The 72,089-nt window shown below is 40.5% G+C and overlaps 1 long non-coding RNA gene across 3 annotated transcripts; it reads left to right on the top strand.

The window, feature by feature from the left end:
* Nucleotides 1–2,045: 2,045 nt before the first annotated feature.
* On the top strand, nucleotides 2,046–41,097 carry LOC148005259 (uncharacterized). 3 transcript variants are annotated; one of them, XR_015623059.1, is made up of 3 exons: nucleotides 2,046–2,430; nucleotides 14,409–14,508; nucleotides 14,597–16,210. It is a non-coding gene; the product is annotated as an uncharacterized LOC148005259 (long non-coding RNA). The 3 variants fall into 3 exon arrangements; XR_015623058.1 differs by lacking the exons at nucleotides 14,409–14,508; nucleotides 14,597–16,210 and adding exons at nucleotides 35,692–35,790; nucleotides 36,257–41,097 and having other exon boundaries at nucleotides 2,067–2,430; XR_015623060.1 differs by lacking the exon at nucleotides 14,597–16,210 and adding an exon at nucleotides 23,130–23,734 and having other exon boundaries at nucleotides 2,257–2,430.
* The last annotated feature ends 30,992 nt before the right edge of the window (nucleotides 41,098–72,089 follow it).

The following is a 72,089-nucleotide window of genomic DNA, read 5'->3' on the forward strand; positions in this document are numbered from 1 at the left end:
GAGATCTCAGGGGTCCAGGTTAATTGAGATAGCTGGTCCTCCTACAGGGTCACCCTCCTCTTCAACTTCTTCCAGCTTTCCCCTAATTCAACAGAGGGGTCAGCAGCTTCTGTTCATTGGTCGGGTGCACATATCTGCATCTGACTCCTTCAGCTGCTTGTTGGGTCTTTTGGAGAGCAGTCATGATAGGTCCCTTTTTGTGAACACTCCATAGCCTCAGTAATGGTGTCAGGCCTTGGGGCCTCCCTTTGAGCTGGATCCCACTTTGGGCCTGTCGCAGACCTTCTTTTCCTCAGGCTCTTCTCCATTTCCATCCTGTAGTTCTTTCAGACAGGAAGAATTATGGGTCAGAGCTTTGGCTGTGGGATGGCAACCCCATTCCTCACTCGATGTCCTGTCTTTCTGCTGGAGGTGGGCTCTACAAGTCCCCTCTCCCCACTGTATGACATTTTGTCTAGGGTCCCTCTCTTTGAGTCCTGAGTGAGTTTCTCACTCCCTAGGTCTCTGGTACATTCTATACGGTTTTTCCAACCTCCTTCCTCCTAAGGTTGCCTGTTTCCATTCATTCTGCTGGCCCCCAGGGCTTCAGTCCTTCCCCCCACACCAATACCAGATCATGTAACCCCCCTTTCTCTCCCAGATACCTTCCTCCCTCCCCACTTGTGGTTGCTTTCTTCTCCTTCCCAAGTGGGACTGAGGAGTCCTAACTTGGACCCTTCAGTTTGTTGACCTTTTGGAGTCCTGTAGACTGTATCTTGGGTATTCTGTACTTTTGAGGCTTTAAGTCTTATTTGACTTGGAATTTTTTTGCAGGTAAGCTTTGATAATACATCTTAAAATTTTGGGGAACTCAAAGCTTTCACTGAGTTGTAAGCCAAACCAGTTTTAGTGCCATCCACATGTGAGTCCCCACCCTCCTGGTGACCTTTCTAGGCACTCTAGTTTTCCTTTGTTCAGACTTTGTTTACGGACATGGGATCTTCTAGTTCACTCCTTGTCTGATCACAGAGAACTGACTCCCAAAATAGAAGTTTGGGAACGCCTACGGAGGTCAGTCCTTTTGTTTTCCAGATGCAGACATTTGAGGCTGAGAAGCTTTGTTCCGGGTCTGAACTGGCTCTCCTACCCCCGTGATATTCTATCTATGGCTACAAAGGGCTGTCTTCAGGAGTATAATGTGGTCCATATGAGCATCCCCTGAGCTCCAGTATCCCCCACTTCCTTACTCCTTTGGTTTTGGGCACAGTTGAGGGAGTTCTGCTTGTGGGAGCCAGTGCAATTTACCTTGCCCTCTGCTGCCCTCTACTGGCACTGGCTAGTCTTCTCTGTTCGCCCTTCCTGCTCTGGCACCACTGGTCATCAAAAAATGTTTGGGGCACAACTCTCCCAATAACGCCATTTGTTTCCTCGCAGAGTACATCTATAGACTAGTAACAGTCCACATTGATTAGCCCTATCTGTTAGGAATGCAATCTCTTGTGCCCTCCCACTGTTTATTGAATAAGAATCTGTATTTTTTACTTAGGGGACCTAGGTCCTCAGTGATTCATTTTACCCAGTCAGTCATTACTGTGGCCATTCTAGTACACATTCTAGTCATGCTAGCTGGTCACTGTGAAGTGGACCAGGTGTTTTCCACAAGAGAGGCAGCCATCTCAAATCGCAGAGAACGGAAACTAGAATGCATTTGAGATCTTAAAACAACAACAACAACAATAAATAAATAAATGAATCCACATTAAAAGTGTGGAATGGGACTGGAGAGATGGCTCAGCCATTAAGAGCACTTGCTGCTCTCTTAGAGGACCTTTCTGATTCCCCACACCCACAGGGTACCTCCAAACAATCTGTAATTTAAGTTCCTGGGAATTTACCCTTTCTGGTCTCCATGGGCATGAGGCATTCATGTGGTGTACAGACACATATACAGAAAAAAAAAACCCAATGCACATAAAATTAATTAATTAGCCAGGGAATCCATAAAGCTTCGCTAAGTTGTACATTTGTATTTGTGCCTGCATAAGGAAACTGGTTAGCTCAGTGTGGGTTCTGGCGTGAATTGACCCAATGGCAGGTCGTAAAGACCTGAGCGCGCAGTCTCTTTTAGAATTGAGAATCCACCAGTAGCTCAGAGGGAGTCTGAAGTGATTTATCTTTCAGCTTATGACTGAGTCATCTTCTAGAAAAACAAAACAAAACAAAAATAAACAGGTGGTATGTTTTAGGGAGCCATTTTTTTTTTATTTCAAATGCCTTGCTAGCCGGCCCACGGGGCTTTCCTGAACTCCACCCTTTCCAGCAACAAATACAGGCTCAAGGGCAGAGTCACATTCTGAGGAACAAAGAACATTTAACAGAAGAACTTAGGTTTGGGCACCGTGGCCTTCAGCAGGATGTTTCAGACGGAACCGGGCGGTCTCCCTGAGACAGGTATCTGAGCGCTCATACACTTTCACTTCTTGGAAAAGATAATAAATGCAGTTGAATGCATGACTTTCTGTAAATACCCCTGTGAGATTTCTCTTTGTGTGTGTGTGTGAATGTGTGTGTGAATGTGTGTGTGAATGTGTGTGTGGTGTGTGTGTCTGTATATAAGAAAGAAATGTGTTTCTGTTATGACAAGTGGTGAAGGCAAGTCATGCTGTCTTTGGGTTTTATGTGAACCGTAACTTCCTTACAGAAAGGTACTTATCTGTCGGAGAAGAGGGTTTACAAAATGAATAAAGTTGGGTGAAGCTGAAAAGAAGACTGGGGACAAAGAACTGGGGACAATAAACACATTGAATATGTTTAAAATGCCCTATTTCTGAAACAGTCCACCTTACAGACAAACCGCTGAGAGCCATATTCACAACCTCATTAAAACCCAGAGCTGAAAAGGTCCTTCAAGGATTTGTGGTCTGTTTCTTAATTCCTCCTTGCCTTGATTAAGTTTAGGAAATCAGAGTATACCATTAAGGAGGAAGCAAAGTGTGGGGGGAGAACTTAAGAGTTCAAATAGGAAGAAACTGGATAAATGTAGTACATTGAAACATATAGCACAATAACTAAAATAACATGCTCCAGAAAAAGAAAGAAATGAATTTTTTGTATACATCATCCTTATTATATAACCTATGAAATTTGTACATACACATTCACTGAACAGAACTAAAACGGCCTACATATCACAGCTTCCTAAAAGAATATTTACATGAGGAACTTGAAAAATCCTGGTAAGTTTTCCAAAACAGGATCACCTCTAAAGGTGCTTAATATTTATCTCCAGAAACGTCAAGGTTAGATGGTTTACATTAGCTGCTCCCTTGGGGAAAAAAAAGTAAAGTTCTTCATCTGGCAATGGCAAAATTGGTATGCCGAAACCTAGTACTTATTTTGGGTAACTTGGTGGGACACACCAAGAAATGTGATGTAATCTTTCCATTCTACATGTGTGCGTGTATGCGTGTGTGTGTGTGTGTGTGTGTGTGTGTGTGTGTGTGTGTGTATGTGATGGACATGTTCTATATGTGTATATGCCACTTATTTTGAGTTAAGAAGACAAAGCAACCAGTTTTACATGGTATTCTTTACTAATGTTTCTAGATGTCCCAATAAAAAGCCTGTCAACATGACCCATGGAAACTTTGACATGAATAACATTGTGGTAATTGTGTAGAGTTTAAATCATGGTAGGGTAGGACAGTGTAGGAAGTTTTTCTTGGCTTTATCCTTTGGGACTATAGATGAGACAGTGTTATATGCCAATCCACATGAGGAAAGAGGAGTTCTATCGGAAGAACCACTCTTTATTGCTTTGACTTTCAGAAAGCAACCAGTGAAAATAGTTCTAGGCTTGGTTGACAACTTTCATGCCTTTTGGAAAATTCGTGTGTTTAGTTTCCTAAAGGAAATAGAGCAACATGCAGGAAATAATCATTGCCATAGAAACACCATTTACTTTTTATTTATTTAGAACCACTATTTCATTTTGTTAAATAAAAAAGCGTTTTCCCCAACCCATCCTTCCCTCTGTCAGCTGTGCTTTCTAATTTATTCGCTATGTTGTGTCTGTTGTGTCTGTAGAGGTTCCTCATTCTTAGGAGGTAAGAACTGGTTACTGAGGCGCTGCCAGTCAAGCATGAGAGAATGTTTGGAAGAGAATAAGGAAGTTGGGAGATGGACGAAGCAGAGAAGTTTAATAATTATCAGTTAACATGCTCAATCTAGAAATAATCCTGCCTACAATTGTTCGTAAGCACTGTGCTTCCTTGCTTCCTACCTGATGCAATCATTTCCTTCATGACTTCCGGAATTGTCCTACCCTCTGGAAGGAGGTGCAGCACTTTTAACCTAGGTTCTGAGCAGTGAAACCTGAAGTTTCGTTTTATTTCTCAAAGAGTATTTTTTTTCCTTTATTAACTTGAGTATTTCTTATATACATTTCGAGTGTTATTCCCTTTCCCGGTTTCCGGGCAAACATCCCCCTCCCCCCTCCCCTTTCTTATCGGTGTTCCCCTCCCCACCCTCCCCCCATTGTCCCCCTCCCCCCAACAGTCTAGTTCACTGGGGGTTCAGTCTTAGCAGGACCCAGGGCTTCCCCTTCCACTGGTGCTCTTACTAGGATATTCATTGCTACCTATGAGGTCAGAGTCCAGGGTCAGTCCATGTATAGTCTTTAGGTAGTGGCTTAGACCCTGGAAGCTCTGGTTGCTTGGCATTGTTGTACATATGGGGTCTCGAGCCCCTTCAAGCTCTTCCAGTTCTTTCTCTGATTCCTTCAACGGGGGTCCTATTCTCAGTTCAGTGGTTTGCTGCTGGCATTCGCCTCTGTATTTGCTGTATTCTGGCTGTGTCTCTCAGGAGCGATCTACATCCGGCTCCTGTCGGTCTGCACTTCTTTGCTTCATCCATCTTGTCTAATTGGATGGCTGTATATGCATGGGCCACATGTGGGGCAGACTCTGAATGGGTGTTCCTTCAGTCTCTGTTTTAATCTTTGCCTCTCTCTTCCCTGCCAAGGGTATTCTTGTTCCCCTTTTAAAGAAGGAGTGAACCATTCACATTTTGATCATCTGTCTTGAGTTTCATTTGTTCTAGGCATTTAGGGTAATTCAAGCATTTGGGCTAATAGCTACTTATCAGTGAGTGCATACCATGTATGTCTTTCTGTGTTTGGGTTAGCTCACTCAGGATGATATTTTCCAGTTTCAGCCATTTGCCTACGAATTTCATAAAGTCGTTGTTTTTGATAGCTGAGTAATATTCCATTGTGTAGATGTACCACATTTTCTGTATCCATTCCTCTGTTGAAGGGCATCTGGGTTCTTTCCAGCTTCTGGCTATTATAAATAAGGCTGCAATGAACATAGTGGAGCACGTGTCTTTTTTATATGTTGGGGCATCTTTTGGGTATATGCCCAAGAGAGGTATAGCTGGATCCTCAGGCAGTTCAATGTCCAATTTTCTGAGGATCCTCCAGACTGATTTCCAGAATGGTTGTACCAGTTTGCAATCCCACCAACAATGGAGGAGTGTTCCTCTTTCTCCACATCCTCGCCAGCATCTGTTGTCCCCTGAGTTTTTGATCTTAGCCATTCTCACTGGTGTGAGGTGAAATCTCAGGGTTGTTTTGATTTGCATTTCCCTTATGACTAAAGATGTTGAACATTTCTTTAGGTGTTTCTCCGCCATTCGGCATTCCTCAGCTGTGAATTCTTTGTTTAGCTCTGAGCCCCATTTTTTAATAGGGTTATTTGTTTCCCTGTGGTCTAACTTCTTGAGTTCTTTGTATATTTTGGATATAAGGCCTCTATCTGTTGTAGGATTGGTAAAGATCTTTTCCCAATCTGTTGGTTGCCGTTTTGTCCTAACCACAGTGTCCTTTGCCTTACAGAAGCTTTACAGTTTTATGAGATCCCATTTGTCAATTCTTGATCTTAGAGCGTAAGCATCTTTCCCTGATTTCTAGCTTTCTGACAACTCGAACCTGTGTGGTATTTTCCCCACAGTTTCTTTTCTCAATTCCTTCTTGGCTTCCCATTGATCAGCATCTCCATGCTTCTCAGACAGTGGTTTCCCACATGCACTTTGTCCTTCACAGTGTGCTTGCCTTGAACTTCTTGTCATTATCTTGGTCTTGAATCTTTCTGGTAGCCAGTGGTTTTGTATAGCTTCCAAGTCCCACTTCCACCCAGCAAATCATTCCTGTTCTCGTTTTATCCTAGAAGGTAATCATCCTTTGGTAACTTTTTCCCCCTCACATATATTCAAAGCAACTCTTCTTCACTTCTGAAGGATGTCTTGACAGTTTTTATAATTTCGGATTTTCAGTTTAAAAGATCAATTAAAATATTTTACTCTATATTCTTATTTGCATGGTTTCTGAGGAGTTGGATATAATTTTTAGTTATTCTACAGGCAAGGTATTTTTCTTCATATTTATTCCCCATAAAATTAAACGTATTTGTATGTATGTATGTATGTATGTATGTATGTATGTATGTATGTATGTGGCAATGTACACAGAGGTTAGAGGACAACCTTTGTAAATATGTGACTCGCAAAGCTTCATCTCTGTAAAATGATTCCTCTTGGGGACAGACCTCATTAAGGGAAGGATATTCTGGCACTTTTTCTGATACACCTTCTGTAATATCTTAGCATGTTGTTCATTGTTGTTCATATGTATTGCATCTGGGTAGGACTATTGATGCTTTTCTTCCTTAGCAGCTTGCATAGCTCCTTTTGTTACTATGGAAGATAGCTCTCAGAGAAGAGGTTTTTCAGGCCAATTCCAGCTTGAATCCCTCAAGTCTTCTATCCAAAATGTGAAGTGTCTTCAACAATAGGTGCTTCCCTTTAATTTCTGGGAAGCAATGAGAAGCAATATCAATAGTTTATAAATAGTTGTGAGGTCTAGTTGTTTTCTCTTGCTGAAAGCATATAGGAACTTTTATCTAATATTCAGTGTGAGAACCTGACAAAGTTCACAGGATGTGCTGTAGGCTTATATTTTCCAAAACCTACTTTAGTTATGGTTCTTTAATTGTTCAACCTCCCTTCTTGCCCACCACCAACCAGAGGTGGGAGAAAAGAAAGGTGAATGAGAAACAGGAATTATGGACCTGTTTAGAAATAGTTCTTTGGGGCGGTCCCAATCTTCACTGTTAGCAGTCCAGTCCACTAATAAAACACCAAACATGAATTATTAGCAATAGCTAGATCCAGAAAAAAAAATGCGAGGCTCTGCTGGTCGGCACGAGAGTGCAGAATTGGCAAGAAGGAACTGTAATACCACCAGAAGTTCTTTGTGCATTTCTCTCTATGAAGTAACCACAGTGAAGATCAGCAAATAAAGCAAGGTGAACCAATGAAAGAACGCCGTCCACTGTCTGTGGGGTTAGACTTATACCTTTTCTAAACATCACGTGCCTCTCAAGTACTCACTCCAGCAAAACATCACAAGCTCTTTTACTAGAGAACTTCCAGAAAAACACCAGGTGTCTGCTCACAGTAAAACATCCTCTCATAACACAGTTTCCAGGAAAAGAAAATCACATGACACAACTGAATCTGCAACAAAATCAGAATTCCCACTTCAATTTACTTTGTGTATCCCTGGAGGTTCTGTCTCTTAGAACCGTTCATGCTGGCCTTCCAGCTGAGTTAGTCAGGGCTTTCCTGTCTCAGCACTGGTTCTTGCTGTAAGTTGTGTTTTTCTGTTTCCCATTTATTCCCCAAGCTGGGGCCTCTAGTTTTTCCTGCAACGTTCTTCTCTTTCTGGAGAACATTGTATGTTCAGCTTTTGTTAGAACACCATGAAGATGTCTGGTCTTACATGTGAGGCTGGCAGAATAATGAAAGTCCATTCTGAATGACCTCCTTCCTCTGAAGGTGAGAACATGCAGGTATTTCCGTCTGTATTTTTATAAAAGTAACATGATCTCACAGACTGGCATACTGCAGAGTCAGCGAAAGTTTACAGTGAGATGACAATTTTTCTCTTCTACTATTGTGATTAGGATGAGATGATCTAATTTGCTTACGGGGATTTCCCACCCACAGAATACTGGTGCAGGAGTTCCTCCACCTGGATGCGGTCAGTACGGCATCACTCGCTGAGTGCCCTATGGGCACACAGAAATGCGCTCCTGTTCTCCATCGACTCACTCTGGAAGGTTACTTGGCAGCATGAACTTACGGGGAAAGGTTCTGACAAATGATATGACCTAACAAGAAACACAAAATCCACGGAGCAGAAACATAAACACGGGTCCTTGATTTACAAAGCTTTTATTACTTACAGAAATTTACCTCTTTTGTATATTTTCACTATCCAAAGCCTTCCCTGTTTGGTATCACCACCATCAGTCATGTGTGGCTTTTAAACACCAGACATGTGCTCAGTACAAACTAAGATGTGGTTTCAAGGATTTAGAGTATCAGATGGAAAATATATTTAATACTCTTATAAATTATTAAGATCACCATAGGAATATTTGATTAAATTGTATTAGGTTTATGTTTTTTATTTTACTTTGTGTATGTCTACTGGAAGTTTTAAAATTACATTTATTTGTGCCTGACAGCATTGATCAAAACAGGAAGGTGAAAGAATTGATAATTTTACACACACACACACACACACACACACACACACACACACACACACACATCTGTGTTCCCAAATTAACAAGTGACTTTATTAACCCCATGTCCTGGGCAGGTATTCTCTGCACTTGCCTATGAAGTTTACTCTGGTGGGAGAGTCTGAGGGACTCACTAGTGGTATCATAGGATTGTCCCTACTCAAGGCCAGTCTGACAGCTTGCATACCAGTATCCCACTTTCCTGGCTGGCTCTGTGACAGCTTGTCTGCTTGCCACCATGCTGTCTCTCAAAGACAATGTTACCTTGTTTCCTTGCAAGTCCTCTGGAGACAGTCTGCAGGGCGCCTGGTGCCCTGTAATTTTTAAGACATGGTGCCAGGAGCTCTGTGGTGAGTAGCATCATCTGGTGAAATAAAAGTATCTTCCCCATGTAGGCATCATCCCTACTCAACCCTCGCATCCCAGCGTCTTCTTGTTATACCTGGTCTGAATGCATTCTTTAGGCATCAAAACAAATCCCATCGATAGTGAATGAAGCAGAAAAAGTAAAACAACAAACAATCAAACAAACAAAGAAAAAACCAACCAAACAAACGAAAAGATGGAGAGGCAATTCTGCATATCTCATTAGTTTTCGATATCAAATCTGTAAGTCTTTGTAATTAAACAAAGTAAAATTCTAATCGTATGTACTTGACTCATTTGTTCAGACATTTCTCCATTCATCAAAATAGTATCAGCTATTCAGTAGTCTCTACCATTGACCCCAGTAATATGCACTCCTTTCCTTCAAAGCACTGTTAGGAGTCACATAGGCAAATAGGCACACTGTGAGGCTAAACGTGAGTATGCCTTTGGAAGTGGTTTCCCTACTCCCATCCCCAGTGGGCTTTGGAGACAAAAGAACATTTGCTTCAAGTTGACCAGGGGATGTTAAAAGGTAGATATAAATCTGAATTTTGAGGGATCAAAGGAAAACTTTTTTTTCCAAAAAGGATATTTGGGTCTCAATTAAGGTCAAATAATCAAGCAAGAATGTGATCTAAGGGAGGATCTGGGGCTAGAATCAGGAAAAGTAGTCAGATTGCATATGACTTTTTAATACTAGGCTGATGAATGCCTCTAATTTTCTCTCCCTGCTAGTTTTCACAAATCATTCTAAGGGGATCAAAACTGAACTGATTTAAACAAATGCATTCAGTGAAGAGAAGGCAATATAAATACTATCTTCCACAGAAGATGAAATGCAGATAAAATAGGCAAGAATGGGTGGCAGAGATGAGTAAAAGTCCCCTTTCTGTTTCCCCAAGTAGCATCATGAAGGAGACCACTGTTAACAGATGGCTTCACTCTGAGCTGTCCTCCTCATCTGCCAGACTCACATATTTAATGCTCAGTATCTGGTTTGTGGCACTAGTTGGAAAGCTGTCCTGTAGGAGGTGGGGCCTTGCCGGCTGGTACCGGCATACGAGGATCGTGCCCATTTCTGGTTCTGGCCAGTTCTCTCTGCTTCCTAGTGTAGGCCGTTTGAGGAGTGCCCACACATTTTCACACCAGCAATGGAGCAGTTCACACTGGTCTACCTTCTGTGCCATGATGATGGATTATGGATGATGATGTCGCCCTGAAACTGTGAGTTAGAAGAAACAGTTCCTTCTCTGAGCTATTCTTTGTCATATGCTCCAGGCTGGGTAGAATATTACCACTAATCGTATCCCTGTCTAGCTTCAAATAAATGAGTTTCAAGCTACGATATTTACTGCATAATTACTGGGGGATGACCCCTAATTTAAATCTCTAATGCTAGTCTATTACCCCAACTGTGCTCCCCAAAGACTTGCTGTTTGAGATTCTCTGGTTTATTTCTTTTCCAGTCTTCTCTGTCCTGGGGGCTCCTCTTCCTCCTCCTCCTCCTCCCCCTCCTCCTCTTCCTCCTCCTCCTCCTCCTCTTCCTCCTCCTCCTCTTCCTCCTCTTCCTCCTCTTCCTCCTCCTCCTCCTCCTCCTCCTCCTCCTCCTCCTCCTCCTCCTCCTCCTTCTTCTTCTTCTTCTTCTTCTTCTTCTTCTTCTTCTTCTTCTTCTTCTTCTTCTTCTTCTTCTTCTTCTTCTTCCTCTCTCTCTCTCTCTCTCTCTCTCTCTCTCTTTCTCTCTCTCTCTCTCTCTCTCTCATCTCTCCTCTTTGTGGTCTCTACCTGTGACTTCTAGCTCAGTAACTCAAACTCCACCTCTCTCTATCCCCCCCCCCCCCCCCAGTAATGAGCTGTTGCCAGTTTTATTTAACCAATAGTCTTTAATCTGGGAGCAAAATTTCCACAACAAAGGCTGATATACTCGAGGATCCCCTCTTCTCATCCTGGAGCAACCAGATCTCAGAGTACAGAATTTAGCATTTGAATACAAACATCACAGGAACAACTGCCTACAGGACTGTGTTAGAAAACTAACTGTCAAGATATTTACAATAAAACTAGGTAAGAGCATCCATTGTGTAGGAGAAACTGATCAAATTGAAAGGAAATCTCTGAAATGTACTAAGCCATATATAAAGTTCTGAACCAAGAATCAAAGGGAGTGACCTTAGCTATGATTCACAGCAACAGGATATGGAAACTGATGAGGTCCCCTTCCTTTAGCCAGGCAGGAACCCCAGTGGAGAGATAGAGACCCCAACCCACCCACAAAACTTTCTACCCCAAATTCTGCCTACAAGAAACATAGGCATGGGGGATGGAGCAGAGACTGAGGGAATAGCTGACTAATAACTGACCCAAATTGAGAGCCATCCCATGGGCAAACACTAACCCCTAACACTGTTAATGATACTCTGCTATGCTTGCAGATGGGAGCATGTTGTCCTCTGAGAGGCTGCCCCCAGCAGCTGACTCAGACTGATAGAGACCCATAGCCAAACAGTGGATGGAGCTTGGGGACTCTTATGGAAGAATAGGAGGACAGATTGTAGGCCAGAAGGGAAAAGAACCTCACAGGAAGATCAACAAAATAACTAACTTGGACACTTGGGGCTCTCAGAGTCTGAACCACAACCAAAGAACACACAAGGGCTGGATCTAGGACTCCCTACAAATATGTAGCAGATGTGCAGCTTGTTCTCCATGTGGGTCCCCGAACAACTAGACTGAGGGCTATCCCAAAAGCTATTGCCTGTATATGGGATATGTTCCTCTAGCTGGGCTGCCTTGTCTGGCCTCAGTAGGAGAGGAAGAGCCTAGCCTCGCAGAGACTTGACACCCCCCCCCCCCAGGGGACTCGGCTCAGAGAAGAAGAAGATAGAAGGATTGTGGGAGGGGGATGACTGGGAACCCGTTTACATCCCAGAGAGTGGGATGTAAAGTGAATAAGTGAAACAAACAAATCTACAAACCCAGGGTGGGGGTTTTTATTTGTATAGGATCTGAACCTATACAAATTCATTTTATTTGTGAGTGTGCATAGGTGTATATTCCTGTGAGTGCACACAGCTGCCAGAAGAGGGCGCCAAGTGCCCGGTGCTCTCCTCTATCAGTTTCCATCAGTGTTCCTTCCCCTGGGGCTCGTGTTTTCTTATTGAGGGAAACCAGCAAGCACCCTTGCTTCATCTTTACTCTTCTTCCCACTCTAACGTTGGGTTATAGTCATGTGTGGGATGCACAGCTTCTTACACGGTGCTGGAATCTGAACTCTGGCCTTGAGACTGCATGATAAATGCTCTTACCTGACATGGCTCCTCTCCAGCCCACTAGTGCCTTTCATATGTAACTTGTAAAGTTATCTGGGACCTTACTAATATGGGTAGTTTCTGAATGGGCCTCATCAAATCCCAAGACAAGATCCCTGCCATAGAATTTTTGGCCTCTTTAAAACACACGCTGAAATTTAATTCCAATTGTAACTATTTTAAGAAATGATACCTTTAATATGAATACTTTGGGTAAGAAGGCTTGGTCTTTTTGATTTCTGTCATGTGAAGCACTGGCTTCCCTCCCTTTGGAGGATAGAGTGTGCCAGGTGCCAAGTCTTGACCTTAGTTTTTTTTTTTTTTTCCAACTTTCAGAATTTAAAACCAATACCTATTTTTTTTAAAATAAATTGCTGTCTTAGGTATTCTGTTACAGCAGTACAAAATGAATGACGAAAGCTCTCTGGTATTGCAGCCGGCCTGCAGCACTCACTTTAAGTAGAAAGAGTAAGCCAGTGGGAAAATCTGGTACAATCATAAAAGAGATTCATGGAATATTTGTGTAAAGGTGTAGCCATTTAATTGTCTTGATGTAGAGCCAGGACCTTTCCTTTATGATATAATCTGGATGAAGTGTGCATTTAAGTTTCTATGATTCTAGAAATTTCCCGGTTTTATAGTTTTCCCAGTTTTAACAACAGAACCGTTAGTACCTAATTTACCAAGTGTGTGGAAAGCAATCAAATCTTCACAGAGGCAAGTATTTTTTTAACCCAGATTTGGATCCCATATAATATTTAGCCAAATTATGAAATTATTGTAACAAATAATCCAGTGTAAACAGGTTTGAAGATAAATATATTAAATTCTTAGTAAGTAAGTAGCGAAGGGGTCAGGCTTGTCCAGATTTGTTAGCTTTGAGCAGTCAGCTAGCCTTGGGCTTTCCTTGGCATGTTTTAAGAAGGAGCATTTGCTAACCAGCAGATGGATAATGGGAGGTCGACAATGTGACTGACAGACAGCATAGGTAATGGGAGGTCGACAATGTGACTGACAGACAGCATAGGTTAAAGATCCATCTCTCTGAGAATCTGGATGTGTGCTTAGGGGTGATAAAAAGCTCAGAGTGAAACAAGGCACAATTTGGATGACACAATGTCCTTCCTTAGATATTGTATCTTGACTGTTTGTGAGACATGGACAGCAGCTGGTTCCACACTATGTCCTCTGGAAAAGAACAGTCCTGAGAATCTCCTGGGAAATCTTCTTGGTTTAGAGTGAGGTACATAAATGATATCTACAGTCTAATGGTTCTGGAAGCCCCGGGTGATGTGGAACAGGGTGATTTTTAGTGAAATTAAATCCATAGAACATCTGGTCTGTACCAATAGCCACACTCACTGAAGCTGACTAACACACCCAGGCTCTCATGACTAAATAGTGGTGCCCAAATGACAAAATATAGCCAACTGTTTTCAGCAATAAGGTTCAAGGATGACTGCCAAGAACATATAAAATGTTCCCACATATAGATAAGAAAGCAAACCTAACTGCCAAAAGGGCAAAGTATATGAACTGATAATTTCCTCAAGATGGTCTCAGAGAAATCACATGGAGATGAGCTATTGGGTTAACAAAATATGATAATAGGCATAATATCCTGTGTTAGCATGGATGTCAGTCAATAGGCTCAAAATACAACACTGCACTGTATACACTGACGGTCCTTTTAAAGGACAATACCACAAAACATGCATCTTGAGTAATTCCCAAGCACCAGTATTGCTTAATGGGCCAGGAGTCTAACAGTAAAACGCCAAATTCCTCTTCTCATAAAACTTTCCTTTTAGTGGAGGGAGTTAAACAACAAGAAAATAGGTTCTGGGTTGATAAAGCCCAGGCATAAAATTAAGCAAGACAAAGCAAAAGAGAGAGAAGCATCATAGAAGAGTCAGGGAGAGCTTCACCTTTGGCTGTCTGCTATACAGGAAGAATATAATTACATGCATTTAAGGATCATCACAAATCATTATTTAGAATAGCAGGTTGAAAAATGTCCTGGGTATGATCCATTTATGTTAAAATGTGTCTGTGTTTACATACATGAATCTATCTAATACAATGTTTTAAACACATGGGACAGCACAGGCTTACATGACCAAACCTCTGAATGCTGGCTGCCTCTGCAGTTGATTGCACAGACCATGGTATGAAGAAAGGAGATAAAATGCTCTATTACTAAGGTAAATGCTTTTTTTTTTAAACAAAAGAAATCTTTATTTGACAAAATAATATACTGGGAGGGCATTATATTATTTACTTTTTTACCAGAAAAAAAATCTGACAGAAACAACATGAGATTGATTTTGGATCCTGTTTTGAGAATCGGTTCCTTGTGGCAAGGAGGGCACCGTGGGCAGCTGAGTTCACAGCAGCGGGACTGTGAGGCACATGCTGATCAAATCATGGTGAGGCAGGAGAGTGAGCCGCAGACGGGTGGAAGCTTCAGAATTCCATCTCTAATACCAACTTCCTTCAGTTGGGCCCCACCTCCTAAAGATTCTAGAGCTTCTCAGGACGGCACCCCCGACTACAGACCAGAACTTCAAAATCCTAACAGGCGTTAGGAAAAACAACAAAACAACGACAAAGAAAGAAACAACCCCTCCCCCCTAATTGGAGATGCCAATAATGACAAAGCATGCAAAAATTAAAGTGAAGAATGTGGGGGCTGTGCACACGAAATAAAAATTATCAGCAGGTTTTAAGCAAGCACAGCAAGAAGAAAAGCCAGAAGTAGTTATGGTTGTGGAGCACCGTACAGTTCAGAGGACAGTTCACACCCAGTCACCCTACCTACTAATGCTCCTGGACCGCTTACCCACTCTATGTGATTGCACCTCTGATGACACAGTGGGTGATACTGACGAAGTTGAATGTCCCCCAAATGTTATGTAAAGGGTGCCCCATTTCACCGAAGTCAGAGTCTCCTGGGTGTCCAAATGAGGCACCAACAGAAGTGGAACATCTTGATGTGCCCTTCAGCATCTTGGCACCTCAGGAACATCCGTGAAAGTTGGAAAATAGATGTTTAGTAAACAGAGTTAAAACAAATGGCCGAGGTATAAAGGGCAGGACATAACTGAGGGACACAGTAGTGCCCAGATTCCAAACCCATCACTTAATGGCTGTCACTTTCTGTTAGGAGAAAATTAACAGGTCTCCAGACCCCAGCTGGGGCATTAGTTACACTCATGCGCAGGGAGAAGTATGACATCGGGCTGACCTTTTTTGCTATTGTGACATTTGCCTCGATAAGCTGTATTGACAGTTTTCAGAAAGTAAAGAGGCTTAGCTCTCTTCCTAGGTTTCTAGGAAATGCAAGTTTACACATCTCAAGTGAGCAATTAGCTTTGAAATAAATTACTACATTTGTTATTGCCTTAAAATATTTATGGTACATTGCTACTCTAATATTTTTAAGTTTTCATAAAATGATCTCCCAGCTCTGACCACTGTACATGGTGGGAGTGGGTGACAATTAATTTTGCCTAGCACAAGTATGAAGTGACCTCTCCAGAACTTCCACTGAAAGAGGAGAAAACACAATCTCCCAACATTCCTCTGGAATCCCTTTTTTTATTTGTTAGATAGAGTTTCTTTCTCTACCTCAATACTAATGTTGCCAAGGGCTGTGCCTAGAAGTATTCTCCAAAGGCCTACATGCTAAGAAGTTGCCCCCATGCTCTGGTACCATAGAGGGGGCGGGACTCTTCAGAACCTTCTTAAGGTGATAAGTAGCATGCCCATTGAAGGGTCATGGCACTCCAGTTCCCTTCTTGTCTCTTAATTTTTCAAACAGATGTGACAATACATACTTGCTTGTCATAATATACTGTTTCCTCAGGATACAGCCAACCTGTAATGGAATGAAACTATGAGCCCAAACACATTTTCGTTTTTAATGGTCACAAATACACTGTCAAAGATGGACTGCCAACTAACACACCATTTCTGTCAAAGTATAGAATGAACTTTCAGTAGATTGTAGGTTCATTCAGGGTTACCGTGCTTTAGAGCTTTGGGACAAAGCTCAGGACTTTCACAAGATGCCTGGTCCTGTCCCAGCAGATCCCTTCCTGGAGTAGGTAGATGGTCACAGGTCACTTGTGAAGCCAAATGCAGAAGGGTTTCTGTCATCCGTTAGAATTTCTTTTCTTCCTACTAATTTCCCGTTTCTTCTCATCCAGTTCCTGGTCCCATTCTTTAGTATTCCACAGTGCATTTTCTTTATTATTTCCAATGTGTTTTGATTTAAAATGCTTGCCAGCACTGTGCTTCCAACTTTTTGTTCATCTTAAGATCTCTAGGGTCACATAAAACAGCTATGTCTGCAGGTACAGGCCTAGATAAAACGAAATGGTCAAAAACAAAACTGTAACAGACTCGTTCAGACTTCGTCCATGTGAAATGCTGTCAACCATGATTTAAAAGTGCTCCTTAGTGTCGTTTAGAGGTTACATCCTTGGAGTGAGAGTTATAATTTATTGGGAGAAATTCGATTTAGTAACCCTATGTACTCTCACACTAAAGGGACTGAGCAGCATTTGTCTCTGTCTCTGAGTGTTTAAACATTTAACATGAAGGTAGGGGCAGTGTTCCGGCAGAGGATGGTTTCTTGGAGATTGTCTCTGGGGTTTCCTTGGCTGATGACTGTTGTGGCAGACACTCGAATTCTGTTTGCTACACTTGCAAAGGGGACTGGGGGTTACTCCACTGAAGTGAGAACAAAAGAACAGTGGCTTCATGAAGCTCACTTCTTGTCCTCATTAAAACTGCACCATTGTTTTTCAACTTGAAATATTAGTGAGGATTTAGGGAAATAAACCTGCTCTCTAATGAGATGAAATTGGAGGCTTATTGGCTCAGCTGTAAATGATCTTTGAGGTGTTGGTAATTCAACCAAATCTCTGATGCCTGCTGTGTGAAGCCCATTGATAATATTATTCAGTGAACACGGGTCAGGGGAGTGGGAATAATTAACAGAAATTGTTGTGTTCACAAGCTAATGATAACACTTGAGGATGATGCTATCATTAGCTTGTGAGCTAAACAAATTTTGCTCACAACGATAGAGATTCGTAACATCAAGATGGGTCATCTAGCAGTGAACTATTAGTCAGCTTAGTCACTGGATGTAGTCCATTATGTGCTTAGCTACCCAAGGAAGACATATATTACCCCATCTTGCTGTTAGGGCTAATGTTCTGGTCTAATGTTTAGACACAGCACTCCAATAGGGCAGCTCTGGTGTGCTGATTTTCCAGGACTCCCATATAGTCTCTCTCCAGGGAATGCAAGGAGGAAAGAAACAAAAATGATTTCCATGTCATGCCACTGACTCTGTGGCATCAATAATGCTAGCTATGAGGTCTTGCCATTCTTTATCTCTGTCCATACTGCACCTACATTAGTTTCCTAGTCTTCAGATTGGATATTAGTTACCCCAGAAGCATTGTGGGAGAAACATACACATGCACACACACACACACACACACACACAGATACACACACACAGAGAGAGAGAGAGAGAGAGAGAGAACCTTCCGTTAATCTCTTCATTTCTCTCCTTTTATTAGTCTGCTTCTTGTTCATCTTTTCAGTGCATCTTGTGTGATATAAAACTGGATGGATTTCTCTACTGCGTATGTCATTGGCACTTATTTTCTCATAGCAAAGCTGGCTTTTCTAGGGATGGGTCTGATAAAATAATCAAATCGACTGCCATGGTCCCTGTACCATGGCAGTTTCTTCATAAGCAAACTGAAACCCGATGCAAGTGGTGAACAGGAGAAAAAAGTCAACACTTACCCAATCACACACTATAGCTAGAGATGCTCTACTTGAACCAAATAAACACTTTATTTTCTTGCACTGCAATTTGGAAAAGCTTTCCCTTGCTCTCCTTTCAATAGTGAGCTGAACTGCTTGCCATCTGGTACAAGTTTTAGTGCATCCAAATTACCTTTCATCAGGTTATTTCTTACCGCTGGAATTAAAAGGAGTGGAAGAAGGTGGAAGCCATTGGAGACACTGATGTGAAGTCAGCGCATGCTGTGTTGATCTACGAATCCATCTGCATCTCTCTCTGGTGGGAGAGGCAAACTCACTCCTGACAGGAGTCACAGGAAGACAGTCATCACGTTGGGGTGCACTGAATCAGAGCCCATCTAAGGGATCAATTTTGGGGCAGCTGTTGATCCAGAGCACCTCTAGGAAGGCTGTAGAAGCCAGAGCCATGTCCTGCTCTTTTTCTTGTGGTGAAACTGAAAGCAGGTTTTGCAGAAGCTGCAGATGGGTCCTAGTCTCTTTTCCCGTTGCTGTGATAAAATACTCCAACAAAAGTAACAGAAAGGAAATGGGTTTATTTTGGCTGCAGTTTAAGTCCATCATGGTGACCAGTCAAGGCAGCAGGAGCTCGAAGCAGCTGGTCACATTGTAGCCACAGTCTGGAAGCAGGAGCAATGTGTGCTACTACTCAGTCCAGTTTCTTCACTGCGGTGTGCCAGGACCTCAGGCAGAGAACGGTGCCGCCCACAGCGGCTGGGTCTTGCTATCTTAGTTAATGCAGGCAAGACAATCCCTCACAGGAATGCCAAGAAACTCATCTAGAAATTCTTCTAGATTCTATCAAGTTAACAACACATGGTTTGGTCCTTAATTTAAAAAAAAACCTCTATACTGGGTAATTCCAGCTTATACTGGATAACTCCAAAATAACTGTTTTATCAATGGCATTATGACAACTAATGTGTTACTCCACTTTTTAAAATGTTCATGGATAGCATTTTATGCAGTGGTTTTGGTAATGTTTTGAATAGCGGCACCTACCATATCCTGTGCTGCATGATGGAAAGCTTAATCTGCATTCTGAGGAGGACCATGGATCTTTAACGTTCTGCTCAGCTGTGGTTACACAGATAGTGGCATCAAGTATCAGAGACTGAATGCCTTCCTCAGTTGGACACCAGAGGTTGCCCTCCAGTTTCCACATGTGTACCCACAGACACAAATGAGCATATGCAAAGCAACACATACACACACACACACACACACACACACACACACACACACACACACACACAAAATAAAGGAAAAAAGAGGAAAGAGTTTGTCTCAATCTCTATTACTGTATTACTGTCTTCTAGGATACTGATATTCAAAGTCCTGCTTGTGGCCAGTTCTGCAGTTCTGACCTTGCAAATTGTTTATGTAGAATGTGAGAATAGATATTTAAGAACATGTAGAATTTGGGCAGCACCACGATGTCCAAGCACACAGTTGGGGGGACTTGTATTGTTGAAGAGATCTAGACAACTTCTGCGGTCAGAAGCACATAGCATATACTCCACACATAAAGAGTTTAATTAAGTGTGCCAAGTGGACACAAGCCGTTCATTCTCAAGTTAAGCCGTTCACTCTGAAGTTAGTTGGCAAACTCGAATCCAGAATGGGATTAAATCTGAAATCCATTACTTTCACCGAAATTACTGGAATTGAATCTTTTTTTCTCCATCTTTATTAACTTGGGTATTTCTTATTTACATTTCAATCGTTATTCCGCTTCCCAGTTTCCGGGCCGGAATTGAGTCTTTTAGTTTACACGTTACTGTGAACTTTTATTGACAAGCACAGAAAGCTAGAGATGCTCCTTTCATTTGGATGTGGATGAAGAGGAAGGCTCAAGACAAACACTGCAAAGGCAGAGCTGCTGCACACTGGGAAAGCTGAGGATGGACCTTTCTTGTCCACACGTGTGACTCATTTTTCTGCTTTTCATAGAAGAAAGCAGAAACTCTTGATCATCCACTCTCACCTGTAGGTTGTTTCAACGCAACTTGATTTAGGTAAATTCATAGGAAGAAGCAAGTTTCTTTATTTGCCCAAACACTCAACTGTTGCTATGCATGGTATTTGAACAAGTTATCTATAGGCTGCTTCATGTGTTGACCATTATTTAAATTATAAATTTTGTTTGGATAATAGAATGACTATAATTACATTATATTAAATATAATAAGAGGCAGTTATATTAAAGAGTAACTATTTTCTGTATATACTTTAAATGAACAATGAGCATGATTTTGGCTTCTTTCTTTTCTTTTCTTAAAATTTCTTATTCTACCTATTAAAATTTACTCTCTGTATATTGAACGTAATAACAAAAGATTTAGGTTTGAGTTTTGTATCTTTTTTTTTCATTCTCCTAGTGATCATCTTATGATTTGAATATGGCTTGTTCCTCTAGAAATCATGCTGGAGTTTGCTGCACACTGTGAGGCTCAAGGAGAGTGGTCAACTCTTACCTGACTACACTGTGTAGTAGTGCAGCCTTTAAGCGGTGGCTAGGATTAGGTGCGACCATCAGAGTAGGGCACAGTTGAATACTGGAGGCTTTGTAAGAAGAAAGACCAGAACACACACACACACACACACACACACACACACACACACACACCATACAACAGAGACAACACACATGCAATAGCAACACACACAACAAACACAGCACACATGCACACACATTTCATCATGTCACCTCAGGGTTCTTCCAGCCTGGACATCATGAGATGAAGTTCCACAGCTTTGGATCAGAACTGTGCGCCCGAACAAACCTCTTTGATTCTTTGGTATTTGGTTACTCACAACAGAAAATAAATGAGATCATTATATTTTACACATAAAATATTCATTTGCAAAAGATTAGACAATTTTAAAGGTGGTCCTTCAACTAGAGAGAGGTCGTTCGGTTCTATCTCCCTTGCAGGCAGTCCAGTGGGAGACTGGAAGCAAGCAGGCCTGCACACACAAGCCAGGCCTATGAACACTTCACGTGATCGTGTGCTGACCTTAAATGATGGTGAAGCCAAGTCCTCTGCACCATTCTCACTAAGCCATGCTTTGAGCTTTGGGAGAAGCTGAAAATGGAGGGAAATTATGAAATTGAATCTTCCAATGGAAAGACTCCATAATAAAACTTTAATTTCAGATGTTGGTAGAGGAGTATAGATATGAGTGTCACCTTGAATTTTAAATTCATTAAAGTCAAAGGAAAGAAGACAGACGTGCCCAAGTCAGGAAAAGCATGACGAGATCACAGAAGGAGGTGGGGGATGACACAGAGTAACTAAAATCTGTAAGATATGTGCGATAGTCGGAATGCTCATGTTCTTTCTATAATTCATCCTAGAACTCACTCCCTGGTGCACAGCGATGGAGAAGCAGGGTTTTCATGAGCTGCTTAGGCCATGAGGACTCTGCCCTATGAACAGGGCTAGCAGCTTTAGAGAAGAGGCGATTGGAGCAGGCCCTCCTGCTCTTATGTCTGCCCCACGGTGTGAAGACAGCGTTCAAGGCGCTGTCTTAGAAGTACAGGCCAGGCCCTCAGCAGACACAATGAACATGACAGGCAGGGCCTCGACCACAAACATCCCAGGCTTTAGCACTGTGAGAGACCAATCTCAATTGTTGACGGGTTACTCACTTACTGTATTTTGTGACAATAATGGTAAATGGACTAAGAATTTATTCCTTTCTTTTGGTGATCAAAACCCAGAGCTACTTCAGCATGAGTTAAAAAGGCACCTTGTGCTGTTTGCGGGGAATTCATGCACTGCTAGGTGCCCGAGGGACCACTGTACCGTTCTAATAGATGCTGATAGTCACAAAGGCTATCTATGTAGCCTACCTCTATAGCCTCTGTGTAGTTTGTGTCGGCTGGTTTTATGAGAAAGGTTGGTTATCTGTGGCTTTAGAAGATAACTCTTACTTGAGTTCATGCTAAAAGAAATGTGCAAAGGTGGACGAAAGGGATTTCTGTCACTTGGGATCCTGCCTGGGAACATCATTTTTCTTGAGGTGAGGGGTGGGGTGGGGAATAAGAGCAATGGAAGGAACACAGGCTTGCTGAGGAGGGAAGGAACCCTGTGGTGGCAGTGGCTGGTGGGCAGCTTCCTGGGAACACGTGTGTCTGCTGTTCTCTTTATGATCCATGAAGGAATGTGTCCCAGCAGGCCCATAAGCAGCAGGCTGCTCAGGGAAGCATCGGCGCTTTCCGTACACATTAGTTCTCTTCCTCTGGGGGGCAGGAGAAGGCAGTGATCACAGAGCCTGATCACACTCCTCCAACCCCTCCGTTTCCAACAGCGATGCGATTTGCTTTGCCAGCCAGTGTCCAGGCCACATGTCTGCAAATCATCCCTGAGCGCCCTTCTCTTCCTCTGACGATGCCTCTGGTTTCTACATATTCTTGGGCTTTTACAATGCAGACAAGAATAGGAACTGAAAAACCTGGCAGCGTCTTTTAGCTATTATATAATATGAATGTAGGGCAAGCCAAGGGAGATAATGTGATAGAATCTGACGTGGAGGAGACCGTTTCCCCTGCATGCAAAGGGGATGTGTTGACTCGACGCTGCTGAACAAATCCGTTTGTTTTAGGTCTGTCTTTTCTTTGTATCTGGCACTGTGGCGGGTGTGCAATGGATATTTTAACCCGTGGTATTTAGCTAATGTCATTTAGAAAAGTGAATTATAGCCGCAAATTTTTAATCACGACAGAAATGTAACCCAATGTTATTGTGTGGTCCGGTCTATAAATAAGAACTAAAATCATTACATAAGGTTAGTAAAGACAGACAGAAAAGACATGTCTTAGTTAGAATGAGATAAGTGGATGGGATTATTTTACCTTTCTTATTTCTGCGCTGTTTGAGGATGTAAGTAGAAGGGTGCACTGTTGATGAACGGATAACCTGAAATGACCTGCTGTTCTGAGTTAACTTTCACATGTTCTCTCCTGCAGGCTGAAGGTGCTCGTGAAGGTGAATGATGAAAGCCCTTAAGGCCAGGCACAGGCAGAGTGAGATGTATGCTCATTGAAACCACTGATCCGTTTCCTCCTGGGTTTGCCGACTTTAGATGGCAGATCACAGGATGTGTGTTTTGATGTAATGTAGATACTGCCCGAGTGTTTAGGTTCCTCCCATTTTAACTGGATGGATGTATCCTGACCCTAATCATCACCCATGCTACTCTCAGGGTACAATCAATGGACAAGGTCCTCAGCACAAAGCCACAGCTACCTATGGTCGTGTAGTGGTTTAAACGAGAAAGGACTCCCAAAGGCTCTGGCATTTGAATACTTGTTTTCCAGCCAGTGTTACCATTTGGGGAGATTTAGGAAATATGGCCTTGCTGGAAGAAGTGTGTTATTGGAGGTGCGATTTGAGCATTTGAAACCTCGCCCTGCTTCCGATGACTTCTGCTTTGTGCTTGAGGTGAGCACATACATGCTCAGTTCCGTTCCAGCTGCTCTGCGTGCGTGCCACTTGCTGCCATGCCCCTGCGCCATGATGGACTCTGACTCTCTGAAACTGTAGGCCCAAATAAACCCTTTATTCTACCAGTGCCTTGGTTATGCTATTTTATCACAACGGCAGACAAGGAAAGTAACAGACCTAGGGCACTTGCAGTGCTCTCTGGAGATGGCTGGGTAGGCAGTCCAGTGCACTGAAGGTACTTTCTGACCCTTTGACACAGCACCTGCTTCTCAAGTCACCGAGAACGTGTTCACTGCTTGTATGTGGTGTTAGAGAGACTGTTGTGTATGTCTTGTTGTTGCACATATTATTATCATCCAGGGGCCTGAAATACCAGCTATTAGATGAGAACTTTACTCCCATAAGAGAACTACTAGTAAAACACGTCAGTTTTGTGGTCTGGCCAATGCAGGGGCATGGACAGGGAGCTTTCCAAACTGACGGATGCTGTGGTGGAACTTTGTAATTATCTCGGGAACTTGTAGGTTGTGCTGAGTCTCCTTGCTGCCTTAAGCTAAGCCTGCCAGTCTCTTTACTGTATTCTCAGCAGTGTTCCTGCTTGGAGGATTCTTCTCAGCTCATCAGTCGCTTTGGGGCTTCTTAATTCCCAAGTTATAGAGTTGGCTGCAGAAACCACATATTACCATTAGGTGTCGCTGTCTGACATAAAATGTAGTCAATAACAATGGACTCATTTGGGTGTATTTCCAAAAAGCACCCATTTTATAGTGTAAGATAAAATATGAAGTCTGAAAAAAAGTTGAAAGTATTGACTCCTGTACATAATGGCTGCATATAGAATAGTTCGAGAAATCTTAAGTTATAATTTAAAGAAAGCAGTATTTCTAAGTTAATTTTATTTTCAGGAGACATTATAAAAGGAAATCTCAACCCCTTAGACTCTGTTTTCTTGACTTATTTCTGACGTACATTCTCTAATTACATTTGCATATGCCTTTACTACCCCACACTTTGTTCATCTCCTGCTACTTGTCATTCATGGGGGGCATTCATCTATTTTGTGCCCTGTGTTTTCATTCATTAGGAATCTTCCTTCCTGAAGCTCTGGCTTCACCTTGACCAAAGCTACTTGCTGCCACAGGCAAGCTCAGAGCTCAGTTCTCCACGAAAGCTTCCCTGATCTTCTCAGACAGAAGCTTTATCCCGACCCCTGCCTCTGTCTGCCACTGTATTGTGTTTCCCTCTCAGTGTTTCATAAACACTAGCTTATGTATTTATTCCTTTTTTGTCGTGAAAGTAAGAGTTGCAATATCATAGCCAAAAGCCTAAGCATTAGTGATCATAGTAAAGAAAATATATAAATCACATAAAAATGGACAAAGGAGGATTTCACTCTGGTTGACTTTTGAAGAATGTCCACTTACTAGAGACTGGAAATTGGCCATACGATGATAACTAGACGTAATGATCAATGACAGCATATCAGTGTGGGGTGGGATGTATCCCACACCGTAGTGTGGGGAGCCGATCAGTACAATTGATTTTCTGGCTGTGATAATTGATGACATGATAAAGTAAACAGCTCATCAATGCCCCACAGCTCATTTAGGGCATCTTGCTTTTTAGCTATGGTTTTGTGTATAGTAAAAATACAATATACCCTGTCTGAATTCATCTCAGGAAATGCTTCCCTTTACATACCGCACTGCTGATAAAAATAACAAGAGACAGAGAATGTTTAGGGGTGTTTTAATTTCATTTCCTATTGCCGTGATAAAACACTGTGACAAAGGCAACTTAGAGCGGGGGGGGGGGGCTGTCTTTGCTCAGAGTTCCATGCTACCATCTGCCTTTGCAGGGAGGTCAAGGCAGGCAGGAACTCGGGGGAACCAGTTGCATTGCATCTACAGTCCGAAGAAGGAGAAGCAAATGAAATAATGCATGTGTGCTTGTGCTTTGCCCCCATTCTCCTTCATACGGCTGAGATACTCAGTGTTTGCCGTGCCCACACATGGGTATAGCATAATGCAAGCTGGGCGGAGTCCTGCATCAGTTAACACAGTCAAGAGACATGCCCCCCCCCCCCACTCCCTGAATGCCCACAAACGGGCCTAACCTAGACAATCGATCAACAGAACTCTCTTCCCAGGTGATTCTAGATTGCAGTAAGTTGACAAACATCACAAGGGATCACGATGGAAAATCTATCAAGGTAGAAATTAAAAACATTCAGTTTGGACCACTTGGTCTATCAGAAAAATGAAGATCACATTCATTTCTTTCTCTGTCACTTGTTTTTGTGATTTTATTGCTAACTTGTCTGCCATTTTTCTTCTTGCTTGTGAAAATGTGGCTATTTTAGTCACAGTTTTCCAAGCAATCCAGCTTGCTTTTCCATATACCTTTAATTTCAGTACTCTAGAGACAGAGGGAAGCAGATCTAGGCCAAGCGGGTTTACAAAAGTAGTTCAGGGGCAGCCATGGCAGCTGCACAGAGAAACCCTGTCCCAAAAGAGGGAGAGGGAGAGGGAGAGGGAGAGGGAGAGGGAGAGGGAGAGGGAGAGGGAGAGGGAGAGGGAGAGGGAAGAGAAAGACTAATTGAATTTTGCTACCAAGCTCCTGTTGCAATATTGAATAAATTGGTTGCAGTTTTAACTTTAAATGTTATAAGAAACTACTTATATAAATTGGAGTTGCTATACTTTTATTGGACAAAATTACATGGGGAAATGTATTAATTATTCATACTTTTGGTATTACTTTAACCTTTTATGTCTAATGTACTTCTCCAGCTTAGAGCTGTTCTGAAATTTCTTCTAAAGTACCTCCAGGAGCATAAAGCACAGAGAGACATTTCTAGGGTGTGAGACTGAGCAACTCTCAATACCAGTTCCTTATCCAGCCACTCAGCTTCTTATGAAAACATTCGTGGACCAGCAGATGCTCAGTGTCCTGAAAAATATGGAACTGTTATTCTGATTTGCCAGGATCTGGAACTTGGAATTGTCTCTGCCATGTGGGTCTAAGTGTCCGCAGCAAAGGATTAGCAGGAAAGGGAACATCTCCTCCCACTTCTGCAACTCCTTTGGACTCCATGATTGTGCCTGCTGATATGATTAAATCTATCTCTCTGTCCCCAGTCAGAATCCAGGGAAAATCTTTAACATTTATATAATCCACAGTCTAGGGCTTATAACATCAGTTTTTGATTATCAATAAGATAGTCATAAGGAGTGTAAAATATTCTCTTCGGAGGCAGATTGGTGGGGGACAGAGACGTACGGAAATGCTCCACATCTTCTAGACTTGTGAGAGAGGGTTTGCAGGAAGATGAGTGAAGCTCTGTCCATGAATTAGACTGTGAGGATAAAGGTATGCACGGGGAGGGACATTGCCACTTTCAACCCTATTCTTCAAGAAGCTTCAAGAGGATTACTCAGGAAATTTCAAGTATCTTCTGTGTCTTCCGAAGACAGACAGGATCCCATACCTATCTGGCAGAGCTAAAGCAACTGTAGACCAGAGAGTAGACATATCTCTATTAATTCCTGATTTTAAAGGCGAGAGAAGTAAGTATGGAATATAAGGTACAGCAGCATACACATGCATGCGGATATTCATAAATGCATAGTCTTCAGTCTCATTTGTTTTCAGAGATAACAGAATCAGTGGCTTGCAGTAGCAGTGAGCAGATCCAGGACCCAGGCTTGACTTCAAAATATCATCTTTTTTTTTAAAATGCAGAAGGAATAACTATGAGAATAAATACTTGGCTCTATGTCTAGGGCAGGGAAAGTACAAAAAGATCATACAACATCTTACAATATCAAAAGTAAATGGCTCTAGTACACAATCAAAGACTTGAGAATAATCTCCAAAAGGACAATGCTGTGACACCGTTATTAGATATATGAAGAGAGAGGTAAATTATAATTCATAGAATCCAATGAACATGATGAATCCATGCATATGTAAAGAGTAAATAAATGAACCTCATTATTATATAAATCTAGAAACAGTGATAAGAAATTATGAGGATAAGTCATTGCTAGGCAAACAACAAAATAACAATTATAGTATACGGTGACCATTTCTGAGTTAGTAGGTAGAAGTTTCATGAAAATAAGACAAGAGAGAACAGAGGGATAATGCATGATGGGAACCAGGATGGCTGCATTGTTCCAAAGCATCCTTCAAGCGGGCATCAGCTGCAATCCGGAAAATGACGAAGGTAAAAGGAAGAATGTCCGAGCATCTTTACAGCAAGGTAGAAGACATTAGCATCACAGACTCAAGCTCACCTCATTTTACTAGAAAATGTACACTCACAATGTCATCCTGAAAAACCACAGCTGCACCTCAAATGAAGGCTAACACAAAGAATAACCCGCAACACTGTCCAAAATCTTCAAACTTATACAAAACCGAGAAACTGTGTGAGATTGGGGACAACGAAGGAGACGTGACAAATAAATGTGATATTGGCTCTTGGGATGGATCCTAGAACAGAAAAGGACATTAATATGACAAGTGTTAAATGTCTGTTAAAGGCCGGGGACTAGCTACTCACACTCTACTAATGTTTGTGCCAGGATTTCAGCAGCCGAGCTGCGTAAGTAAAGACCTGATCATCAGCGGCTTCTGACAGAAGAATAGATGTGAGCCCTGTGCCTGCTTCAGCCTGTTTGTCGCAGTGATCTCAGTGCACACGGTGAGATTGTTGATACTAAGAGAGTAGACAGCCGTGCCACAGTGTGTGAAGATAGGTTGTCATATATGTGTGAGTGGAGACTAGTATCCACAGTATATAAAGAGTTTATATAAATCTATGAGAAAAGAGGAAGAAAATCCAAATAAAAATAGGAAAGGTCTTGGATTACACAGACGGTACTTAGATGTCTGAACCCCAAGCACATGAGATAGTGAACTGCATAGACTTATATAAATGGATTGGCTGAAAGTGAACCAGTAAGAGTGACAATCACAAAGAGCTTTTGTAAAAACTGGAATTCTCATCTGCTGCTTAGGAGAAATACTGGGTGGAAGATGTCAGCACCATCTAAACACACAAGGTAGGATCCAGCACAGTGCACCAAAGACAGGACTGGAACCAAACCCAAAACCAAATGAAACCAAACCTAGCTGGGTCTCCGAAGAGTGGATAAATAAGTAGTGAATTTATATAATGGAACTCCACTGACGAATGAGAATGAATATCTCCTGATAATGCGAACAGATAGATAACACAACACGAAGGCAACCAAGTTTCACCATAGGTGGGGAAGGTGCCCTCTAGTTCCCACCCTTTAATAGGGAGCAGTTGGGAGCTTCTGAGGAAGGGGGAAATCATTCACTGTCGAGAGTGTTCACATTACCAGGTTCCTCTGCTCCTGTGGAAGGTCTCACACCCATTCACATATGGGCAGCACTGATTGGCCTTAAGTTCTCAAAGAAAAGAAAAAGACGGGGGCTGGAGAGATGGCTCAGTGGTTAAGAGCACTGACTGCTCTTCCAGAGGTCCTGAGTTCAAATCCCAGCAACCACGTGGTGGCTCACAACCATCTGTAATGGGATCTGATGCCCTCTACTGGTGTGTCTGAAGACAGCTACAGTGTACTTATATATAATAAAGAAATAAATCTTAAAAAATGAAGAAGTTGGGAGGGGACTATGTCGTATGAGCGAATTGAAAGAGGGAAATGGGGAGTGGAGATGATTATATTTCATTGCATGTATTGAAATCTCAAGGATAAAGAAAAATTATAATTGAAAATAAAAGTTTGTTGGCTTATATGTATAAAAACTTCAAAGGAAGCAAGATGTAAAAGACTATGTAAAATCCCATTTACATCAGGTGGTCAAGTGGATAGAGCTAATCTATAATGATCTAAATCAGAGTAATAATTACCTTCAGGAAAAAGTAATGATTATAAAGGGTGACCAGGGCCATATTTGAGGTATTGATAATGCTTTCATTGCCCATCTGGTTGATGTGTACGTAGGCAAACACGCTAGGTAAAGATCCATCAAATTTCACATAGAATTGTAAAACTTTCTCTAGCTGTATTTCAACTTAGAAGTTTACATTAAGCAAACAAAGGAAAACACTAAACTGAGGGGATTGTGTAAGACTGGGGTCTGTTCAGCACATCACAAGCAAACATGCTTGCATGTGTGTGAGACAGAGGTGGGGAAAGAGTTCGGTGGAGAGAGGGCTCTGCTTGCTTATTAAAAGAACTCTAGGGCTGGGGAGATGGCTCAGTGGTTAAGAGCACTGGCTGCTCTTCCAGAGGTCCTGAGTTCAAATCCCAGCAACCACATGGTGGCTCACAACTATCTGTAATGAAATCTGATGCCCTCTTCTGGTGTGTCTGAAGACAGCCACAATGTACTTATGTATAATAAACAAACAAACAAACAAACAAAAGAACTCTATGCCAAGTATGATGGCACACTACAGAGTTTGAGGCAGAAAGAGATCACACAGTTGAGGCCAGCATGGGTTACATAGTGAGTCCTGATGATGATGATGATGATGATGATGATGATAATAATGTAGGCTAATGCTGTTTACCATAGATCTGGTATTAAGATTAAGTCTGTAGACACCACCATATGAACCATATGGATGCTTAGAGAGCCTAGGTGCAACTAAATTCAGTCAAAACTCTGAAAAAACAAAACTCTGCCTCAAGAGCTGAAGGCATATTGTATAGGGTGGGCTGGTATTTGTCAATCATCCAATTCAATTAAAAATTTTGCTTATTTGAGTATGCACAAGCAAGGTGAGAAAGCACCGGCCGAGAGTCTTTGTAAAGGGCATTGTAGTAACCTGAGCGAGAGGCACATTTACTACAGACTACTGTTGTCAGTATGTGTGAAAGGTCACCACGGACAGAAAGGAGCATGAAAAATGCACCTGCTTTGAGTTTTCGAAAGCCAAACAGACAAATGGATAGGCAAACGGATCCATGAAGAAATGCACACCCGTGGAGTACTTAAAAGAGAAGGTGATCAGGGTAGAACAAGAACGGCCAAGGTTAAGAAAAGAAACCATTAAAACCCCGACTCAGAATTAAAGGCGGCATTAGGAGTACTGAAGCAGAATGTTTTATATGAAGAAAAAATATTGAAAATTATAAGAAGGAAAGTGATAGATTTGAGATAGAATATGAAACTATGATTATAGTCTTATAAATGAGATGAAGAGTAAAAACTATAACTAAATGTATAATCAAACACATAAAGGAGAGTTTCTGGTCTGAAATAAAAACACACAAAATTTCAGACCAAGGAACATGTTCCTCATAAAATGTATAAAGTGGAGATCCTTAAGATTATACTAGTGAAAACCTTGAATTATTAGTATTAAAATATTCAAGTTTACTTGTCTGGACACACACACACACACACACACACACACACACACATGGGGAGGGTTGGAGAGAGAGAGAGAGAGAGAGAGAGAGAGAGAGAGAGAGAGAGAGAGAGAGAGAGTAGACCATAAGGAGAACACTGTTGCCTGTGCCTGATGTAGGCAGACAGTGAGCCCCAGTGGGTTGTGAGTGGTTCCCAGGGGAAAATAAGAAGGAGAACAGAAGATGGGGTGAAAACTAAGCCAATGATGTTGGGCGTTACCATTGGAGAAAGAAATCAGTTCAAATACAAGTGAGAAAAGTTGCATTCTCTAACTCACCAAAACCACACATAGACATGAACGCATGCATAGTTGAGACCGAAAGCGAACTGAGCAAAATGCTATCTGAGGGTACCTTGTGCTCACTGAAGCTAGAGTAGATTGTAGTCTTCTTCCTTCTGTTTTTGTATTTTTATAAATAGGAAAGAGACATGAACGTGCAAATCAATCAGAATGAAAGCAGGTAATTCTTTCTGTCCTTGGAGAAAAACAACGGCAGAGCTAGAGGACTGCTCGACTAGTCAGCTAGGCACGTCTTTCTTTCCGAATCTGTGGGCAACTACGGACATCAAACAGGAGTAAAGCAGAGGAAAGGCTGAACTTGTTTCAGAGTTCTAATAATATTGACAACACTTCAAGTTTCTCTCTTGTTTATGAAGCCATGAAATCTTCCTAGGGCCATTAGAACTGCCTCAGATAACGCTTGTGGATGTATCATTCTCTGCCTTACCGAGCCAGGGCTATTATCTTAAGGAGGACATCTGTAGAGATCAGTCTCCCGGTTGTGTTGGATTGTGAGGGTAATATGTAAGAGATTTGGGCGAAGCTAGACTATATGGGCCAGAGGTTTAACTCTGAACTCAAATTTAATCTTGTGAACTGAGTGGTACCTCAATATATTGGTTCCCAAAATGATTTTTACCTAGAACACTTAGATCTGAGTGGCCGAGAACAAACACAATGCAGACATCAAACATCTCAAAGACTTTTAAATGATTAAGTGGCTCATTTGTGTCTGAGCTTTGATGCGACATTGTCAGATCTCTAGATTTTGTCACAGACCAAAGAAAGAGTGGCAGACAGAAGAAAGTGAGAAAATCTAACAAGTAATTCTGTGGAAGTCAGAGAGGTGTAGGGTTCTTTGCAAGGCCTAGGTAAGAGGTGGCCAGCAGTCTCACCACCTAGGTTTGGTTTTCTTCATTTGTTTTCTTTTGTTTTTGTTTTTCTGTGGAGTTTACAACATAAAAAAAAGACAGTAACAATTCCACCAGTTCCAAGAAAACAACAAATGCAAATGGCTTTCTTGTGGTTAAAGGAAGATGGGGTTTAACTGTACCCTCTTCACCAAGACCTCTATTCTGCTTCACTGAATCTTTAGACTTGAACCGTTATTTTACTTAACATACCCCATGCCCTGAAATATAGGAGTCTTAAAAAGAGAAACACCCCAAATGAACATGTTAATGGAATTATAACAATGCATTTAATGTAACTGAACACTAACATTAGCCTGACATTGGCAGTGTAGAGAAGCTAGGTATGACTGTTTCCTGTTTCATGCTGGATGAAGACATACAGTACAGGTGGTCTGGTCTATAAGGGTCGTGATGTGTCATTAGGTGTCATTTTATTGCTCTGTTCATTTAGGTTTTTCCCTAGGCCCATGATCTATGTTCTTGACTACCTTAGCAATGTCTGATGTAGATTCCATCTCAGAGAGTGGGCTTAAAATCCAATACTAAAAAACGTGGTTGCTTTCTCCCAGAATACTCCTGCCTCTATGGTATCAGTATACCTCGGAGGCAGGCCTTGACCTAGTCATAGGATTTATGGCTGCCAGCTATGGATGATTACTTAGTGATTATGTGGAAAAGCTCAGTACGTTTTCTCCAATAGAGTGTCACTGTTACTGGGTATATCAGCCACACTCTATGGCAGGACCCACCCACGAGTTCTTAGCCAATGCAAAATGATTTTTCTGGGGTTAGCGAGCATCTCGTTTTTTTTGTTTTTGTCTTATTGTTTGTTTTCATGGAGGAGGGGGGCAAGAGACAGAGACAGAGACAGAGAAACAGAGAGGCAGAGGCAGAGACAGAGAGACAGAGAAGCTGCAGGGAGTCAGTGATTAAGTAATAGCAGGACATGCCATTGATTTGAAAGAAATACTGAATAAATGAATCTATGAATCTGTGCACTGGAAATGCCCACCAGATTTCAAGTAAGTTGCTGAAAAAGACAATTGTAGCACGAAAAGAAAATCAGTGCTCTTTTTCCAAGAGAAAAACAATCATAAGTTAAAAATTAGAGGCATATTTAGGGTTCTTTTTCATGTGGCTGTGGACTTGGCTTTCTGTTGGCTAAGCTGTTTTATAGGTTTGTAGTTGCAAGTCTTAACATGCAGGTTTCTGTCTGGTGGAGCAGATAACACTAAAAAGACTGTTCACTACTCTTAAGCTGTTAAAGTAATTTTGTATACAAGCCAGCAGCTTTGTCTCACTGTTTGTTATTAAATTACCTGTGTATACATTCTTTCTTGAATCTTCTTTAAATCTTAAAAACTATAGTAGTCTTCTCTTTATTCAATGAGGCAGTGGGGAGCACCGTGAGTGTTCACATTATATTGGATGAGAATCATGGCTTTACACTTTTGAAAATGACCTCGTTAAGCATTTTGGAGGTAGTATATTAGATACCCAAATGTCACCTGAGTTATCTGGAGAACTGGACCTTATGGACTTTGTAAACCCGAGAATCTCTTTGCTTTCTTCTTACCTCCTGAAGTAAATCCAAGCCCACGCAATAGCAGCAGTCTAACTTTGCTGACACTTGATCCCTCACCACTTCATGTTGATTTTGTTACGTCTTTGCATTTTCTGTTTCTTTGAAAGCCAAGAAGACCGTTCCCAGTGGTCCAGTAGTGGTTGGGGTGCTGAGTTTATGGTCTGGCCATTGTTGCTCTCTGTCAGCAGATGATGCGAATGTAGTCTCTGAAGAGTGAGAGATGACAGTATTTGCTTTGTTAATCTTTTCCTATTTTCCTACTTGTGAGCACAAATCAATTGAAAAAAAATGTTTCGGACCCCTGGGAAAGGCAACCACACTTGAGATCTGCATGGTGGGTTTAGGTGTCCTGGGTCATCTTTTGAACTGTGGATGAAGTTGTGTAGCCACGCTAAGAGCTATGTGCACAAGTCAGAAAAGTCTTCCCTATTGTGTGTGAATGTGATAAACTTCCTTACTTTCAGCAAGTTTAATACATTAAACACAATGTTATTATCTTAGAGTTCTAGTCCAACGTGGTTTTAGAGATAAGCAATTGCTTCTATAAAAAATTATTTCCAAAACTTCAAAGAAATAAAGCATCTAATCTTTTATTACTTTAGAGTTCTGGGAGAAAAGAAATCTCCCAGAATTTTCCGTCTTAGAAACGTTTCACGAATCCAAGCTCTTAGTCTTGTATACTTTAAATTGTTTATCACAGAAGGTTCAGTCTCATATTGTACAGATTTTATTCAAGACTCTTAAGATTAATTTCTCATCTTAATGGAGAGAAATTTAAATTCTAGCCCATTACATTGATACTTTGAAGTGAATGATGCACAAACTCCTTTCTTTTTTAATTGTCTGTGAATAAAACCATGAAAACCAAACACAGTTGGGCAAAATTTGAATCCTTTTCATGGGTTCTTTTCGGATTCATGTATAATTCTTAGCAAATAAACTTCTTTTGCTCAAAATCGCAAAAAATTCCCATTCATGTTCAGAATCTATCTCTCACTGTTATTTCATATTCTCAGAGTAAATCAGATACTGACTTCCTATCACTCATTCTCTTTGAGAAAGGAAAGCACATATTTCCTCTCGCTGTGGCTCTGAGGATGGTCTCTAGGGCCATGTTAGTTATAATTGTCACCATATTTTCTTTCTGGCAAGTCCACACACATATGATAGACTCTGATGACCCTTGCCCACCACCCTCTAATCAGTCTCCCTCTCCTGCCCATCACACTGCTTCCTAATGTTTCTTTCACACACTGTTCATGTCATTTTGTTTTGTGACCCACTGAGTTCAATCAGGGAAGTCTGTGACCATGAGTTTGGAACTTTCTATGGGAACCTGGATGGACTCTGAGGAGGGCAGCCATTGTCTTCAGGCATATAATTACTGGTGATCATATCAGGCTCAGTTATACCTTTTCACTAAACAAAACCTTCTGTTTCATAGAGAAAAATTGAAGACCCAAGGTTGAGACTGTGCTATGACTTCAGATTTCCTGTATTCCCAAGTGTTGGGATCACATCACCAAGCTCCCCTACAACACTAACTTAGTAAAGCATACACGTATCTTCCAGTCACTCTTGATTTTGCCTTCCAATGCTACACTCTAAAATTATATTTAATAAAACAGTATATTTGTTACACCTAAAACTCTTTTTGTGAGTTCTCAGAGGGCCTGTGAAAAATTCACAAAGAACTATCATTTTACCACATGAAGAGGAATGCAAACTGTGTTTGCTAGTCTCCATCTATCTATCACTATTAATACTGTTGTAAGAAGTATGTGAGAAGAAGTGTCAATCAAAAGACAATCTTAAGTTTTCCTTCTTAAGACTGAAAATGTAAAATGCCATTAATATAAATATTTCAAGAACTCTATCGTTTACAGGAAAGCCTTTGGGACCTGCCAGGGTTCTCAGGAGTTTTACCAGTGAAGAAAACATTCACCACACAACTTAAAGAAATTCACGTGGTGTACCCCCAAAAGGTATTATTTTATTTTATTCTGATACTGTTGGCCAATGTAATGAATTGACTATACTCCTCTTTTCACTCTTTTTTTAAAATTTTTTTTATTTTTTTTATTAACTTGAGTATTTCTTATTTACATTTCGAATGATATTCCCTTTCCCAGTTTCCGGGCAAACATCCCCCTAATCCCTCCCCCTCCCCTTCCTCATGGGTGTTCCCATCCCCACCCTCTCCCCATTGCCGCCCTCCCCCCAACAATCATGTTCACTGGGGGTTCAGTCTCAGCAGGACCAAGGGCTTCCCCTTCCACTGGTGATCTTACTAGGATTTTCATTGCTACCTATGAGGTCAGAGTCCAGGGTCAGTCCATGTATAGTCTTTAGGTAGTGGCTTAGTCCCTGGAAGCTCTGGTTGCTTGGCATTGTTGTTCATAAGGGGTCTCGAGCCCCTTCAAGCTCTTCCAGTTCTTTCTCTGCTTCCAGGATCCAGCTATACCTCTCTTGGGCATATACCCACAAGATGCCTCAACATATAAAAAAGACATGTGCTCTGCTATGTTCATCGCAGCCTTATTTATAATAGCCAGAAGCTGGAAAGAACCCAGATGCCCTTCAACAGAGGAATGGATACAGAAAATATGGTACATCTACACAATGGAATATTACTCAGCTATCAAAAACAATGACTTTATGAAATTCATAGACAAATGGTTGGAACTGGAAAATATCATCCTGAGTGAGCTAACCCAATCACAGAAAGACATACATGGTATGCACTCATTGATAAGTGGCTATTAGCCCAAATGCTTGAATTACTCTAGATGCATAGAACACATGAAACTCAAGACAGATGATCAAAATGTGAATGCTTCACTCCTTCTTTAAAAGGGGGAACAAGAATACCCTCGTTTCACTCTTAAGCAAGTTTTAGCTTACGGTTGATGCTTATGTTGATGTCAGAACGTTCTTTTACAAGCCATTGACAAACAATGTATTTTTCAAACAAGGAAAGCTTTGTAGCCTCATGAGACAGGGTGTATCAGATACTTTACGCTATTGTTATGCTGAAGAACAGACACTTGAAGCCAGGGGAGATGGATCAGTGAATAAGGTGCTTACTGTACAAGCTCGAGGGCTTGAGTTTGAATTCACACCATACACTTAAAAAGCCAGGCATGACACATACTTCTGAGCTCTACATTGGAGAGATTCAAAACAGTAGAATACCTGGTGCTTGCTGGTCAACCATCCTAGCTTGATTAGTGAGTTCTAGGTTCAATGAGAGACCTTGCAACACACACACACACACACACACACACACACACACACACACACACACTGTGCATACACTCATACACATATGCAGTCCCATCCCCATACACAAAACCAACGGAAACAGAGACTTGAATATACATTTCTGAGTTCCCTCTTTAAATTTTATCAATGGGCAGAGATGGTCATTCTGGGATTCTTTTCAATCCTTGTCTTAGATCTACTATTGCTATGGTAAAACACAAAAAGCAAGTTGTGCAGGAAAAGGTATATTTAGCTTACACTTTCATATTACTGTTCATCACTGAAAAAAGTCAAAGCAGGAACTTAAACAGAGCCAGGATTTGGAGGCAAGACTTGATGCAGAGGCCATTGAGGGGTGTTGCTTACTGGCTTGTTCTCTATTTCTTGTCCAATCTGCTCTTTTTAAACCTAAGATCATCAGCCTAGGGATGACAGCACCTACAATGGCCTGGGCTTTCCCCCATCAATTACTAATTTAGAAAATGCCTTATATATGGACCTTATCAAGGCATTTTATCAGTGAGGCTACCTTTTTTGAGATAAGTCTAGCTTGTATGACATTTAAATGAGACTCACTAGCACAATCCTTGCAACAGGTACACTTGGTGAAAGCAGGAAACAGATTTTACAGCTCAAGATATAGTGGGACAGGAATGAATGATAGCTATTCATTACTTAATAATGGGGGCACATTCTGAGAGACATGTCGTAAGGCAATTTCATCACTTAGTGAGTACCAGAATGTACTTATACAAACTAAGATCATTGCTCACTACCTTGCATGCAGTCTATCATTGAACAAAGTGTTGTGTGGAGGATTATTACACTTAACACCAAATGAACTGGTAGGAGATATTAAATAATAGCTATTAATTTGAACTACAATTGATGTTATTTTTAACATTCCATTCCAGTGGCTGTATCAGGAAGTGCTCTTTTCTCTCAAGCTAGTCCTCAACAGATTTAGGAAAAAACTCATTGAGGATATTTTAATGGTATCTCATTTTCATTGACGCTTTGAGACTCAGAAATAATTCTATAGAGCCTTTTTCCTTATACAGCGGTGAAGCATGTGCATAGATCCAATAAAAACCTGTCCTTTTCTCCAGAATATAATTGGACAAGTTGATTGTGCAGCTAGGTCTATACCTGGAGTGTCATATGTGAGAATAAGCCTCATTTAGTCAAGCTATGACAAGTCCACTGCTGGGAAGCAAGGTTTGCTTGATGCTTTATGCTGTTTGCTATTTATTCCTTTCAAAAAATCACTTGCTAAAAGACTAATCAGAAAAAATGAACCACATGAGAAACTAAAATAAGATGGGATGCAAAAAAAAAAAACCCAATAAAAATCAACTAAACTGATCCAATTTACACACAACTGAAGTCAATCAAGGCAGCCCAAGACCACTGTAGTCTACTCACCTCCCTCATGGTGAAGTATTTGGAAGAAATAGGGAACCTCAGGCTTTATCCAAAGGGCTTGATAGACTCACTTTGAATTCTTCATGTGAACATCTGTTTCTCTAATCCTAACTGAACAGCAGTAAGGACTTAGCTTCCACTTTGGGGGACAACTGGGGGCAATAGCAACAGTCTGCAGAGTTTGGGAGTCATTTGGAAAGTCTTGACCAATTACTTAAAGCCTGGCTTCTCGTGCCTGGTGTCAGGTTTTTGTTAGGTGGCCTTTGGCTCTTGAAAGGAGCATTGTCAGCTCAGCTGGGAACATTTTATTTAATACACATATATGCTCATGTGTAATATAGGCTATTTTTAGGTAGATAATTTTAGTATGAGCCCTTATGACTTTCTAAGATAACTATTAATTTATTTTCCTCTTCCTTTCTTACGTATTTATTTCCTCACCTCTTCCACAATACAATTAGAAATACATACGTAATGCCTGGAACACACAGGTAATAATAGTTAATGAAAAAAAGAGGCCATGAATCTGAAAGAGATCAAGGGGTACAGGGGAGTGTTCTGAGGGAGAAAAGGGAAGAAGGTAATGACATTATTATATTATAATCTCAAATAAAAGAGATCATATCTTTAGTTCCCATTTATCACAAATCAGTAGCAAAACTTGGAAGGCGGCTGTTCTCCCTGCTGTATCTCCAACACCACAGTGCGTAGATCACACTGCTGATGACGGATAACTGCGATTGTTTAGTCACAGATCTATCATCTTCATCAACTAGCTTCATCCAAGGTTCAGGGATCATCAAGGAAGAGCATGTCAACGTAAGAGTCAGAAGTTGGGGAAGAGTGTTGTGGAATGCTGTCATCTGGGCATGACATGGCTAATACACACACACACTGGCTGAAGTCAGCTGTGTCCTGCGTAAGACCAAGCCAGTTAAGCCAGAAAAAATTCCAGTATGGATGGAGAATACACTCTAGAGTCCAGATATCCCGTAGATGATGACTGCTGAGGGAGAAAGCATCACTTCAGGGGTGTGACCACTAGAAGGTTGCTCATGCTCTAATAGACCCACACTTGCTCTCACGCATTCAACACCAACTGGATTCAGGGCATATTAATAATAATACTAACAACAACAATACTAATAATATTAATAAAAATGACTTGAAACTGGGAGGGAAACAGTTTCCATGCCTAGTTTTCAGTGACAACACTGGGGTTAGAACCTGGAGCCTCTTGTATACTAGGAGCATTATGTCCTGGGAGTTGAGGGGACATGGTGGGTAGTGGATAGGGTTAAAATATATTGTATACATGTGTGAAATTTTCAAACAATAAATAAAATTGCTTTAAAACATTCTGAGACCAGATCCTCATCCAATGTCCTTAATGGCTTGACATTGCTGTCCTCTAAGACACTGCTCTAATTCTCTTAAGGCCATTGCTTCCTTTACTGTAGCGAACACAGTGTTCGACTTTGCCCTTTTGAGAGGTTGTTTTGGTAGCATTTTTGATGGAGTCAGCATGTGGCACTGAGAAGGAATGAGATTTGAATTCTGTGACTAGACAAAAAGTTCTTTTAAATTAAGAACTTTACTTTCTGAAAAGCAATCTTAGGCTGCTAAATTACGTGAAGCTGATCTGCTGATCCACATGTGTGAACTCCCGCTGGCATATAGCCAACTGTTAAATTATTAGGTACTTTGCAGGCTGGCTAGCATACTATTGGTAGCTTGAAATTAACCACAGTAGGAGCACTTACAGCACAGAAATGGGTAAATATTGCAAATGAGGGATTTTTTATTTGGAGAGCCAGTATTCAGTATTCCACTAGCTTTGCACTGGATTAATTCCATGGGGGATCTCCAACAGATTCTTTGCTCACATTCACAAGAGTGAAAAATATCTCATCTTTTAAAATAAACACAACCTTCACCATTCCATTAATATTGTAGATGAATTCATATATTTTGCAGTACCAACGTTGGGGGTGGGGGAGAGTCCTGAGTGTCCTGGGATTACAGCTCAGTGGAAGAATATGTCCCCAGTATTCAAGTTCCATCCCCAGTGTGTCACTGAAAATAGGAATGGAAACTAGCAGTTAAACAGAAGGAGAACTTGTTAAACATTAAATCTCTGGTAGACACCTCCAACATTTTTATCACTATTATTATATTAGTGATATAGTCTTAAGAGTCATGTGCTGAATTATACCTTTAAGGGTATAAAATTACATTTAATATGCTTCTGAAAGTTAAAAGGAGCAAATATGTAAGTAAATTCCCAAATGGGGATTAGATATTCATATTGACAAGTCCCATCCTATCTGGTATCTTCCTTCATTGGCCAAGAGCCACAGGTCTTGTATAGCTTCCTGACTTCCTTCCTCTGTGTCAGACTTCTAGGATACACTGCTGTTCTCAGCTCTTCTTTTCAGGGAGAGGACGGGAAGGAAGGGATATCTAACAGGTTAGAGCTTTAAACATTAAATTAATATTAATTTAAAAAGCAGAAATATAGTAAATAAGAAAAACGAAGGCTTGGTGACCTAGTGTATGTGATCCTTAATAAGAAAATAAAAGTCCACCATTGTTTCACTTTCTCCTGCATCTTCATTGTTTTGAAGTGAGTGGGCCTGGGCTGGGAATTGGATAGTTTATTTTTTCTTGATGAATGCTGCGTGGTTAGTACCTGGGTGGGTATTCCTAGATGATTTCTGCCCTTTCTCTGGGGCATGTACATTAACAGTGCAAAGCAACCTGTAACTTTGTCTGTCTTCTTTTCCCTTTTCTGTAGGATAGTGAGTTATTACCATGAGATCAACACTCAACCCTGGGGGTATTTGATTGATAAAGGTCTTAAAAATCCAAACATGGTTATTGTGCCCACAACTCTCTTTGAATTTGGCAGCATAATCAAGCAGCTTTTCTCTCACAGCGTAAGTTTAAACAAGACTATCTCTGAGACCCCTGAGTAGATGCTCATGTTGGCCTGCCCTCCTGGGCATGGTAGGGGCCATGGAATTCTAATTGAGGAGGAAATATCATAAGAAAACAAGGAACATTTATGGAATTGAAGAACATGAGGAGACGATGGCTATTTACTTTGGGATGAATAGTAGCAGCGTGTTTGTCAGAGGGTGGGGACCCAAACTCTCTCTGTGCACCAGGTTGGTCTTCAACTCAGAGACGCACCTGTCTCTGCCCCCTTAGCAGGTGTTAAAGGCATATGCCGACCCACTTGGATAGCACCTTACATTTAAAATGTAGCAGAGGGCTCAAGTTACATCCTCAACATCCTAATGTTAGCAGCAGAGTTAGAGCCACTTAAAGCAAAGGAGTTTTATGTTAGAAGTCTCTGACTGAAAATCCCTTGGAGTTCGGCTGATATGATGCTGCATTTATGAACATACGTTTCAATATTTTGTTCTTTTCTCATCTTATTGCTATTACTTTCCCATTTTCATGCCCATTCTATTCTCATGCAGTCACCCCGTACAAAGGGAAAGAAGCTTTAAAAATCAACCAAATTACTTCATTTCCCTTGAATTGTTCAGAGATGGTTTGTGGGCATTTTAACAACCCCTGTTAGGGTCAAAGATGAATTTCCATGCATAGTAGAGATTCCGCCTGTAGAAACCTATCTGAGTCCTAGTAGGAGAGCAGGAGTTCTTCTCAACAGCATTTCAACACTAACTTCCAACAGCTGAAATCCACTGTGCTCCATCGGCTCAGCCTAGGATGACAAGGTCTACTGACTTGGGTTACTGTTCCCTAGTCTGTGGTCCTAGAAAGCACTGAGCCTTTTTTTTTCTGTGAGTAAATCTGGCCTGAAAATTGCTTTTGGAATTAACCACAGTACTTTCTTTCTGCTTACTAGGATGCCATTCAATATGTTCTTTTTAAAATGTCCCTTAATGGCTGGGAAAGGAAAGTTGAGAAAGTCAGTGATTTATTACAAAGAAGACCGCTCCACATTGCGAACATTTGGGAAAGCATTGCTAATTTTAGGCTTGTTCATTTATCTGTTGAGCATCTGCTGAACATTTATTACAGGAAAGGCATTCTATTTTGGGATACCAGTAGGTGTCTGTGGGTGGCAGTGGTTGCAATAAAGGTGTTTGTGCTGGGTAGGTAGAGGTGGTGGTCTTAGTGGTGTTTGGAGTATGTTGGGCATGGCATGGGCAGTTGGAGTTGAGGCCACAGAAGCTTCCTGCAGAAAGTGACTACTGAGAAGTCATAAAACAAGGAAGGAGGATGCTCCTCTACTCCTTTTCTCAACACTTGAGCAAATGCACTCTGTCTTTAGTTCACAATTCTACTTTAGGTAACGTAAGAACAATTCAGCAAGGTTCTTAAGTTCCTATCTTTGTCTGGCTTGGCTCTCATGATGTGTAGTGTCCATCTGCCTGGACATCTGCAACCTACCCCACAGGAGAACGATTTTTGGCTTCATGTCAGTGTGTGACTCAAAGTAATACCTTTCCCATCGCCTTTGGTCTAGCAAGAAGTATGCCATGCATCATCAGACTGCCTGGTAACAGTGACACTTTTATATGTCCCTGAGAAATCATTTCTGTAGCTGAAAGGCCAGAAAGTTTGTAGAGCAAGATTTTGAAGAAATAAGCAAAATAAAGACAACCTGTTAAATTCTCCAGTGTTGATGCACATAACAAAAAATGGCATTCTGGGAACTAAGGTCACAGAGATGGGAAAAGCGATGCACGGGGCTGTCACATAAATCTCACCTGTGCCCTATAACTTTTAATCTGCTTCAGATCTGCAGGGATTTAAAATGCCTGGCCAACAGGCATGGACATTCAGGGTAATCCTTAAGAGAATCTCACAAGAAATGTAAACCGCTTTATATCTTCGTTGCCATGGAAACCAAGAAACTATGAGATCATGCTTTTTTAGAAATGGTTTTATTTAAATTTATTATTTAATTATTAAAATACTTAACTGATACATTAAGACCAAACAAATCATAGGTATGAATGGTATGAATGGGGTGCCACATTCTGACACATAGGTGTAATTTATAATATCGAGACTTAAAAGAATATGTTTTCACTGCGTGTCTTTGTGTGGCTGAGTGCAGGAGTGAACACACCCATTACAGCATGCATGTGTATTGGTCAGACGACAACATGCAGGAGTTAATTCCGTCCTTCTACCATGTGGGTGCTAAGGATGGATGTAAGGTATCAAGTGCCATTAGACTCTGAGCCATCTCAGTGAGCACTGAGTGATGTTTAAATGATGCTAACATAGTTGTCTACTCAAATATTTATATTTCTTTGAGGTAAAAACTTTAAAAATTCTAACTTTTAGAAATGTACAATGTATCATTAAGAGCATGAGCTCATTTTTCTTTTAAAATAATTCTCTCATTTATTCTTTAAATTTTTCATGTACATGCAAGATATTTATATTCACTCCCAAATCCCCCTCAACTCACCCAGGATCCTGGTTCAACATCCAACTTTCAGATTCATATCCTTTTGATTTTTTTTTATAACAACCGACCAATTCCAATTAATGCTGCCTATATGCCCAGGAGTATAGGTCTCTATGCCAACCTACCAGTGGCCACACCAATAAAGAAAATAACTACAGATAACTCTTCAGCTAGTGGTGAGACCTTTGCCCTCCTCTTATCCATGCCGATACCTAAGCACAATGAATTCTGTTTAACCACCTACTGACAACCATTATGGTCTCCTGAGCAGTTGTTTTTATCTTCTGTCCAGTGTTTTAATATAATATATATCTTCCACAAAGCTGGCAGTAGAAGATATTGCCAATTGTAGTATTGGCCTTGATGGACATGATGTTGCTTATGAGGAATAGCAAATAATAAAAGTAAATCAATTTATATTTTCCATAACTTTTATGGGGTTCTGAAGGACTTGTCACTTTAAACTTTGTTTTTAGAAGTTTGCTTTTACAACCTAAAACAAGGGATGAACAAGGATGATTTGATGCAGTGTGACGTCCTGAAGATGGTGTGTGGAAGCGATAGCAGCGCAGGCCTGAAGCTGTGAAGAGATTGCATGCTTCGATAGTGAATCCATCCACATAACAGAACACAGCAACAGCGATGCTCAGTTTAGCATGCAGACAATTTCTGTGCCAGCAACATTGTTTGTGAAGTCGATGCAGAATGAAAGTACGGAGACCTTTGTTCAACTCGAAGCAACAAAATCACCACTAAAAAACTTGAATATGAAGTTTCTTTTCTTATTTTTCTTCTTCTTCATTTTGACTTGATATAGTATATTTTTATTTAATGCTTAATGCCTGATTATACTTACATCACTTAAAATTAAATAAGTATAAATATGGGTTTCAAGACAGGGACAGTCACCTTAGGGCAAACCTGATGCTCATATGAGCCTAGGCCCTGCACACAGGTTGTAAATCAATGACCTCATTTGTACAGCAGTAAAGTCACAGGCATCAGCAGCATGAAGATGAATGTGTTTATGGAGCAGTTCCCTTGGAGAAAGGAAGAAAGGGAAGGAAATAGAAATGTCACTTGTACAATACAATAAGAGTTAAAAGCAGCAGGCTCCCAAACTAGAGGACTGAGATACCCAACGGACAGGGATTTCTGGATGCCATCAAAACTCACATACTCCTCCCAGAATCAAAAGGGCACAGAATGAAACACCCAGTTAGGGCCATTGTCCTTACTTACTAGTTGCCAGATTTGGATTGTTGTCAACCCAGAAACAACTTGGCAGATCAGGGAAGAATATGACATTCTATCGTCCTTTCTGTTTGGCTGATGTTTTGCTCAGTGACTTGAGATGGAATAGAACTGTGAGAGAAAAGAATCCATTAGCATAAGCAACTAAAAACAGACCTTTCTGATCTAAGGCCCAGCTTAATGGGAAAGCAAGTCAAGTATAAGGAGCAGGGCTAGTGTGTTGAACGTGTGGCTTCACCATAGCACACTTTTACTTTTAGCTGCCTCTGTGTAATTACAGGAAATGCTGGGTGAGTCAGCAGCATGAAGGAGTGGGCATAAAATAGCATATCTGCTCTTGATCTACTCAAATGAAGGCGTAGTGTCTAGGACAAGAATAGTGATAACGAGATTCAACTCAGAACTCTTTAGACCACACCTGCCATATTGTATTTGGTTCTTTTTACAAATGAGGCAAACAAATGAGACTTGGTTATTGTGACAGAGTAGAAAGAGGCTAAGGACTCAAAACAATGTAATTCAGACAACACCGGAAAAAAAATAAGATTATTTTGTTTGCAGAAAGAAAGCTTGGTGATTAGAGAAAGGGGAGAAATAAAGGAGCCTGAATATTTGAAGAACTCTTGTGCAGAAGATAATTAGATTATCTAATTGAACTAAAGCATGAAACTGTAGCCAACAGTGATTACCAGAAGAGGGTAGAATTGAAGGAGGAAGACCTGTGAATTGTATTTGCTTTGAAAAGACAAAATGAGTCACATCAGTAAGCAATGAAAGCCCCTGTTGCCATGTATGAGTATGGACTGATTACTGGTTAGACAAAAACCTTACTTTACGTAGAAATCAAGACATATATATATATATATATACACACACATATATATATACATATATATATATATATCTGCAGGACTTTATAAGTAGGAACTTGGTGAACACAGTCCTCTATATGCTTTTTCCTTTACTTTTGAAGTCATGGGGTGCCTTTTAAGTCATAAGAATCTGCCTAGATAAATATTCTTAGGTCTTTTCAAGTGAATTGTTTTTTTTTTTTAACATGGTAACATATACAAATGTGAATTTTGATAGCTAAAACCAAGCTAACTGACAGGTAACAGGGTTATCCCAATCTGAAACACTCTCTCTGAAACTCACCTTGTCATCTTATATCTTATTTTCTGAAGGTTCTCTTAAGAATCAGTGTATGTGAACATAGTGGACTTTGACCTCATAGGTAGCAATGAATATCCTAGTAAGATCACCAGTGGAAGGGGAAGCCCTTGGTCCTGCTAAGACTGAACCCCCAGTGAACTAGATTGTTGGGGGGAGGGCGGCAATGGGGGGAGGATGGGGAGGGGAACACCCATAAAGAAGGGGAGGGGGAGGGATTAGGGGGATGTTTGCCCGGAAACCGGGAAAGGGAATATCATTCGAAATGTAAATAAGAAATACTCAAGTTAATAAAAAAAAATAAAATAAAATTAACTAAAAAAAAAAGAATCAGTGTATTTTCTGGCAAGATTGGGTTTTCTAGTAATATCAGATGCTATGTGCATAAAAACATGATCACGTAAATGTAAGCTGAGAAAAGCACATAAGGGCTCATCCTACATGAAAAACTAATGGCAACAACAGGAAAACTGGGAGTGGGAGACACGGTCCTCCTTAGGGAAGAGCACACCAACTGGTTGTCCAGTACAAATAGTTAGCCCTGAAAACATACATACAAGTACTATTCCATAGACTCAGCATGTTATATCTAGAAATAGATTTGCCTATACAATAATAAAAGCAAGCAATAAAAATGAAAAGGGATCCATGAATTTGAAGGAGACTGGAATGGGTATATGGGATGGTTTGGGGAAAGAAAGAGAAAGAGAAATGTTGTAATTAAGTTACAGTATCAAAAATAAATGTAAAAATCAGTATATTTTTTGGACTGCAGCCAAGTAATCATTAAAGGTTACAGAAGTGAGTATTCACATAGATTCAAATAGAATAAGATAAATTCCACTTTATACTAGTGGTTAAATGTAGGGAGTATCTTCTGGGTGTCAAATGCAATGTTAGGTGGCTTTCTTCAACAGCCTACAGAAGTCTTGCTGTCCTCAAGCACGAGGGAGACAATGAGTTCTGTGAGTACTGAGACTGTGCATATTGTATTCATTACACTTACTTACCTGGCCAACATAATGTCTAGTGTATTAGGTGCAAAGGAAACATGTGTTGGAATAATTAACAAAAGAATGAACAAATGAAAACATGGATTCCCAAAAGGAGCTAGTTATCTCATGAGGCCATCATGGTGGAAGGAGATTCTAGCTCAGAACTCTGGGGTGGCCCTATCTTCAGGAGTGACAGAGTCTATCCACCCTCCAGGCATTCTGTGTTAGTATACAGAGAGGCTGGTAATCTGCATTTTTATATTGAAAAGATAGCTTGTATTGAGTAAATATGAGATAAAATACTCTATAGACTTTATTCTATCTGAATATCTTGATTACTTTTCTTTACAACTTGTTATTTAACAGTTGCTTCTCCTATTCTTACTATCTCTCACATACTAAGGTTAGTACATTTTTTTTTCTCTGAATATAAAAATAATACATGGGGAAAATAATTTGATTCTGCAGACGTGGGTTTGACTTTTGACTACTATATATCAAATAAGCAATCAAAAAATCCGTTGGTTGGGGTTGGGGATTTAGCTCAGTGGTAGAGCGCTTGCCTAGGAAGCGCAAGGCCCTGGGTTCGGTCCCCAGCTCCGGAAAAAAAAAAGAACCAAAAAGAAAAATCCCTTGGTGGAGAGAGCACTTCCTATATAGATTGTTTTTCCTTTTCAGACTTAATTGATACTTTGTACTCTTTTGCTTCACATTGTGCTATGGTCAGTCTAAACATCAACCACTGTGTAAGCTATAATGAGGCACTACTACCAATCTATGTTCATTGTAGGAAACTTGAAAAACATAAAAGTATCGACAAAATAATAGTAAAAAATCCCTACAATTCTGGGAAATTGTTACCGCTGTAATTTTCCTCATGTTCTTTTTCATTCCTCGTGTATATTTTAAGGTTGAGCTAGTCCTGGATGTGCAATTTTGTATGTTGTTGCTTTGTTTTTATCTCAGCAAGCAGTTACTAATTTGATTAAGATATAAAAGCAGATATAAAAGTCAGGAGTACCTTGTTTACAGACATTATGGTGCTGTTCCTAGACCCTAAGTGGGTCCTTCTTTGTCTTTTAAATTAGTTTTGTGCTCAAGGAGCTCTGAAGTTTAAAATGCTTCTCTCTGGTACATCTGGACGGCAGCAGTCATCCTGCTTTCTAATTGAAGAATAAATGCCCTGTCTTACTCTGTGCTTTTGCCAGGCCTGTGCTAATCAGGATGCTGAATCTTTGAGCTTTCAGATAATTAGTGATGGACATTTTGCTCTTGTCCTTCAGTAGCCTTCTCCTTCCCTTTCCAGTGCTTCCTTATTAGCAACCAAAAGAGAAAGTGCAGCAAAGAAGCTGGAGATGCATTTACATGGCTCGAATACAATGTTATGTTTGTGATTAACTCGAGAACCTGGGGGGATAGTTTCTTTTTTAAAATGTGTATTTTTGAGGCTCCAGACCTTAGAAATACCAACTTGGAAGCCATGTGTGCTTGGAGAGATGAGAGAGGAATTTTATTTAGCAGGAACTCTCTTGGATTCAATAGGGCAAGAGTGGAAAATGCCACGTGGTTATTTTCCTTCCTTGGTGATTGTATTCCTTAGCATCAATAAAGCAGGGTTCTGGTGTGTGGCTAGATGCAATTCTGCTTTGGGTCCTCAGTTTGTCTGAGGAAGGCCCCTTTCTTTCTCAAAATTACCTCTGCTACTCTCAGAAAAGATAATGATAGTGATCTAAGACAGTAATTTCTCAGAGCAAAGATACTTTGAATTGTATCTGTTCTAGGGCCAAAATAAAAAGCAAATATTTGTAGATACTAGGAAACATTGGCCTTTTTATTTTTTATGTTTTAGCAAATGTTAAGTGTGCAAAAGTAGTGTGTTCTCCACAGGAATCTATTTAAAAAATTCTCATTATCACTCCCAGGATTGCTGTGGTAGTCGTTCTGAGTTATCTTTACTGTATTTGGGGTTCACGAGTGAGCAGAGAACGAGCTCTACTGTCTCCTTTTATCTGTAGACTCAGTTGATGTAGCTAGACACGTATTGAATTGTGTCCCCCACAAATGCCCAACTCCACACTCCTGGACCCTATGAATGTTATTTTATTTAGAAATAGTCTTGAATCCATTGAAGACACAATGAAGTTAGGATGAGATTATATTTGACTGAGGGGTATCTCTGAATCTAGTAATAGTGTCCTAATAAGAGATCACGTGAAGACACCAAGATTCACAAAGACCATGTGAAAATAGATACGGGATCCATAAACCAAGGAATGGCATGGACTGCACACAAATTTCAAAAGGCAAGAAGAGGAGGCCAGGAAATTATAATCCCTAGGGCCTTTCGAGGGAACCATCCTGGTACCATCTGGGTTCCATTCATCTAACCTCCGGAACGACGGGATAACAGAGTTCTGTTCATTTGTACCGGGAGGTGGTGGTTCCTTTTCATTTCTCCAAGGAAATAGCGCTTAAGAAGTACAGAGTTACTCCCTGTTCACTAAGCCTAGAGTTCACTCAGCCCGGAGACAAAGCTGGGTAAGGACTTGTAAATAGTTCTGTGGAGATGTTCCAGGAAGCCCTGACAAAGCAGAAGGGTCTGAACTGTGCAAGCAAACACAGGACCAGATACTGACCAGTTCACCAGTACAGGGAACTGGAGCCCAATTCCCCTGGGAAAGATGGCATAATGCACCTCAGAAAGCTCTTCAGAGAAGGGAGCCAAGTTAGTCCTTTGTTTTTTTTTTTTTGTTTTTTTTGTTTTTTTTTTTTACTTGAGTATTTCTTATATACATTTCGAGTGTTATTCCCTTTCCCGGTTTCGGGCAAACATCCCCCACTCCCCTCCCCTTCCTTATGGGTGTTCCCCTCCAACCCACCCCCCATTGCCGCCCTCCCCCCAACAGTCTAGTTCACTGGGGGTTCAGTCTTAGCAGGACCCAGGGCTTCCCCTTCCACTGGTGCTCTTACTAGAATATTCATTGCTATCTATGAGGTCAGAGTCCAGGGTCAGTCTATGTATAGTCTTTAGGTAGTGGCTTAGTCCCTGGAAACTCTGATTGCTTGGCATTGTTGTACTTTTGGGGTCTCGAGCCCCTTCAAGCTCTTCCAGGTCTTTCTCTGATTCCTTCAACGGGGGTCCTATTCTCAGTTCAGTTGTTTGCTGCTGGCATTCGCCTCTGTATTTGCTGTATTCTGGCTGTGTCTCTCAGGAGCGATCTACATCCGGCTCCTGTCGGTCTGCACTTCTTTGCTTCATCCATCTTGTCTAATTGGGTGGCTGTATATGTATGGGCCACATGTGGGGCAGGCTCTGAATGGGTGTTCCTTCTGTGTCTGTTTTAATCTTTGCCTCTCTATTCCCTGCCAAGGGTATTCTTGTTCCCCTTTTAAAGAAGGAGTGAAGCATTCACATTTTGATCATCCGTCTTGAGTTTCACTTGTTCTAGGCATCTAGGGTAATTCAAGCATTTGGGCTAATAGCCACTTATCAATGAGTGCATACCATGTATGTCTTTCTGTGATTGGGTTAGCTCACTCAGGATGATATTTTCCAGTTCCAACCATTTGCCTATGAATTTCATAAAGTCATTGTTTTTGATAGCTGAGTAGTATTCCATTGTGTAGATGTACCACATTTTCTGTATCCATTCCTCTGTTGAAGGCATCTGGGTTCTTTCCAGCTTCTGGCTATTATAAATAAGGCTGCTATGAACATAGTGGAGCACGTGTCCTTTTTATATGTTGGGGCATCTTTTGGGTATATGCCCAAGAGAGGTATAGCTGGATCCTCAGGCAGTTCAATGTCCAATTTTCTGAGGAACCTCCAGACTGATTTCCAGAATGGTTGTACCAGTCTGCAACCCCACCAACAATGGAGGAGTGTTCCTCTTTCTTCTCATCCTCGCCAGCATTTGCTGTCACCTGAGTTTTTGATCTTAGCCATTCTCACTGGCGTGAGGTGAAATCTCAGGGTTGTTTTGATTTGCATTTCCCTTATGACTAAAGATGTTGAACATTTCTTTAGGTGTTTCTCAGCCATTCGGCATTCCTCAGCTGTGAATTGTTTGTTTAGCTCTGAACCCCATTTTCTAATACGGTTATTTGTCTCCCTGCGGTCTAACTTCTTGAGTTCTTTGTATATTTTGGATATAAGGCCTCTATCTGTTGTAGGATTGGTAAAGATTTTTTCCCAATCTGTTGGTTGCCGTATTGTCCTAACCACAGTGTCCTTTGCCTTACAGAAGCTTTGCAGTTTTATGAGATCCCATTTGTCGATTCTTGATCTTAGAGCATAAGCCATTGGTGTTTTGTTCAGGAAATTTTTTCCAGTGCCCATGTGTTCCAGATGCTTCCCTAGTTTTTCTTCTATTAGTTTGAGTGTGTCTGGTTTGATGTGGAGGTCCTTGATCCACTTGGACTTAAGCTTTGTACAGGGTGATAAGCAAGGATCGATCTGCATTCTTCTACATGTTGACCTCCAGTTGAACCAGCACCATTTGCTGAAAATGCTATCTTTTTTCCATTGGATGGTTTTGGCTCCTTTGTCAAAAATCAAGTGACCATAGGTGTGTGGGTTCATTTCTGGGTCTTCAATTCTATTCCATTGGTCTATCTGTCTGTCTCTGTACCAATACCATGCAGTTTTTATCACTACTGCTCTGTAATACTGCTTGAGTTCAGGGATAGTGATTCCCCCTGAAGTCCTTTTATTGTTGAGGATAGTTTTAGCTATCCTGGGTTTTTTGTTATTCCAGATGAATTTGCAAATTGTTCTGTCTAAGTCTTTGAAGAACTGGATTGGTATTTTGATGGGGATTGCATTGAATCTGTAGATCGCTTTTGGTAAAATGGCCATTTTTACTATATTAATCCTGCCAATCCATGAGCATGGGAGATCTTTCCATTTTCTGAGGTCTTCTTCAATTTCTTTCTTCAGTGTCTTAAAGTTCTTATTGTACAAATCTTTTACTGGCTTGGTTAAAGTCACACCGAGGTACTTTATACTATTTGGGTCTATTATGAAGGGTGTCGTTTCCCTAATTTCTTTCTCGGCTTGTTTCTCTTTTGTGTAGAGGAAGGCTACTGATTTATTTGAGTTAATTTTATACCCAGCCACTTTGCTGAAGTTGTTTATCAGCTTTAGTAGTTCTCTGGTGGAACTTTTGGGATCACTTAAATATACTATCATATCATCTGCAAATAGTGATATTTTGACTTCTTCTTTTCCGATCTGTATCCCCTTGACCTCCTTTTGTTGTCTGATTGCTCTGGCTAGAACTTCATGAACTATATTGAATAAGTAGGGAGAGAGTGGGCAGCCTTGTCTAGTCCTTGATTTTAGTGGGATTGCTTCAAGTTTCTCTCCTTTTAGTTTAATGTTAGCAACTGGTTTGCTGTATATGGCTTTTACTATGTTTAGGTATGGGCCTTGAATTCCTATTCTTTCCAGGACTTTTATCATGAAGGGGTGTTGAATTTTGTCAAATGCTTTCTCAGCATCTAATGAAATGATCATGTGGTTTTTTTTTTCAGTTTGTTTATATGATGGATCACGTTGATGGTTTTCCGTATATTAAACCATCCCTGCATGCCTGGGATGAAGCCTACTTGATCAGGGTGGATGATTGTTTTGATGTGCTCTTGGATTCGGTTTGCCAGAATTTTATTGAGTATTTTTGCGTCAATATTCATAAGGGAAATTGGTCTGAAGTTCTCTTTCTTTGTTGGGTCTTTGTGTGGTTTAGCTATAAGAGTAATTGTGGCTTCATAGAAGGAATTCAGTAGTGCTCCATCTGTTTGAATTTTGTGGAATAGTTTGGATAATATTGGTATGAGGTCTTCTACGAAGGTCTGATAGAATTCTGCACTAAACCCGTCTGGACCTGGGCTCTTTTTTGTTGGGAGACCTTTAATGACTGCTTCTATTTCCTTAGGAGTTATGGGGTTGTTTACCTGGTTTATCTTTCCTGATTTAACTTCGGTACCTGGTATCTGTCTAGGAAATTGTCCATTTCCTGTAGATTTTCAAGTTTTGTTGAATATAGGCTTTTATAGTAAGATCTGATGACTTTTTGAATTTCCTCTGAATCTGTAGTTATGTCTCCCTTTTCATTTCTGATTTTGTTAATTTGGACACACTCTCTGTGTCCTCTCGTTAGTCTGGCTAAGGGTTTATCTATCTTGTTGATTTTTTCAAAGAACCAACTTTTGGTTCTGTTGATTCTTTCTATGGTCCTTTTTGTTTGTACTTGGTTGATTTCAGCTCTGAGTTTGATTATTTCCTGCCTTCTACTCCTCCTGGGTGTATTTGCTTCTTTTTGTTCTAGAGCTTTTAGGTGTGCTGTCAAGCTGCTGACATATGCTCTTTCCTGTTTCTTTCTGCAGGCACTCAGCGCTATGAGTTTTCCTCTTAGCACACATTTCATTGTGTCCCATAAGTTTGGGTATGTTGTACCTTCATTTCATTAAATTCTAAAAAGTCTTTAATTTCTTTCTTTATTTCTTCCTTGACCAGGTTATCATTGAGTAGAGCATTGTTCAACTTCCACGTATATGTGGGCATTCTTCCCTTATTGTTATTGAAGACCAGTTTTAGGCCGTGGTGGTCTGATAGCACGCATGGGATTATTTCTATCTTTCTGTACCTGTTGAGGCCCGTTTTTTGACCAATGGTCAAATTTGGAGAAAGTACCATGAGAAGCTGAGAAGAAGGTATATCCTTTTGCTTTAGGATAGAATGTTCTATAAATATCCGTTAAGTCCATTTGGCTCATGACTTCTCTTAGTCTGTCGACATCACTGTTTAATTTCTGTTTCCATGATCTGTCCATTGATGAGAGTGGTGTGTTGAAATCTCCCACTATTATTGTGTGAGGTGCAATGTGTGTTTTGAGCTTTAGTAAGGTTTCTTTTACGTAGGTGCCCTTGTATTTGGGGCATAGATATTTCGATTGAGAGTTCATCTTGGTGGATTTTTCCTTTGATGAATATGAAGTGTCCTTCCTTATCGTTTTTGATGACTTTTAGTTGAAAATTGATTTTATCTGATATTAGAATGGCTACTCCAGCTTGCTTCTTCTGACCATTTGCTTGGAAAGTTGTTTTCCAGCCTTTCACTCTGAGGTAGTGTCTGTCTTTGTCCCTGAGGTGTGTTTCCTGTAGGCAGCAGAATGCAGGGTCCTCGTTGCGTATCCAGTTTGTTAATCTATGTCTTTTTATTGGGGAGTTGAGGCCATTGATGTTGAGAGATATTAAGGAATAGTGATTATTGCTTCCTGTTATATTCATATTTGGATGTGAGGTTATGTTTGTGTGCTTTTCATTCTCTTTGTTTTGTTGCCAAGATGATTAGTTCCTTGCTTCTTCTAGGGTATAGCTTGCCTCCTTATGTTGGGCCTTACCATTTATTATCCTTTGTAGTGCTGGATTTGTAGAAAGATATTGTGTAAATTTGGTTTTCTCATGGAATATCTTGGTTTCTCCATCTGTGTTAATTGAAAGTTTTGCAGGATACAGCAACCTGGGCTGGCATTTGTGTTCTCTTACGGTCTGTATGACATCAGTCCAGGATCTTCTAGCCTTCATAGTTTCTGGCGAAAAGTCTGGTGTGATTCTCATAGGTCTGCCTTTATATGTTACTTGATCTTTTTCCTTACTGCTTTTAATATTCTTTCTTTATTTTGTGCGTTTGGTGTTTTGACTATCATGTGACGGGAGGTGTTTCTTTTCTGGTCCAATCTATTTGGAGTTCTGTAGGCTTCTTGTATGCCTATGGGTATCTCTTTTTTTAGGTTAGGGAAGTTTTCTTCTATGATTTTGTTGAAGATATTTACTGGTCCTTTGAGCTGGGAGTCTTCACTCTCTTCTGTACCTATTATCCTTAGGTTTGATCTTCTCATTGAGTCTTAGATTTCCTGTATGTTTTGGACCAGTAGCTTTTTCCGCTTTACATTACCTTTGACAGTTGAGTCAATGATTTCTATGGAATCTTCTGCTCCTGAGATTCTGTCTTCCATCTCTTGTATTCTGTTGGTGAAGCTCGTATCTACAGCTCCTTGTCTCTTCTTTTGGTTTTCTATATCCAGAGTTGTTTCCATGTGTTCTTTCTTGATTGCTTCTATTTCCATTTTTAATTCCTTCAGCTGTTTGATTGTGTTTTCCTGGAATTCTTTCAGGGATTTTTGTGACTCCTCTCTATGGGCTTCTACTTGTTTATTTATGATTTCCTGGAATTCTTTCAGGGATTTTTGTGTCTTCTCTCTATGGGCTTCTACATGTTTATTTATGATTTCCTGGAATTCTTTCAGGGATTTTTGTGATTCCTCTCTTTAGGCTTCTACTTGTTCTCTAAGGGAGTTCTTCACGTCTTTCTTGAAGTCCTCCAGCATCATGATCAAATATGATTTTGAAACTAGATCTTGCTTTTCTGGTGTGTTTGGTGTGTATTCCATGTTTGTTTTGATGGGAGAATTGGGCTCCGATGGTGCCATGTAGTCTTGGTTTCTGTTGCTTGGGTTCCTGCGCTTGCCTCTCGCCATCAGATTATCTCTAGTGTTACTTTCTTCTGCTATTTCTGACAGTGGCTAGAATGTCCTATAACCCTGTGTTTTAGGAGTGCTGTAGACCTGTTTTCCTGTTTTCTTTCAGCCAGTTATGGGGACAGAGTGTTCTGCTTTCGGGCGTGTAGTTTTTCCTCTCTACAGGTCTTCAGCTGTTCCTGTGGGCCTGTGTTTTGAGTTCACCATGCAGGTCTTTTGCAGCAGAAAAGTTGGTCTTACCTGTGGTCCTGAGGCTCAAGTTCGCTCGCGGGGTGCTGCCCTCGAGCTCTCTGTGGAGGCAGCAACCAGGCAGATCTGCGCCGCCGTTTTCGGGAGCTTCAGTGCACAGGGTTCCAGATGACGTTTGGTATTTTCCTCTGGCGTCCGAGATGTGTGCAGTGTGCAGTCTCTTCTCGTTTCCCAGGCGTGTCTGCCTCTCTGAAGGTTTAGCTCTCCCTCCCACGGGATTTGGGTGCAGAGAACTGTTTATCCGGTCTGTTCCTTCAGTTTCCGGCGGTGTCTCAGGCGCAGGGGTCCTGCCGCTCCTGGGCCCTCCCCCACGGGAACCCAGAGTTCTTATACAGCTTCCTCTTGGGCCAGGGATGTGGGCAGGGGTGGGCAGTGTTGGTGGTCTCTTCCACTCTGTAGCCTCAGGAGTGCCCACCTGACCAGGCGGTGAGGTCTCTCTCCCACGGGGTCTGGGAGCAGAGATCTGCTGCGGGCCGGGATCCGCGGGTGTGGGACTCCTGGTAAAAACAGGAAGTGCCCGGTCCTAGAGGAATTCTGCCTCTGTGTGTCCCGAGTTCACCAGGCAGGTCTCTTGCAGCAGAAAAGTTGGTCTTACCTGTGGTCCCGAGGCTCAAGTTTGCTCGCGGGGTGCTGCCCTCGAGCTCTCTGCGGCAGCAGCAACCAGGAAGATCTGTGGCACCATTTCTGGGAGCTTCAGTGCACCAGGGTTCCAGATGGTGTTTGGTGTTTTCCTCTGGCATCCAAGATGTTTGCAGAGTGCATTCTCTTCTGGTTTCAAGTTAGTCCTTTGTTATACATGCTGCTTTCCCCACAGAAGAACTGCTTTGTTCATTCCCTTGATCACGTGGTTCGAATCCTTAGAGTTCATATTGATATTTACCTCTGTGGAGCTATGACTTAATCTTCACATCTGAATTCTAGAATCATGAGATTTCCACATACAGAATAAAAAGTGTTTTTATATGAATCTTCCTGACTCTTCCTTTTGCAATACTGGCTCCTTGTAGCCTTTCAGTGTCTGGGCCTCATTCTGGAGTACATCTGCCAGCAGAATTTGCTTCTTTAATAAGCATTGCTCAGATTAAAACCCATAGTTCACCTCTTTCTCATCGCGTGTGCCATGCAGTAAACCTAAGAGAGATCCTTTGCGACTAGATTCCCACACATGTGAGTTTGCTTAGAGCAAAGCAGCAAGGACCCGATTTTACAAACAACTTTGCAGGCTGGGAATCATGTTTGTTTGTGTGTTGTGTGTTTATGACAGGGTCTCATGGTGCTCAGGCTGAGAAGTTTATATATACACACAGACACACACACATATATACATATATATACGCATATATATATGTATATGTATATGTATTCCAGGTTAGCCTTGAATTTCTAATCTTTATATCTCTACCTCCCAATTGGTAGGACAAGAGCCATCTAAGCACCATGCACCACTAGACAGGGCTTTAATTGATTGTTTTTAACAAACACAGTATTTATCTTTTTTTAGTCTTATTCTTAGTTGCTGAGTCAAAGTGTTGACTTTGGAAATATATTTTTAAGGTTTGAACTTGATCTTGCAAAAAGCATATGTGAAAAAGTTAGCATAAGTTATTTAACCATCTCTGTGGGTACAGAGTACACACACACACACACACACACACACACACACACACACACACACACGCACGCACACTCATCTCCTCCACTCACCTTTGGCATACTGCAAATTTGATCAAAAAATAGAAAAACAACTAGAGGAAAAGTTTTATGTCCTTTCAAACAATGGCAAATAGCACTAGAACAGCTGTCGAGAGCACCTGGTTTTCATTCCAGCAGCAGCAGAAGCACTGAAACTTCCAAGGTATGATGAGTTATTACCCACCATCTGCTTTACGAAATGCTAATTCTTCTTGAACCAAAATTACCATCCAGCAGATGAACTTTTTGCAAATCAACAAACCATCTCTCACACAAGGCCGTAGAGAGATCCCGAGCTGGAAATTATTAGCACAAATGATTTGCCAGAAACAGAATGGAATCTTATTAAAGAGCAGAGAAAATGGTGAATTGGATAATGAGAAGCAAAGCAAACAGTCAGCTATAGGAAGAAGGAAGCGTATATCTCCAGAGTGCAAGCCAGAGTGTATTCCACACATTGCTGCGGATTTCTGTAGCAATGGCCACCTTTCATGTACTATTTGTTTAGGATTGCTGAGCCTGGAGCTCAGGGGCTAAAGGAGATTTGTCCTGGCTGTTCTTTCCCCCTGTGGTTGCAGCAAGAGCTCCGCTTAGAAAACATACACTTGTCTTTTTCAAAACCTTTCTGAACTCCGATACCACTCTTCTATTATTAATATACAATAAATATAGGAGGAAATGAAATGGGAGGTTTCACAGTGCCCAGACTGTAATAGTTCCCCCCTGGAAATCAGACTAGTTTTCTGGAAATCTTTTGGTTTAAAAAAATTTCAGTTGAAGAACTCAAGATTATATCCAGGTAAACAATGGCCCTCAGGTAAGACTCCCAAACCCTAACAAATAGGCCTCTACCCCCAAGCCTATGCTTACCTCAGTGTCTATTCCAGGTGTTTGACTCTAAATCAGACCACTCACCAAATAACCTTTAAGTCATATATTATACATTTTAAATAAAAGCCATCATGGGTTGAGTGTATTCCTTCTAATTTATTCACTCTTTGGTGATTCCCAGATGACGTCAGCTGATGCTGGACAGAGGAGTAGGCTCCACAGGACAATGATGCTTCTGAACTTTTGTCCCCTCTCTCTAGTCCAAACTTGAAATTGTGACATTTCCTGGAAATACATGCTCACATTTGAACAGTACGTCTCATTCTGCCTGTATTTGATATGGGCCAGGAATGGTGACACAAGCCTTTAATCTCAGCTCCCTGGAGGCAGAACTAGATAAATCTCTGTGAATTCGCGGACAGCCTGATTTACATATGGAATTTTAGGGCTGTCTTAGAGTTTCATTCCTGTGAAGAGACACCATGACCAAAACAACTCGTATAAAGGACAACTTTAATTGGGGCTGGCTTACAGGTTCAGAGGTTCAGTCTATTGTCATCATGGCAGTGCCCAGGCAGACATGGTGCTGGAGAAGGATCTGAAAGTTCTAGTCTTGATCTGTAGGCAGCAGAAGGGGCCTATGTGTCACACTGGTTGTAGCTTGAACATATATAAGACCTCAAACCCCGCCTCCACTGTGACACACTTCTTCCAACTAGGCCACACCTACTCTAAAAGGCTACCCCTCTTAATAGTGTCACTCTTAATGGGCCAAGCATTCAAACACATGGGAGCCTTTGGGGGACATCCCTATTCAGACCACTGTAAGGGCAGCTAGAGTTACTGTTACATACCTTGTCTCAAAATATACACAGAGTTAGATACCTTGTCTCAAAACCAAAAACAAACATTAAAAAACATCCCTAAAAATGAAATACAAAAAAAAAATCAAATCAAAGCAAAACCAATACCTCCCTCCCAGACACAAAAAAATCAAACAAGAAAACATTTGAATGGTACTACTATGATGTCTAGAATTTTAAAAAATATATAAAAATATGTGCTTGCTTGCTGATTGTACTATATAATATGGAATTTAATTGTAGAAAATTTTGTGAAATTCAGAAAAGAGTGAAGAAAATCAGACACTTAAAACTCAAGAATCCTCAAATAGCCATTATCAACAATTTGGTATGTGTCGGCGATTCTCAACCTTCCTAATTTTGTGACCCTTTAACACAATTTCTCATGTTTTGGTGATCCTCCCCCAGCATAAAATTTTTTTCATTGCTACTTCATAACTGTAATTTTGCTGCTGTTATGAATCAATCATATATATATATATATTTTGATGATCTTAGGTGAACCCTGTGAAGGAGTTGTTCAGTGTCCAAAAGGGTTTGACCCACAGGTTGAGGCTAGTATATATATTCTTCCAAATATATACTTTAAAAATTTCCAGGCATAGCTACTTTAAAACGCAGTGAAATGAAAACAAAGTAATTATTAACAGCTGTGTGGCTTTTTATTCTACAGTCTGGCAAGGGTTAAGGGTTCATCTTTACAACATACACTTGAGGACAGAAGAAAGTTATGCAATCAGAATGGCGGGAGGATCACTTTTTGAAGATGTACCAGACACAAAATATCTAAGCATGCATGCTAGATCTATTTAATTTTTTAATTTTATGTAAGAGTGTTTCCTGAATGTATGGGTCTGTGTGGCTAGTTCCTGAGGAGGCAAGAAGATGGTGTCAGATCCTTTCAGGATGTAGAGATAGTTATCATGTTAGTAATAGGAACTTGTGGTAGTTTTAATAAAAATGGACCCCCACGGGTTCATAGGGGTTGATACTAGTAGGAGGTGAGGCCTTGTTAGAGAAACTGAGTCACTAGGGGTGGGCTTTGAGGTTTCGAATGCTCAAGCCAGACCCAAAGTCTCTCTCTTCCTGCCACCGGCAGATCCAGATGTAGAACTCTCAGCTACTTGTCAGCGCCATGTCTGCCTGTGTGCTGTCATGCTTCCTGCCGTGATCGTAATGGACTAAACCTCTAACATGTAAGTCAGCCCCAATTACATGCTTCAGTTTATAAAAGTTGCTATGGTCATGACATCCCTTCACAGCAATAGAAGTTTGACTAAGACAGAACTGAACCCTGGTCCTCTGGAAGAACAACGATCTCTCTGGCCCTTGCACACACATTTTACATTGTGCTGTGATGGTAGAGTCTCTGCTACCTGAAGGAGGGTTTCAGGTTGCATTGTTTCTCTTACATCTTCAGTGCGGTGCTACCTTGTCTTAAAAATAGAATCTCATTTAAAACTCCACCATACACATTGCCCTAATGCCGTTAAATATATTCTTTAGCATGTTTTCAGTGTATCTATATCACTGAATTGTCGGAGGACTTCTTTTTCACTATTCCCCTCGACTGTACAAATTCCTGCAATTTCTCACTCTATTCTCCATGTTTCTGTTGTGCAGATCCTTCGATTAGTGCTACCCAACAAGAAAAGAACAGGTAACCGACATTGACCAATTTGATTTGAAGTCCTTTTGCATTTACAAGTAAAACTGTTTCTTATCGTTCAAACTTCATCCAAAGACTAAGGACTCTGAATTAATTTAAACACTGTTGGGACTGGTTTCCTTAGATCTTTATTCCTAAAATATAAAATCGGGTGGATGATCACAACCATTCCATAGTGTTATTAGCACATATATGCATACAGTAGGGTATGGCACACACTAAGTATTTAATAAACATCATTTTGTTATCATTTCCTTGCATTTATAAACTCAGAGTATAACATTCAAGGTAATGATTATAAGTTAATGCTTTTCACATTACCAATGATTTATTTATTTTTTTCTATTAATATATTTTGAAAATGTTGAGCTCCTCTGTCGTTAAGTGTTCAGTGTTCATGCTCCTTTATGGGGATTCTCTCTCTCTCTCTCTCTCTCTCTCTCTCTCTCTCTCTCTCTCTTCCTCTCTCTCTCTCTCTCCTCTCTGTCATAACTAATATTTATTTTTCCTAGTGGAAGGGAGACATAGTTTTAAGTTCTTGCTGACAATTTTGTGAGGAATGCATCATAAAGTTTCTTGTGCAAACTGCTGAACTTGAGAATGGGAGCTGAGGGGGCCTCCTGTACAAATACTTTTTCCACAATATGATTTGCCCTTCTAAAGCACTGTATAGTAAGAATAAGAGCCTGTCACTTTCTGCACAGTTGGCAGAAGGCAGACAAGTCTGGAATTCAATGATGCAGACTTCAGGTCACTTCATGAACTTCTCACAAAACAAAGCAACGGGCAACTAGAGTGGTTGTTGGCACATAGCTTGTGGGAAATGTATAGTGACAGTTGCACATGTCTCTGTGAAAAGTTTGTATTTGTTTAAGACATTCTACAGGGCCTCTTTTCTCCTACAACTCCAGTGTAGTGTCTGACATGGACTACATGCCTCTTTAACTCTAAGTAAACACTTCCTATTGGCTGAACAGTTGTTTCCTTCCTACCCCATAGCTTGATTGTGGAGGCTCACCTCACTGGTAAGTACCAGAGGACCGAATTCTTCACAGATGATGTGCCTAAGATCATTGACTTTTCAATCAAACCAAAAGAGTAAACAGTGGAGATTTATATAAAATCCAGAGGGAGAAAATGTCTGCATTATTAAAAAGAGTAGTTGAATGGGAAACCAGACTTAGATCTGTCTTGAGCCCAAGTTTGGAAGTCATGAGATAGTGATCAGGATAAAGAATGCAGAGCTGGGATATCAAAGCTATAGGCCTGGTTTGTTGGTCAGCGGCTGTGTGACCTTGGGCCAGCACTTTGTCTTGTTTCCACTCCTGAGATGCAAAGAGAAAATAGTACTTTGGTTTATAAAGCTATCATTAGCCTAGTGAGTTTATGGTATAGCCTTGCATAAATTGTTTAAAAAGCATCAGCTGGTAGGCTAGAGAGGCATCAGTGACCAAGATTACTGGTTTCTCTTTCAGAGGATCTGGGTTTAATAGCCAACACCCACACAGTGACTTGTGACCATGTATAATTTAAATCCCTGGGGTTCCAATGCTCTCTTCTGGCCTTTGATAGCACCAGGTGCACATATATGTGATTCACAGACAACTATGTAGGCAAAACACCCCTACACATTATATAGATATTTAAGAAACAATGGAAATAATTTTATTAATATTGCTACCCAGATTTTCTTTAGGATGCAGATCTATAGTTTAGCATTAGGATTCTGGGCCAAGGAAATGGAAGGCACTGGAGACAGAGTCTATGGGTATCCAGGAAGAGTGAGTGTCGTGCCTCCCTAATGCCTCTTGGTATTTTTCCTGTTATTATGTTTGGCTCTCACTGGGTTCAGTGTGGGCTATTATCTGAGAAGACACAGAAGGAACTAAAATTCTGCCTGGGCAATAGTCACACTAAACAGTGTGTCTGTCCACAGGAAGTCATAAAAATTCATAGAAAAATTCATCTAAAGAGTATAATGGATTCAATGAAGAAGAAAGTCACAGCAGTAACACACATTTGCTAACTTTTCTGAGATTTTTATTTCCCACAACGAATATGTAATGTTGATCTGTCCATCCATCATGATTTTCATTTTATAATATGATTAATCAATTATATATTTTTGTATAGTGAAGATCATAAAATGTAACATGTCTAAAATAATGTTTTTTAATTAAATGCTGTTTGGATAAATATTAAAGTGAGAACTACCTTTTTTTTTTACTAAAAGAATATTTTCTTAAGACTTTTAAAAAATAATGCTTTTGTTCGATCCCCAGCTCCGAAAAAAAGAACCAAAAAAAAAAATAATGCTTTTGCTTGAGATCCAAATTCTTTCAAGTGTTACCTTTAAGTTCCAAAGTGGCAAAGTCTATGTACCAATGGAAATGCTTTCCCTCCGAAATTACAAAGAATGTGACCATATTAAACAACAAATTATGGGTACTTGGAAATGGCTTGTCAGTGTAGGGCATCTGGTGCTTTTGTGGAGGTCCTGGGTGCAATTCCCAGGACCCACATAGTGGCTCACAGTCATCTGTAACTCAGCTGTCAGAGGGCAGAAGGGGACATTGGATCCCTTGGGACTTAAGTTATACACAATTATATACAGGGTGTTGGTCACTCTCTTTTGGCTTATGCAGGCATCAGGCACGCAAGTGGCACACAGGCATACAAACAAAGACTTCAAAAGATTATTTCATAAAATGAGAATCAAAAGATTATTTCATAAAATGAGAATTATACAAAACACAAAAAATAGACAATAAATCATGGCATCTTGACTCCTTGCACAACCACTCGGGAAACCTACTGCTGGAAGAGGCCCAGTCGTGTTTCATGGACACCAAGAGCCAGGAACACAAGTCACCTGGAGAGGCAGACTGTTTTCAGGAAGGTAAACCTATAGGTTGACTATACATTTTGCTCAAAGAAATTAATTGTGTAGAAAATTTCAGTACAATGTCCAATGGCAAATGAAATGGCATGTGGTGTTTTTACGTTTTTCTTTTAGTGTCTCTTCTAGGGTGTTTTGTTTTTTACATTAGAAGAATGTTGTAAAAAATGTATAGTAATTTATACCTTCTAGAAACATGAAATAAAATCTTTATAAAGAGAAAAGGAATGTTGAGGCAGACCAATAGCTAGCCGTTGCTTATTTAAAATATGTTTATAGAATTCCTTATAGTGTGAGAATTAATATATTTGGACTGACCCTGTGTTCAGGAAATTTCAAGCTCTAGCTTGTCGTTTTTACCTGCACATATATGATGTTTATGTTATGTTCTGCTGTATCCAGCGCATATTTACACTGTTCAGTCTGTTACAATGTAACAAATGTACACACTCATAAATTCATCAACAAAATAATCACAGTATAGATATAGGTATCATAGCCATGCCCAAATTTGCTCATACCCCTTTAAAACCATTTTTTCTCAATAATTTTAAGAATCCACTTACATTTTGTCTTACTGGTCAAGCTTAGATATAACTTTTTAGACTTTCTTCATTGAGGTGGCCTTCATCTCTTTAACATCATCTCTCACATTGGGAATTGAAGCCAAGGCTGTGTGTGTGCTGGCTCTGCCAGCTCTGACTTTAGCAGTTTTTTTGAGGAGTACTAGTGAGGTATATTGGGTAGACTGGTGTTCAACTATTTTCCTGACAATTGGATTGAGGTTATACCTTTGAGGTAGATCACTGTTACAAAGTAGCACAATTATTACACTGTTTCAAGGGCACAGGCTGTTGACAGAACTTGTCCTTCTATTGCTGTGACTGACCTTGATCACCTCACCTCCTCCCTTTTCCTAATGCAGTATTCAGAAGGAAAGCTCTATGCACACTCACATTAGAGGAGTGGAGAACTATGATCCCCTCCCTTGAGAGCAGAACATCTCATAAATTCTCCAGAATTCTTCTGCCAAGGGTATTTTTATTTGTGGATTTGCCTCAACTTCTTTATTCAATGTCTTTATATTGTTGCTTCTGCAAAGCCATGAACATGAAGTATTGCTCCATTTGCTTAGATTTTCATTATTTTCATACTGTTTTGCAGATTTTCACATGGGTGCTATAGTTATTTGGTTAGAATTATAACTACATATTTCGTTTTGGGGGGTGCTATTGTAAGTTTCAGCGAGCTTCCAATTGCAATTACTCATTGAGTTTGTTGTATGACTGCATTAGCTCCTTCGGTCATTTTGTCAAATCTTTGAAATTTCCTATACAGAAAACCATGCCATCTACAAATAGAGACAGTTATTTCGCTAAGATCCATATTTTAAAATTTGTTTTAGTGTTCTAATTAACATTGTGGCAAACCTTCGAATTGGCATAAGATAATAAATTTCAGATTATATTCTGACATGGGGAAACATGACAAATAATTAACTTTGAAATATGTTAAGGTAGGGGTTTTAAAAATAAGTTCTCTTTAAAAAGTTAAGGAAGTAATAGTTTTAAAATCTGTCTGGGGGTTCCCCCTCTTTTTCTTCTCCATTTCCCTGGCTTCTTCCTTCTCATTGTATTTGGATATATTTGTTGAATGTATTGGATACCGTTTGATGAAAGTATTGCCCTCTCTCCATTATATTCCCTATATTATGGATTTGCCAGAAATTCTAGTTTAATTTATTTTTAGCATGCACAGGAGTTGGGATTTTGTTTAATGCCTTTTCAATGTCATCTGGCACCATCATATCATTTCCTTCTGCAGTTTATGGATCTGGTGCGTGGAAATGATTGATTGTCAGAGTTTTAAGCTAGCCTTGCCTACTTGGAACAAATCCAGTCAGTCACAGTGTATAGTTCCTTTCATGAATTGCCAGATTTGATGATACTTTGTCAAAGATTTTCACATCTATATTCATGAGAGATGTTGGCGTGAAGTTGGCATTTTTTGAAATATCTTTATCTGCTTTGATATTAGGGTCCTGCTGGATTCACAGAATGAGTTTTTATATTTCTGTTCTCGTTTTTTTCCTCGGCCAACAGTTGCCATGGCTGATTCTTGTCCTGGTTCTCTGTCTCTTCTGAGTTGTTTTTCCTTTCAGATGAATGTCATTATTTCTCTGAAAACTGTTCACAATGCACTGGATAGTGGGATCTGGAGTCAAATGCTCCTATTGTGAATGCGTTGATGTGACTTGACATTGGGCTGTTTGCTCTAGACATGTACACCACAACCTTTTGTCTCCCCTGAGGCCTTTATTACCTCTGTCCCTTTGGTACTTCCCAAAGTTCTTATCCTCAGATGGTCCCTGAGTCTTGCAGCTTTTCTTATCTGTGATTATTTTTGTTTTATTGAAAATAGATTTTTTCAAACAATACATCCCTATTACAGTTTCTCTTTCTTCTACTCCTCCCATTTTCTATCTTCCCTTCCACCTGGATCCACCCCTTTCTGTCTTCATTAGAAAATAAATATATATCTAAAGGATAATAATGAAATAAGATACAATATAACAAGACAAAACAAAACAAAACACCTCAGAATGGGACAAAACAGAAGGAAAAGAGCACAGGAAAAGACACAAGAGACAGATGTAGATGTGGAGACACACATTGCCACACTCAGAAATCTCAAAAGAAAATCAAAACAACAACAATCAAACAAAGGAAGAAAACAAATGGAATGCCAAAAGGAAGGAAAAAGTAAAATGTATAAAATAAAAGAAAGAATTAAAAAAAATGCTTGACATACTGATTAATGACGCCCGCAGGCTTCGTGCCAGCATTACACTAGCATTTCTTGCAGGCAGGAGACCATTGTTGATCAAAGGGTTTGTGGCTGGGTTGGTGTTTGTTTGTTTCTCCTTTGGAAGCTTGCAGTACCTTCCTGTACCGCCAGAACATACAGGTGAAAGCTCTATGTGGGCAGCAGTTCTGCACCTCAGTGTTCAGTGAATTATGTAGGTGTTGTCTTCAGCAACAGAGCTTTACTGTCAGTTTGTGGAGAGCAATCTATAATCTTGGTAACCATCCCCATAAGATTCCTTGGGCCAAAAACTCAGTAGGACGTGACCCATTCCCAGTATTGGAAGTTTTGTTTGGTGGCAAGAGAAGCCCAGCTGGGAGAACTATTTCCATTATTTGTCAATTTTATTTAGATTGCTTTCATCTATCTGTGTATTTTAGGAAGCTTCTACTGTATAAGGTGTATATGGAAATACTACCCCTCAAATGGGTTGTCTTGCCCATTGTTCCCAACCTTGTCCCACTGACCTCTCCCCTTCCCTGGTTCCTCTTGTCCCAGTCCCTACCCCATCCATCCATAATTATCTATTCCTCTTCCTAGGGAGATCTATTTTTCTAACCTCTGTAGTTCTATGGATTGCAGCATGGTAGCACTGATTTAATAGCTAATACTGTCATATACATGAATATATACCATATTTGTGTGTGTTTTTTTTCCTGAGTCTGGATTAGCTCACTAAGGCTTTTTTTCTAGTTTCATTCATTTACCTCTGAATTTCATTTTTTATGACTGAGTAATATTCCATTCTTTAAATGTACCACATTTTAAAATCCATTCATCTCTTGGGGTACATCTAGGTTGTTTCTAATTTCTCACTATTATGAATAAAGCAACAGTAAATATGATTGAGAGAATATTTTTATGGTAGGATTAATTATTCTTTGGATATGTACCCAAAGTTGTATAACTGGATCTTGAGGTTGATCGATTTCTATCTTTCTGAAGAAACATCATACTGACTTCCATAATGGCTGTGTAATTTGTGGTCCCACCAGCAATGTTTGAGTGTTTTGCTGAGTCTATATACTTACCACCATCAGCTGTCATTTGTTTATTGACCTTAGCCATTCCAAAAGGTGTAACAAGAGATCTTAAAGTAGTTTAGATTTTATTTCTCTGTTGGCTAGAAAAGTCGAATATTTTGTTAAGCGTCAGCCATTTGAAATTCTTTTAAAAATTCTGTTCAGATCTGTATCTCATTTTAAAATTGGGTTATGTTTTCTTTTATGTATACAATTTTTAAAATTTTAAATTAATTAATTAATTAATTAATTTTTACACTCCAGATTTTATTCCTCTCCCGATCCACCCCCCGACTGTTCCACATCCCATACCTCCTCCCCACACCTCCCCTTTCCACAATATGTCCCCGCCCCACCCACCCCACAAGACCTCTAAACTTCCTGGGGCCTCCAGTCTCTTGAGGATTAGGTGCATCTTCTCTGACTGAACCCAGACCCGGGAGTTCTGGGTTCATAACCTTACATAAGTTGGAGGCCTCATCTCAGTTGGTACATGCTACCTGCTTGTTGATCCAGTGTCTGAGCGATCTCGGGGGTTCAGATTGAGTCTGCTGATCCTCTTACAGGGTTGCCCTCCTCCTTAGCTTCCTCCAGCTTTTCCATAATTCAACCGGGGGGGTCAGCAGCTTCTGTTCCTTGGGTGCACAGATCTGCACCTGACTTTTCCCATTGCTTGTTGGGTCTTTTGGAGATCAGGCATGGTAAGACCCTTTTTGTGAGCGCTCCATAGCTTCAGTAATGATGTCAGGTCTTGGGACCTCCCCTTGAGCTGGAACCTACTTTGTTCCTGTTACTGGACGTTCTTTTCCTCGGGCTCTTCTCCATTTCCATCCTTGTATTTCTTTTAGATAGTAAGAATTATGGGTCAGAGCTTCAGCTGTGGGATAGCAACCCCATCCCTCACTTGATGTCCTGTCTTTCTGCTGGAGGTGGGTTCAATAAGTTCTCTCTCCCCACTGTAAGGCCTTTCATTTATGATTCTCCCTTCTGAGTCCTGAGAGTCTCTTACTTCCCAGGTCAATGGTACATTCTGGAGAGTCTTCCCAACCTCCTTCCTCCCAAGGTCACCTGTTTCCATTCTTTCTGCTGGTCCTTAGGGCTTCAATCCTTTTCCCCCACTCAATATCAGATCATGTTCCCCTCTCTCCCACACACATACTCTTTCCCTCCTCTGTCCTTCCCTCCCTGTTACCTTGTGGTTGTTTCTTCTCCCTCCCAAGTGGGACTGAGGTGTCCTCACTTGGGCTCTTCAGCTTGTTGACCTCTTTGAGTTCTGTGAACTGTATCTTGGGTATTCTGTACTTTTTTTTGGCTAATATACAGTTATTAGTGAGAACATACCATGCATGTCCTTTTGTGTCTGAGTTACCTCACTCAGAATAATATTTTCTAGTTCCATCCATTTGCCTGCAAAACTAAGGATGCCCTCATTCTTAATAACTGAGTAGTATTCCATTGTGTAAATGACTACATTTTCTGTATCCATTCTTCTGTCATGGGACATCTGTTTCCAGTTTCTGGCTATCACAAGGCTACTACGAACACAGTGGAACATGTGCCCTTGTGGCATGGTGGGGCATCTTTTGGGTATATTGCCAAGAGTGTATTTCTGGGTCTTTAGGTAGATCTATTTCCAATTTTCTGAGGAACCTCCAAATTGATTTCCAGAGTGGTTGTGTCAGTTTGCAATCCCACCAGCAATGGAGAAGTGTTCCTCTTTCTCCACATCCTCACCAATATGCATTGTCACCTGAGGTTTTAATCTTAACCATTCTGACTTGTGTAAGGTGGAATCTTAGGGTTGTTTTTATTTGATTTCTCTGATCACTAAGGACTTTGAACATTTGCATTAGCTTCTATTGCATGCTATAATTTTGATGGGGATTGCTTTGAATATATTCATTACTTTTGCTAGCATGGCCTATCTATCTATCTATCTATCTATCTATCTATCTATCTATCTATCTATCTATCTATCTATCTAATTTTACTTGTTTACTTTATATCCCATTAGCTCCCTTCCTTCTCATCACACCCTCAATTCTTCCCTCCATTCCCCTCTTCTCTGTTGAGTAGGTGAGGTGCCCCTGGTTATCCCTATACCTTGGTACATCAAGTCTCTGTGTATCCAGGTACATCCTTTCCCACTGAGACCAGACAAGGCAGCCCAGCTAGAAGAACATATCCATATATAGGCAATGGCTTTTGGAATAACCCCGGCTCCAGTTGTTTGGGAATCCACATGAAGACCAAGCTGCACATATGTTCAGGGAGGCCTAGGTACAGTCTGTGTATGTTCTTTGGTTGGTGGTTTAGACTATGAGAACCTTAAGGGTCTAGGTTAGTTGACTTTGTTGGTCTTTCTTTGGAGTTCCTATCCCCTTTGGGGCCTTCAACCTATCATTCTATTCTTTAAGAGTCCCCAAACTCAACCCACTGTTTGGCTTTGGGTGTCTACATCTGTCTGAATCAGCAGATAGATGGAGCCTCTCATAGTTCAGCTATGCTGGAGCTCCGTCTGCAAGTATAATAGAGTATAGTTAATAGTGTCAGGGATTTGTGCTTGCCCATGGATGGGTCTCAACTTAGGCCAGTTATTGGTTGAAGTATGGCCATGATCCATGACCATGGGAAATCTTTCTATCTTCTGATATCTTCTTCAATGCTTTGACATTTTTGTCATATAAGTATTTCACTTGCTTGACTAGAGTTACTCCAAGATGTTTATATATATATATAAAATATATATATAATATATATATGTGTGTGTGTATGTATGTATGTATGTATGTATGTATGTATGTATGTATGTATTGAGGCTATTGAAAAGGTGTCATTTCCCCAATTAATTTCTTAGTCAAGAATATATACTATGGATCATTTATATATAGAAAAGCTACTGATTTTTGTGAGTTTATTTTGTATTTTAACTTCAGTGTAGAGGGCACTCAAGTTCATAAAAGAAATACTACCACAGTTAAATCATTTATTAACCCTTATAAACTGAAGGTATGACTATAAAACACCATCATGCAAGTCTTTTACTCGCTTAGTTACTGATTTACCCTTCTATATGAAAGGTATTGTTTCCTTGAATTCTTTCTCAGTCTCTCTCTCTCTCTCTCTCTCTCTATATATATATATATATATATATATATATATATATATATATATATATGCATGTGTGTGTACATGCCTGTGTGTGTGTGTGTGTGTGTGTGTGTGTGTGTGTGTGTGTATGAAGGTCATTGATTTTTGTGAGTTAATTTTATATCCAGATACTTTTCTGAAAGTATTTATCAGCTGTAGGAGTATCCAGGTGGAATTTTTAGGGTCAATTTCATATCCTATCATATCATATGCAAACAAAGATACTTTGACTTCTTCCCTTCCAAATTGCATTCCCTTGATCACATTCAGCCGTCTTATTGCTCTAGATAAGACTTCCAGTTTTATATTGAGTAGGAATGGAGAGAGTGGATAACCTTGCTTTGCTAGTTTTTTAATTTTAGTAGAATTGCTTTGAGTTTCTCTCCAGTTAATTTGATGTTGGCTATGCTTGCCATAAATTGTCATTATTGTGTTGTATCTGTAATATCTGTAATATCTCCAAGGCTTTTATCATGTCATGGTGTTGGATTTTGTGAAAGACTTTTCTGCATCTAACAAGATGATCATGTGGATTTTGTCTTTTATACTGTTTATATGATGAATTATTTTTTGAGTTTATATATTGAACTACCCCTGAAATTCTGGGATAAAGCCTCCATGATCATAGTGGATGATCTTTTTTTTTAATGTGTTCTTGCGTTTGGTTTTCAAGTTTATTTTATTGAGAATTTTTGCCTGTAATCTCTTTCTTTGTTGACTCTTCATGTGGTTTAGGTATCAGGGTAACTCTGGTCTCATAAAATGGTTTGTGCAATGTTCCTTCTGTTTCTACAATGTGGAATAATTTGAGACATATTAACACTAATTCTTCTTTAAAAGTCTGACAGAATTCTGCTTGAACCATTTGATGCCAGACTTTTGTCTTCTTTGGGTATGATGGGAACCTTTTTGTTTGTTTAGAAAGTTATGTTTAT

This window comes from Rattus norvegicus, chromosome 6, assembly GCF_021556685.1.
Source record: "Rattus norvegicus strain SHRSP/BbbUtx chromosome 6, alternate assembly SHRSP_T2T, whole genome shotgun sequence".
Taxonomy (NCBI): domain Eukaryota; kingdom Metazoa; phylum Chordata; class Mammalia; order Rodentia; family Muridae; genus Rattus; species Rattus norvegicus.